General features: G+C 40.0%; 5 protein-coding genes and 1 non-coding gene across 10 annotated transcripts; 2 read left to right on the top strand and 4 right to left on the bottom strand.

Annotated features, from left to right (window-relative positions):
* Positions 1-289: 289 nt before the first annotated feature.
* LOC134863931 (U4 spliceosomal RNA) lies at positions 290-430 on the bottom strand. Its single transcript, XR_010165748.1, has one exon. It is a non-coding gene; the product is annotated as a U4 spliceosomal RNA (small nuclear RNA).
* Positions 431-2,309: 1,879 nt separating this feature from the next.
* ccne1 (cyclin E1) lies at positions 2,310-10,431 on the bottom strand. The gene is made up of 12 exons (XM_063881325.1): positions 10,083-10,431; positions 9,504-9,554; positions 9,201-9,288; positions 8,843-8,905; positions 8,405-8,571; positions 8,030-8,165; positions 7,084-7,230; positions 6,789-6,884; positions 5,969-6,103; positions 5,462-5,573; positions 5,181-5,338; positions 2,310-2,977 (listed from the first exon to the last, which is right to left on the bottom strand). The coding sequence occupies exons 2-12, from the start codon at positions 9,515-9,517 to the stop codon at positions 2,747-2,749; spliced, it is 1,347 nt and encodes a 448-aa protein (XP_063737395.1). The 5' UTR covers positions 9,518-9,554; positions 10,083-10,431; the 3' UTR covers positions 2,310-2,746.
* Positions 10,432-10,484: 53 nt separating this feature from the next.
* On the top strand, positions 10,485-17,013 carry zgc:162297 (uncharacterized protein LOC555865 homolog). Of its 2 annotated transcripts, none has more exons than XM_063881327.1 (6): positions 10,485-10,609; positions 11,409-11,491; positions 11,578-11,758; positions 12,468-12,618; positions 13,231-13,358; positions 16,054-17,013. In XM_063881327.1, the coding sequence occupies exons 2-6, from the start codon at positions 11,426-11,428 to the stop codon at positions 16,242-16,244; spliced, it is 717 nt and encodes a 238-aa protein (XP_063737397.1). In that variant the 5' UTR covers positions 10,485-10,609; positions 11,409-11,425; the 3' UTR covers positions 16,245-17,013. The 2 variants fall into 2 exon arrangements, with proteins under 2 accessions (XP_063737397.1, XP_063737396.1); XM_063881326.1 differs by having other exon boundaries at positions 10,487-11,077; positions 16,054-17,006.
* On the bottom strand, positions 16,296-21,497 carry si:ch211-260e23.9 (uncharacterized protein LOC555795 homolog). 4 transcript variants are annotated; one of them, XM_063881331.1, is made up of 6 exons: positions 20,928-21,497; positions 20,216-20,263; positions 19,043-19,102; positions 18,606-18,746; positions 18,351-18,498; positions 16,296-17,472 (listed from the first exon to the last, which is right to left on the bottom strand). In XM_063881331.1, the coding sequence occupies exons 4-6, from the start codon at positions 18,724-18,726 to the stop codon at positions 17,256-17,258; spliced, it is 486 nt and encodes a 161-aa protein (XP_063737401.1). In that variant the 5' UTR covers positions 18,727-18,746; positions 19,043-19,102; positions 20,216-20,263; positions 20,928-21,497; the 3' UTR covers positions 16,296-17,255. The 4 variants fall into 4 exon arrangements, with proteins under 4 accessions (XP_063737401.1, XP_063737402.1, XP_063737399.1 ...); XM_063881332.1 differs by lacking the exon at positions 20,216-20,263; XM_063881329.1 differs by lacking the exon at positions 19,043-19,102 and having other exon boundaries at positions 20,928-21,496.
* Positions 21,498-22,053: 556 nt separating this feature from the next.
* On the top strand, positions 22,054-27,087 carry LOC134862503 (protein C19orf12 homolog). Its single transcript, XM_063880467.1, has 3 exons — positions 22,054-22,155; positions 24,951-25,130; positions 26,389-27,087. The coding sequence occupies exons 2-3, from the start codon at positions 24,971-24,973 to the stop codon at positions 26,652-26,654; spliced, it is 426 nt and encodes a 141-aa protein (XP_063736537.1). The 5' UTR covers positions 22,054-22,155; positions 24,951-24,970; the 3' UTR covers positions 26,655-27,087.
* Positions 27,088-30,320: 3,233 nt separating this feature from the next.
* Positions 30,321-54,395, bottom strand: LOC134863015 (AP-2 complex subunit alpha-2-like). Its single transcript, XM_063881232.1, has 22 exons — positions 54,158-54,395; positions 52,081-52,149; positions 50,484-50,626; positions 50,174-50,367; positions 49,443-49,572; positions 48,285-48,386; positions 48,077-48,185; positions 45,807-45,957; positions 45,311-45,479; positions 44,146-44,283; positions 43,880-44,062; positions 41,863-41,960; positions 41,288-41,519; positions 40,349-40,513; positions 38,868-39,028; positions 38,042-38,124; positions 37,773-37,863; positions 37,018-37,140; positions 36,789-36,905; positions 34,932-35,001; positions 33,881-34,015; positions 30,321-33,040 (listed from the first exon to the last, which is right to left on the bottom strand). Exons 1-22 carry the CDS (start codon positions 54,222-54,224, stop codon positions 32,963-32,965), a joined length of 2,808 nt encoding a protein of 935 aa, XP_063737302.1. The 5' UTR covers positions 54,225-54,395; the 3' UTR covers positions 30,321-32,962.
* Positions 54,396-58,572: the final 4,177 nt, after the last annotated feature.

Genomic DNA, 58,572 nt, shown 5'->3' on the forward strand with positions numbered 1-58,572 from the left:
TGTAATCTCCCTTAAGGAGGAGCAACTTGGGTGCATTGTTGATGCAAGTCTTTGACTGAGCACAAGCTACCATGAGATAGTTATTGTTCAGGGACGGCTAGAAGACCTTCTTACCGTGAACGTGGTTACCGGCCGCACATTCTTTTCTATGAACGAAAGCTCTAGTTAGATTCAGGGTTTATATTTGTCTGATTTTGCTGATGAGGAATGTTGATTAAACAAAATGGAGATTAACCAATCATTTAATGAAAAACTACTTCAAAAATTTCCTTTAGCACAACATGTAAAGTCTCCTGAGAGACTAACAAAAATTGCCAGGGCTGACTATATTTCAAATCATCCCGGCGGGGTATTGGGTTAAGTTTTCAACCAGCAACAATCACGTCTCAGTAAAACTTCATGGACTATGATATTGCTTCTGCACAAGAATACTGAGGAAACTACCAGACTGTAAGCAACCTTTTACAGCAATGACAACACACATGGTGCATTTATAACACCTTTAGATTCACGATGAGGTCGCACACTATCAAGCCTTTGACCAAAAAACCAAAACCCTTCCATCCACAATCACCAGCTGCAATGAGACGTCCTCTTCTTCCTGAAGTCAATGACCATCCCTCTGGCCTTGGCCACATTCAGAAGCAGAGGATTTCTTCCAGTCCACTCCACAAAATCCACCACAAGCGCTCCGTACACCTCCTCGCATCCACCCCTGCAGTCATGCTGCAGGTGGCATGACTCTGCAGTCTGCATGAATTGTATTTAAAGTCAGTGGTGTATAGAGGTGAACAGGAAAGGAGACAGCACAGTTCCCTGTGGGGCTCCTGTACTACCAACCACCACATCAGACGGATCACTGCCCAGCCGGACATACTGTGGCCTGTCTGTGAGGTAGCTGCATGCAGAAGATGGTGAACTTGTTTGCCCTCATATCCTGAATCTACTCTCATAGCTTGCAGCTTGTCACTCAGTAGCCGTGGCTGGATCGTGTTGAATGCACTGGAGAAATCAAAGAAGTGCATCCCGATCCATCCAGGTACGAGTGAGCACACTGCAGCAGGTAGATAATAGCATCGTCCATCGCCAGGTGAGGCTGGTAGGCAAATTGCAGAGGGAGCCACTCCAGGCAGGCTCAGGTTAAACAGATGTTGTAGGACAGGAGACAGCTGGCTGGCACAGGTCCTCTGTTAGTGTGTGAGTCAAGGGGGTTGTTTTGGTCTCTTCTTCTGTTCGTGGATTATTGTTTCATACTGGCGGCATGTTTCACGTTCTTGCTGAGAATGAAAGTGACAGCCTCACACTGACATCTAGTGGAATCATCCAGAGTGCATCAATGAGTCCGAGTAGTAAAGGAGAGGACAGCAATGGAGAGGGTTACACCTACACAGGTCTGCAGCTCATGATTATGTTCACTAGTGGTTCATCTGACAATTAAATTGATTGGTCTAAAATTACTGGAAATAATTAATGTCCAAAGTGATGATATGTTGGCATTCCAAAACCCCAACATATTAGCTTTACCATGATAAAAAACAGAGAAGCTGTCCATAAAATAAATAAATGTTTGCAGTAATAATAATGCAATTTCAGAAGAAACTCGTCACTAAAAACAACCAAACATCATTAAAAGTTCTCGAAACGGTTTTTAATTGAAATATGTAGCAGCATTTTATTTAAAAAAGTCAAATAAACATTTTGGTGGTGGGGGAGAAAAACCGCAGGTTAGGATAAAAAGTTAAATACAATCAAGACTTTAGCTTCTGAAGCCTGGCTGGTTCATTCGTCCATTTAGGTAACCAAGCTATTGGTCTCTAAGAATAACAACATTGCAAGAGTTCAACCAAAACACACTGCATCACACACACGCTCTCCTCCCACCACCATGCAAAGCCCACTTTTATAGCAGCAGAGGGACAAATATGACCCTAGGAATAGTTTTTGGGCAACACACACACACACACACACACACACACACACACACACACACACACACACACACACACACACACACACACACACACACACACACACACACACACACACACACACACACACACACACACACACACACACACACACACACACACACACACACACACACACACACACACACACACACACACACACACACACACACACACACACACACACACACACACACACACACACACACACACACACACACACACACACACACACACACACACACACACACACACACACACACACACACACACACACACACACACACACACACACACACACACACACACACACACACACACACACACACACACACACACACACACACACACACACACACACACACACACACACACACACACACACACACACACACACACACACACACACACACACACACATTCAATTTGGCCTCTGCATAGAAAAAAAAATGGCCACCAACACATGTGTGGTGTGGCTGTAAGTAATGCAATCATTTCGGTGCAAGGCTCTGGAAAATCTTCTCAAGCCGTCGCATCTGTAACGGATCCTTTGCTCTTTGAAGGGTTAAATATTCCTGCAGGGATAAAAGCTGTCCACTGGGTGGGAGTGTTTCCTCAGAGTCACTGTGTGCACCCACAGGATCCATGTAGTTGGCTTGAGTTAAAAATGGAAAAAAATACATATTCCATTCACGTTTTCCTGCTGAAAATCCATCATAGCTGTTCAGAGTCAACACATCGTAGGTGCTTTTCTTCTCCATCAGCCAGAAGTTAAACATTTATTTAGGATTTGCTGTCGCCTGGTCAGTTTCAGTGATGGGGGCGCTGCTCTGCACAGCATCGCTGTGGGGATGGAGTTTAAATCCTGGTTTGATCTTCAGCACTGCAGCACCCAGTGTGACCAGCTCTTCAGTTTTCTCACTGCTCTGTGGGGGGGTCAGGACACCTGAAGGTACAGGACAGTTGCCGTGGCGCTGCAACTCCACTTCCTGGTAGGAGTAGGCCTTGTCCTGTAGACAGCAGAAATACAAGGATTACATTTACTGTGACTAGAGGACACTTCTTCAGGTGGAAATGTACAGGTGCATCTCAATAAATTATATTGTGGAAAAGTTCATTTATTTCATTAAAAAGTGCCATAGAAAGCATCTATCTAGTATTTTGAATTGTTTTCTGATGTCTACAAAGAAGGTATATAATTTTGGTTGATCCAAAAAATGTCCAGATGCGGTTTTAAACGCCCATTTACACCCTATGATTTGGCCCTAGAATTAAATCAATCTGAATTTGAAGAACAGCCAGTTGGTCGGAGATTGGAGAGCAACGTTACCGAGAGGTAAGTGTTAGCTTTAGTGTTTCCAGTAGCTGGTGTATGCAAATGTTGGGGCTGGACTACTGTGTGTGATGTAACACACAGGGGTTGTTGTAATTTGCCCGTTTTACCGCTGTGATATGCATATTCATGATTTGCACGTGAAGGAGGAACCAATGGTGTTTGAGGTTCACGGTATGTCAGTTCAATGTACCGAACTCTCCTTATTCAACGATGCCAAGGTAAATACAGTTTTCCATTCTATGGCACCTTTAAGTCAATTAAAACAAATACAGAGATACATTTTTTAATTGACTTAATGAAATAAATGAACTTTTCCATGATATTCTAATTTATTGAGATGCACCTCTAAAATCCAGCTCTATCAAAATCAGTCATTCTGAGGTAAATGTGGATTTGTCAAAAACTTTTCATCTACATTTTCTTTTTGTAAAGCAAGTAAAACCCCAAAGACTTTGCTTTCAGAATGTGAAACATTTATTGCCATGTTCAGACAATAAATACATTCTGTGCTTGTACAGGCAGCAATAAACATTATGAGCATGCTTATAAGCTTGGTTAAAGAGACAAATCATAGCTAATTCAACAGTGGCCTAAATGTTGGGGGCATGGGGTACAGTGCCCTTATATTATTAACCCTGGATCCTTTTGAAATAACATTGGCTTCTATGTTTAAACAATTGAAGACACATTTTAAATTGTGGCTCGGTTAAAGTAATCATGTTATTTAACACATGTTGCCGATAATGTGGAATACATAAACAATGAACACATCATTGGAACGTTAGATTCTCCTCTTTCAAAGTGTGACTGATTTTGATAAGAGTGGGCACACCAATATGACAAACAGCATAGGCTAGGCGAAAGCTTGCATGCATTGTGGGCTCACTTTCAAAAAAGCAGAAAAAAGATTTGCGAGACTTCGCAAATGATTATTGTCATAGTTTTCTCCCTGCTTGCGAAGCGTTCAAACTAGGGCTGCACTTAATTACTCGACTAAACGTTATTTGGCGCAAAAAGTCCAAGTCAGATGATTTTTATCAGTCTATTAGTCGAATGAAAATAAAAGCTCCATCTGTGCGCTGCGTGTGTTTTGACACGTCAGCCTGAAACCCCTCAGACTTCACTTAGAGAGGAGTCTGGTTAAGGTAATGTTGTCGGGCAGGATATACAAAGTGTGGATCTTTCTGAGCGAGTAAAGGACGAGCCCCACAAGCTGACATGCAAACTCCACAGGCAAAAAGTCGCCTCCATATCCACGCCAACGGAGCGCAGTTTCCCAAAACGCAGCTTTATTATCCCTGACAACGTGTGTTCCTCCCTCAGACTCGAAGGAAACCGCAGCAGTGAGTCAGGCAGCAGCCTAGCATCAACATATATAGACCTATAATTTATAATCATTCTAACCTCAGAAAAACCATAAATCCAAGCTTTCATTTCAAGATGAGGGCGTAATGTGCCGAGGTGTTTTTGATGCGCATACTTGTCCGGGTTTCTGTTTCCGGTGTAGTATTTATTGGGTTGTTGTATTCGATATGAATTATGAAACTTTACCATTATGATCATTACTGGAGCTTCTGATGTTTATACTGCTGACGGGCGGACTGATGCGTCCGTGCGGGGCGATGTAACCCTCATGCGCTTTCTACGTTTCATTGTCATTCATATTTCAAAGGTTCATTATTACAGTTTTATTTTATGTGAAGCAAAACATACCGTGCTGTCATAAGAACTCGGCCCTTGAAACAGAAACCATTTTGTGAGAAGAAAATGGATCATACTGCTTCATAAACGTGCAGCGATTGGTCGACTAATCACCAATATTGACAACTAGCAAAATCTTTAGTGGCCTTAGTTCAAACATCAAAAAATGTCCTTACCAGCCATGTGATGTAAGAGGCGTGTGTCTGGATGTTGTGCATGTCGTCCACAGAGATTCCTGTGAATGATCTCATGGAGGATCCATCGACCTCCTGCAGCGCCATGGCGAACGGTACCATCCACCTCACACACTCCTCCACCTCCACCCTCTTCAGAGCTGCGAGCACAGAAGGATGACCAGAGTGAGGAAATGATCATGGTATGCTTTAGGATAACTTTGCTCAAGAAGAGTAAAGCAAAAGGAATTCAGGAGGAGATTGCCGTGTTTATTTTTTTTTACCTGAGACATTTTCCACCAGCTCCAGAGAGGAGAAATGAAACAGGGCTGAAGCAGCGAGGATGCCGTTGGAAAACTCGAGGCAATGCACATCGAGCATACACAGGTCCAATAACTAGGGGGGGAATAGAAACGATAACATCAGAGCCTGCCTCAAAAGGAGAACTGAACTAGCATATTTGTTAATAAAAATGATTTGCTCTTTAAAAAGCTTGTGACTGAGGGGTAGCAACACGTAGGGGGACCATATCTTATTAGATTAGAGTATTTGAGGGTCAACTGATGTGATTTAGTAAGAGATCAACTGTAGGGTGATCCAAAGAACACAGTTTTATTTTTACAACGCTTATTTTAAGTCTCTTTGGATAAAAGCAACAGCTGAATGAAAAGTAATGCAAGAAACACAGACTAAGCACTCCTGAGCACTACCAGAATGAAATGTTTGACAAACTAAGAGGAGGCTTTGAGTGAGTCTGCCAAACTGCTATAATAAAAACACACCCAGCATACCTGTGCGATTTGTGTGAAGGTGTTCTGGGGGTATTTGGGGATGAGCAGCTCGTCGGTGTCCTTCAGGTACGCCACCTGCATGTACACATTGAGCCAGGCGATGGGAGTCTGCGGGCTGAGGCTCCAGTTCAGCTCCTGGGGGAGAGCAGAGAAAGAGAGAGCAACCTGCCGTGTTAAGATACAACTGGATTGACCTAGGTTAAAATACTTTTGATTATTGATTTATTTTTAGTTAACAATATTTTGCTTGCCCAGTTTCAGTTTGAAAAAGGTTTTTATACATTTAGGCTGTTTTTTTGTAGGGGCCAGGTTATCCGTCTCAAAAGTATTTAGCTCCAAAAATATACAAAAAAAGTTGGATGTGTGGCACTAACCATAACGTTAAAATCTTTTACATTTGGGAATTCACCTGAATCCTTTCCCTCTACTGTTACAAAATGACCCCAGCTTGGTTAAATGGCATTTGTTTTCTACAATATTAAGTTCAACATCTCCTTTTTAGGGTAGGATTTATTACATCCAACAAAAAAATAAAACCACTACTTAATAATATTGTTTCAGTTTTCATAAAGGATATGTGTGTATTGTTCAATGCTTATCTTAGTTTTAGTTAATAAAAACAACCCTGGCATTGATGTATTTGTAAAATAATACAAGAACAGGGAAAAGAACACTCTGAAAGTGACTTAATATTTTCGTAAGATATACCAACATATCATCAGAGGGTGAATTTGGATATGACATTTGGAGCAATACAGAGCAGTTCGTACTGGTGTGACATGGCATCAGTACGGACCTGTGAGCCTGTTTGTGTTTTTACCTTCATAATAATGATTTCCATACTGAGGATCTCGTCTTCAGTGCAGGCTTCGTCTGTAACATAGGCAAACTGGTGGACCTTGGGAGGATACATCTCCTGAGGGACGAAAAACACAAGATACAACCTTTATTACAACCACTCATACCAAACCAATAGTATGAGATGTTGCAGGAGAAAGGGGCAATGACAGTAGCACCTAAAAAATGCCAACAACAACAACACACTAAATATGACCACAGGCTAATCATAAAAGCAGAGGGTTTGATTATCTCCTGTATTCTCCAACCCTTCTCACCTCTACTTTAGCAGCTATGAAGAGACAGGTGATGCCTATGAGCTGCAGCGTTGTTTTGAAGACGTTTCTCTGGGTGGCCATGAAGCGATCAAAGTAGTCCTGAGCGAGGTGGTACGACTCCCTGTGCAGTTTGTACACCTCACTCACCTAAAACACAAACAGAACGTGAATGCAGGAATATGGCCGCTCATGAATTTTAACCACTACAGGTTTATGTGATGGCACTATGGACATGAACATGAAATAGTACCCATCAGCAGAAGCTCATCTCATGACAGAGCTTTGTTACAATTTATTTTACTTTATTTAAAAAATAAAAAAAACGAACATGCAAACTAAAGCAAAGATTTAGAAGTGATTAAAAGGCATATAGGTCTTGGAAGAAATTCACCATAAATGACAGCATATACTTTGATATGAGGAGGAATTTAAAATCAAAAGGCTCAAGCAGAAAGGATCTTTATTGAGTGTGATTAGGCCTATCAGATTGGTTAGAGAGACTGGAGACATCACCAGTCATTGCATGTCTTTATTTACCTCCATTACAATGATGTTCATAAGCCAAAGTGGGTTTTATTTTCTTGCCTGACAATCTACTGTTGAGTCGTACTTGATGGTTGTGCCACAGGGTGTTTACATATAATAACCCGAAAAACACATTTGTATTTTCTCAACAAACACATTTATGGGTCCAGCTCAGAACCAGTAAGAGGTCTTAGTGTTGTGGGGCATCATTTGTTAACACACAAGTTAGTTCTACAACCGTGAAAACTTATTGTATGATGTTCTAGCTTTTTAATTCTCATGACGTCTAGCTGATTCAATCACAAAAAGCAAGTCAGTAGTTGGTTATACAGACACCCTTTCTTTTACCACCTATGATGCCTAAATGATTAAAATGGAAGTCTGATACATTTCAGAGTAGTTACAAAGACATGCTACACACCTCCATGAGCCAGTCCAGAAGAACTGCTCTCATCTTGGGCTGCAGGTGAGGATGTTTGTCCATCACGTGGACGTCCTTAATGTACGTCTTGTCCTTCTCCAACATGTTGTTCCACACCACATCCTTACTTGCCCAGCTGATAACAAAACAGAGATGGACAAAAGAAAAAGTAAAACATCAAAGATTGAACTAATGACTGTCCCCTTCATTGTGCAACATGTGCTAAGCAGCAGTATGATGTTCCACAGGCAGACACATCAACAACTGTTAGCCACAACCTCAGAAAATGGACCCCAGAGAAAGACATGTCCTATGCTATATGTGCTTAAATCAAACAGGTTGCTGTATGATAATTATCCTAACAACAGCACTCACCACAGGGCAGGAAGGGGGGCGCACCGCACAGGCGTTACATAGACGTTGTGGAAGTTGTAGTGGGGGAAACCTGCGTTTATCAGGGCAACGGTTGGGTCCTCTTCCTGATCAGGTGTGGGGATGCACCTCTGTGGACTTGTGTAACCAGCATCAGGTTTCCAGCCCGGCTTTACAGGAAAGAGGGAGAGCAGAGAGATGAGAAATGGAAAATGACAGGGCGAGGACATAGTATTGGCCCCGACCAATTCTCAATAAGCCGGTAGTTTACATTGAAGACTAAAAATTAACTATAGGCATCTTTAATATTAGGTAAAATTGATAAAGTGTGATCATAAGGCAGAATAACCCAAAAAATTACTTCAGGAATGAGGAACCTACTTTGCAAGATTTAGAAACCACAGATATATCCAACTGAACTCAAGCGCTGGTTTTGCCTACCTCAAATTCACGCTGCTTCTTCTTCGTCATATCTGCTACCTCCTCATCCGGATCTTGTAAATACTGAGGATCAAAGAAGGACATATTTTATTTTCAATTTGTCTTTGATTCAAATCACAGATAAATTAGCTCAATATCAGGCTTGGGAAGGTAGAAAGTGCTCATTTCCCATGGATGTTTTGTTTTGTAAGCACTAATGAAAATTATTATTTAATCCAGCAATATATAATGAATACTTCACTGAAGTGCAAGACGCTACTTTCTAGCAACGATGAACTTGTGTGACAACCTAGACACACCTGAAACATGGGGATAAGGCCTATTATAGGCTGCTCTCTGAGCCTTTCATAGTACTTACAATGGCAACATCTGCCTTCCTCTTTCTCGGTCGTACTGTATTTTCTTTGAACGCCCCGGGAGCTACAGACTTCAGTTCTGTGTCTTCCCTATAATAATAAAAGACACAAACATACTTGCAGTTAGTCTCCAGAGCCAACCTAAACAGTTTAAAAAGCTTGGCCTTATATGTTAATGCGGGCTAAAACAAATAGCAACAAGCTAACTAGCCGGATGGCTAAAGCTCCATCAACTTTTCTCTGTCGTCACACACTTTGATTGACGCGCTTAAAATAGACACTAATGAAATGCGTATGAAACTCACCGTTTTCCTCGCATTATACTCAAAGGGGTGTTCGTCAGTTTCAGAGTAAACCTGTGGATTGGAAGTGTTTTAAAAAGGGGTTATTTGGTGTTTAAAACAACACATTCATACACTCCCAACCCCCACTCTCGACTCCCTCCTTCTGACAAAGCCCAACTTAGCCTGGCGCGGGGAAATGGAAACAGTACTGAATGTAAAAAGTCGCCTAAAAGTACCATTTAATGCTATTTTTTCACGAAACTACTCGATGACAAGCACAAGACATAATATAAGCCCCTGGCGGTTTTTATTTCGCGCATTTCTGTTAGGAAGCTGGTTATTTGTCCCACTAAACATGGACAGCTGGCTTGCCACATAATGGCCGAACGATAGGCACAGCTGAGACGCCTATTTCCCCAATTTATCATTTCAAATGTACAGTAATAACACCAGGCATTTAAGCAAGATACTCCATAAAAGCCTTTAATTCAGTATCTTACTTGTTGCGCTTTAGTTAGCATTCAATTCAGCTTATCTGTAAAAGTTGCACGTAGCTTCACACACACGATACAATGGTACCGTTTCGTATCGTCCACTCACCTCAAGATGCTTCCCTTGAAGTTCACTCTTGTCCAAAAGTAAATATATATAATGTATAACTTCACAGCCTGTTGTTCGGATGCAGTCGTGCTCTCTGTGTCCGATGGTGCTTGTGTCCAGGCCGGGCTAGTTCCTCTGAGCTGGCGCTTTGTAGTGAACAGATGACTTGAAGCATCAACGTCAGAGAGGAGTGGATTTCACTTGGCGCTAAACTCACAGCTGCACCGAATCTCTGTGCTCAGATTCTTTCTTAATACACCACAGTTTCGCATCCTTATCGTGTACAGAGCTTGTATATTTTATATAATCGATCTATTTTATGACAACGAGGAGGGAAAATGAGTTTATAAATTTGCCGGCAAAACTGGAGGCGTGTCTGCTGCGGTGACAGCTGCAGGGGCGGGGATTCCAAAGAGGAAGTGCCTGGGCACCGCGTGGCTACTCTGTCAGATGTAAACAAAGCCGTAGTGCTTCGGTTTAAGCCTAAAATAAAGTGAAATACGACCGTAATGTTGTGAGGTAACTAGGTATGTGTGTTCCGTGAACTCCAAATATGGCTTTCTCGCGCTGTCACGCTTGGCGCATCAGTTATTTAGATGGAAAAATGAACTATGTTAGCCGGCGGATGCTTCTACCGCCCATTTCCAGCTATCTCGGTTTTATATCCACGTAAAGTTTTTTGTTTTAACACACCCTCTGCAATGCTAAATACGTTTTTACTTCAGGTGGAGGGGTTGTTTACGATAAATAATAGTATTAAGCACTACTAGTTCGATATGGATTTTAAAGACAGTTTATAATCACTGATTTTGCTCAAAAACAAAACTGACCCTTGGCCAGTCACGTGATCCCCATGCTTAAAAACACAAAAAGCAGATTATTTGTCTCTCTGCTCAACTGGTTGCTCCACAAAAACGGCAACATGAAGTTTTTTAACCTTTTTGGGCGACTGAAATCTGTGGTTATTGGAATGATTCATGTTAAAGCTTTACCAGGTAAGACAGCACTGATCTGACCCTTCAAATTTACATTTTGGTTTTTGTAAAAGAACTATTCCACTTATTGACTTTAGTAAAGGTTGCAAAGGTAATTTGTCTGTGAATCAAATCTCACACATACATCAGATCAATGGATGGATGGATAGTTGTCTCAGGGATGTCAAATCATTACTATCAGCTGCATCTAAAAAACACAAGAAATGTTTTTCCATCAACAAACATTTCAAACGTATACCTATGTGCAGTATTCAGGTAAAGGTAGTTCCCTTGGGAGCTTTAATTTGTTATGTCTCATACTGATTGTATCGGTATTTGATGTCTTTCTCAGGCACCCCCCTGGGCTGTATGAATATGTCCCAAATCACAGAAGGAGCATGCAGGGAGGCAGAAATCTACCGCGATGCAGGAATTGTAAGTTATCATACGTTGTGTGAATTCTTAACACACAAAAGTCTTCTAAAGTAAGCCAGTACAATTACCTATGAAATCCTTTTCAGGATGCTGTGATCATCGAGAACATGCATGACATCCCTTACTCGTTCTCTGTGGGCCCTGAGGTGACGGCCTGTATGGTGGCAGTGTGCTCGGCTGTGAGGAGCATCTGTCCACAGCTGCCGCTCGGAGTGCAAATACTGTCCTCTGCTAACCAGCAGGCCCTGGCAGTCGCTCTGGCTTCAGGTTCTTTCTCTACATCTTTATAGTGTTGTTTTGCTGTCTGTATGATACCATCTGCAGTTAAAGCATTTAGAACATAGCTTCATTAATCAAGTGTAAACAGATTTTCTGACCGAACATCAGCTGATTATGGTCTGGTCAGGCTTCATAATTTAAGGTGTGTTTATCAGTCAAATAGGATGTTGTGTGCTTGTCCTTTAGTATTTTATGTAAGCAAATAATTAAAAGTTATAAAAGAAGTAATAACCCAGTACGTGTTTACAAGTAAAAGTCTTTCTTACAAAAAGTTTACTGATTCCAGGTAAAAGTATTAAAAGTATTAGCATAGAGATATAATTAAAGTACAAAAAACATAATTTTTTAATCAAGACGGACAATTTTACTCAAATAATTTTACAATATATATTGCCCAAGGGATCCATATAGTTTATCTCAACCCAAAATAACACATGATAAATAATATGTTGATTATATTCAGTATAGTTTATCTGTGTCTGTATTTTCAAAGTGAATAAAACTATCATACAAATGATAAGGGTGAAGTAGAAGTACAGCGGGAAGTAGCTGGAAATGGAAATACTCAAGTAATGTGCAGCAGACCAAATTGTGCTTGAGTACAGTACTTGAGTAAATGTACTTCATTTCTGTTACCCCTGCTTTGACGCTGCTGGTTAGTGGATCTTACTCTGAAAATGTTACCGTATGTTCACAGGTCTGGATTTCATCAGGGCCGAGGGGTTTGTGTTTTCCCACGTGGCTGATGAGGGACTCCTGAACGCCTGCGCCGGAGACTTACTGAGGTACCGCAAACAGATCGGAGCTGAGCATGTTCAGATCTTTACCGACATCAAGAAGAAGCACAGGTGAGACCACCATCTCTACATTTTTATTAATAAGTAGAACCATAAGTTCCACTTGGATGCATAAAAGAGCTGCAACAACTTTAGTGGTTTACTTTAAAATGTCTCTGAGATTGCTGACATTTTAGACACGGGCAAGACCAACTGCTGACCAAGCCCCCTCACTGTAAGAAAACAGTGCCATGACTGGCACAATAAATATCAGATCAGGAGATTTTAGGTGTTTCAGTTTGTTAGTAGTCTTAAATAATTAGCTTTCCATTGGTTGTCATAATGTCTGGCAGGGGGCCGTATATAAAAATAAACTAATTCAGAAAGGGAAAGCCATTAAGACTTGTACAGGATAACATGTCACTATTTTTTTCTTTATTTTGTATGTTTCTGCACACACATAGAGCTGATCTATACTGCATCAAACAAACAAAATGTACCTGATGGGACAGGAGAGGTCAAAAAGCTGCAGGTTTATACAATGGAACTCCCTTCATCAACAAAAAACAAACCATAGCAATAAAGGATGATAGTAAATTAAAGTAGTGGCAATTCATAATTGTGATGTATATGAATTAGTTTTGAAATACAATTTGTATAATTTACACTGTGTGTGTTCCCCAGCTCCCATGCCCTGACCTCAGACGTGAGCATTGAAGAGACGGCGCGTGCTGCAGAGTTCTTCCTCTCAGACGGACTCATCATCACAGGAGCGGCTACAGGTCATCAGGCTGACCCGCGGGAGCTCAGAGGTACCGCACGCTCCAGACTACCAGGAGCACATCAACGCTTTATCAGACACTGCCTCACACTTAAACATCTTATAAGTTAACAATACAGGGCGGAAACACAATCTGTTATCAACATCCAATTGATTGATTCAACATTAATCTTGTCAATGCACCGTTGAGTCGATTTGATGTTAAATGCCTACGGATCCAATTAAAACAAGTAACTCCACTATCCTTGGGCTGCACAGTTAATCAAAATGATCTTGACCGTGTATGCTCAAATAGCATTTTGAATAAAAGTTTGTGGAGTAGCAGAGATATCCCGGCCTATAAATCATTATTCCACAGACTTAAAAAAAGAAGCAAAATTGTCTTGTACAAATTCTATTCGAAAATCCCTATGATCATTTTATATATCTTTCAATGATAATAAGAGAAAATATGCAAAAAGGGTCAATCCTTCCAATATAGTGAATCGTGTCTAAATTTCAGTATCAGTCAAAATAATCGTTTTTAGGTACTTTCTCTGACTTTTTCCGCCATATAATATAACCATTTCGTGCTGTAGTGTAGACTGTAATTGTATGTCATTGCCCTATCTGTCCAGCAGAGGTCAGCCTAACCTTTAGCAAAACCCTTTATATTTAAACAGTCTATGGTCAAACTCTATGAAAATGTGTTCTTAGTATCACACTCATTTTGTAAGTGTCCTGGAGTGATACCCAACTCACAGCCTGAGGGTCAGACAGGGTGCCAGGGGGCCTGCTGACCTTTTACTGATATAGCTTCAGAACAAGGATTAGTGGCAGGTAGGTGATTCACTGCCAACACACTTGATATGCTGTTTGGTAGATACAGTTACATCATATAAAGGCAAAGTTAAGGTCAAGAAAATCACATTAGAATAACAAAAATACAATAAAAAAACAACTGAAGAAGTACTATTACTATACTAACTCTGTTGTTTTCTCCTAAATTCACCAACATTTAGCATGAGTAATGCATCATTTGTATATTCAAACATCATACAGTACTAGTAAATGTTTGTTGATTGTTGTGTGTACCTGCCCAGGGCCTGCAGATGGAAATTAGCTTTTAGCTCGCATCTCTTCTCTTTTTGAGATGTATGTATTTTTAAGCATGGTCCTTGTTCATATAATTGTACATATCATAATAATAATATATATATATATATATATATATATATATTTCAAAAAGTTTGTAATACAAAATGTAATTGTGTATGTAAGGTAAGTTTTCATAGAGCTATTTGTAAGCTAGAATGTTTACTCTGTTCACCTGTAGTGTCTTGTTAACGTTTGAAATATTTCTTTCCCTCATATTATACGTCAGAAATATGTTAGTAGAACTGACATAAAGCAAATATCCCAGTTTAAAATCTGTTTGTGTTCAGAAAATGTTGACAGAGGATTGTTTTTATATCAATTATGACATGATTTATGTAACATTTATTGTAAAAAATGTTCACATTTTTTACCGAAAAACACTTTCCCTCGTATAACAAGAAAATGAAACAAGAATTTAAAACTGACTTTTACAACAATTTTCCAGGTTTATTTTCTGGAATTCAAATGACTGTATAATGAGAAAATGCCACATATGCAGGTTTAAACACATATTTTTCATAAAACCTGTAATACAAAAGAACTCGGGATGATTCATTTTCATTTTAATTAAGTGTTCACCATATATAGATTTTAAACTTGAATTGTGCTTCCATCAGAGGCTTAATCAGTGACCAGGAGGAGCTGAAGGCCGTGACGTCTGTGTCTGCAGAGAGTCAGGGGGTTCTAAACCTGGACCATGACCGTCTTAGATTAGCAACACCAGGGCTGCTATTTAAGTGTCCAACACGACATACAAGACTGTAAACACTCTAAGCTTAAAACACACACAGCATTGGTTTCATGGACACTCATCCCATCTTTTTCCCCCCACACACACATGCACGCTCTATCTTGGTGCCACGCAGACAGAATGATAATGGAGCTGACATGCAAGTGTCCAAAGTTCACTTGGTGTGCCACAGCCTCCTCTCGCCATGGCAACAGACACTGGGTGACATTCACAAACATTATCATTCATGGACAGGATCCAGATTTGGAAGATAGCATCATCATAATCATAAATCAGATTAGCACATTTGACCGTAAATGTTTGTGATGATATTAATAGAATACATTTCAGATTCATGTGATGGTGAGGAGGAAATGTTGTTGTGTGTCCTAGAGGGATAGTTTGGATGTGTTGAAGTGGGGTTATATGAGGTTCTTGTTTATATTCAGTGTATTATCTGCAGTAAATGGCGTCGTCACATTCGTATTCGGAAAAACTGACAGTCTTTGCCCAGCTGAAGCAAAGCGATGTACTGCTTTTATACATCTAAAAAAAATAGGCCCACCCTTACAAATACAAGAACTATTTTTTTCCAAAAGATTCCAAAGATGTGGTGGATTTGAAGACAGCATAGAAATCAACTTCAGGAAACACCTAATATGGAAACCTACCTCACATAAACTCACTTCAAAACAACTAAACTGACCCTTTGAATCGATCAATAGATCATGACTTATAGATCCATAAGTCATGATCTATTGATTATTTATTTGATCTTGTTTCTCATGGATCATTAAATATGTGCATTTCTTAGAGTTGTAGTAGTTGCCACTGTTTAGATGTTTCTTTGCTTTTGCAGAGGTGTCCCGGTCTGTGAGGATCCCGGTGCTGATTGGTTCTGGGGTAACCTATGACAACATTGAAAGCTACATCGGTGCAAACGGGATGATCATTGGTTCTCATTTCAAGGAGGGGGGCCACTGGGCCAACGCAATCGACCCGGAGCAGGTGAAGAGGTTCATGGGAAAGATACGTGAGCTCCGAGAATGAGAGGTGTTTGTGTTGTCCCTGCTGCTACATTAAACACATCCAGCCCCCAGCTTAAGAAAACAAGACTTTAATTTTTGTTGTACATTTTAGAAATACACGCATAGAAAAACATAATATTCAACTGTATTTACACTCGTCTAAAATGGACAATTTGTGTAACGTGAAAATAGTGGGTAATCGATCAAAGCACAAACCATGGTTTTGTCTTTTCACACCACATAATTACTGTACAGCTCACTGTGGCGAGGTACAAGCTTTACAATACTTGTTACAAGAACATCTAAAACTAAGGCACCGGAAAAAAAACATACTGAATAAAACCAAAGACAGTCACCTGCCATACTAATCCACTCTTCAGGTTTGAAGTCTTCATATGTGAACTCGCTCACAGTAACACAACTTTTAGAATCACACACACACACACACACACACACACACTTAACTTCCTAAAAGCCCTACATCTGGTTATATCTAATGGATCTATTTATTTATTTAGTTGGTAGGGACAGTGCTCATTGATTAACAGACAAGTTGCTGTAAATAAGCCAGAGTTAGCTGCTATGCTAATTTCCATCTGTTGTTCCTAGCCAGATCTTAAAAGGCACCCTAAGATATAAAAATACATAAACTGATAACAAATAATAAACACACCCTCAAACAGACACAGACAATGCACGCCTCTCACTATACCCTCCATATAAAAATTACAGCATACAGTAGGTTACAGTATGAATAAAGAAAGGAGGGAAAGTCTAAACTCATGCTCTCCAGCCTGACCGACTTATTCATGATATCAACAATTATTGTTCTCAGCTGCTTCAGCTGCAGTGCAGGCTGCCTTTAATGACACTTAAATAAAACCTAACAGGAAGTGGGGAGTCTGACCTGCTTTGCTTCATGCTAAATGATCTGTGTGAGGTGAAATGATGATTTGAAAACCTGAGTAAGTCAGAGTCAAGGCACTGTGCTGCACAACTGGGCTGTGGTGGAGGCAACTTAAAGCCCCCACCTTTAGTAGTTGCAGAGGCGCTGGCAGGGCTGCTTGAAGTGTCCGTAGCGAGAGAAGCGCATCTTGGCGAGGTTCTGCCTGTGGAGGCCCCCGCGGCTCAGCTTCTTCCTCTCAGCCTGGGCGCTGGCCCTCTGCACGGCCAGCAGCTGGAGGTTGCCGGGCAGAGGGATGCCCCAGGCAGCCAGGCGCCAGGATATGTGCCGCTTCACCTCCACCGGCCTGCAAACACACACAGGGGGAGGGTTAGAGCATGTGTTGATGACATATTAGATGAAAGGACTCCATGACACCACAGGAGTCGCTTTAATGAAAGACCACCAAGATGCTCCACAGGAAGTCCTTCCTGCCCGTGGCCCTCAGAGTGTTTATCTTCTCCCTGGGAGCTTCAATAGACGGGCACTGGACTTAGTTCAACAGCTAAAACCCTTTTTAAACTGTACAATTCAGTATTAATATGTTAATAATACTACTGAAACTGTCTCTATATTGTAATATGCAAATATATTGTAGGAAAATGACATTACTTAAGGGGATAGTTTGAGATGAATCTGGAAGTTGCAATAAATCCATTTACTCAAGTAATTTAATTATTAATTATGGTTTTAAAATACTTATTCTTGAGTATTTGCATTTTTGTATTTTTCTCTTCACTAGCTTTCAGTAGTACCTAAAAATGGTCAGTATTATCAATTCTTTATTATAATAATATATACTAATATTACAATGAAAGTACTACGCAATGACTACTTTTGATTGTTAAAGTACATTTTACTGATATCTTTGAACTTATAATGGAGTATTTTAACAGTGCAGTACTTAAACTGCATATGTAAAGCAGCAGAATGCTTCGAACACTGCACAACACGTTCAGGATATTTACTTCAACAAATGCTGCTAATCACTCCTCTGTATTTTCCCAATGCAGGTTTAAGAAGCTCTGCAGCTTTTACAGTGTTAGCTTCTGGAATCCGCCTCCGTTCTTAAAATGAAAACAACACACTGTGGGACTCTCACATGTTTCAGTGAAAGATGACATCAAGGTGTGGTAACTAATAGACACGTGTCTAAGACGAGTGTGTGTCTGGATGTAAACTAACCTGGAGGTGTCCTCTTCATCTTCATCAGAGCCGACCTCCTCCTCCTCTCCGCTCATCGTGCATCTCATCTGGTACACAGACATGCTGGGGTGCTCGATGAGCAGGTTCTCCAGGGGGCCCGCCTGGAGGGCCGACAGGGGCTGGTTTTCTGCAAAAAGCACATCTTCTCTTTACATCCCAGAATGCACTGCACCCACACTGAGTGAATGATATAGATGTGACTAACACACTGAATCTGAAGGGTGTGTGTGTTACCTGGCAGATTAACAATGATCCATCCTCCCTCCTCACACTCCATCAGCTCCTCATAGGAGTCCGCTGCCTCAAAATCCTCACCAGCGTTCCAGAGCAGATGAGACAGAATCTTTCCGAACATCTTTAGACCTCAGGTGCAATCTGGGAATCAACAACAGTCAGAATATCAAGAAAATGAAGAAAAGACACAAAGTAGAGAGGATCTGATCAGCTGGCGTCATAAAATGACTCTGATTTTTAAGCGGTAGCGGGTGCTGAGTTCAGAATCCTCAATTAGAAAAAAAAAAAAGTGTAAAAATTGCTTTTAAAAAGACCAAATTAAATAGAATAAATAAGTTAAAGCAAAAATGTCCAATGAAAATAAAAAAACTGTATAAAAAACATTTTTCAAGGTGTTTAAAATGTGCACATTGTACTAAAATAATACTGAACCCCACCAATATCTCGCCCTCCTTGAATCCCTGGTACATAAACATGATTTCTCACATGACTTTATGCTGAAAGAAAACAAAAAAAAGGTTCAATGTAGGCCACGCTTCACTGCAGCAAGACTATATCAAAATGTCTCATGTTTATGAACCCTACACAACTTGTGCATTATAATCCAACACTAATACATCTAGTCGTATGCTGACTGCCTCCGATATGTATGCATTTGAATTAAAATCTTAAATTTAACAACATTATCGCATAAACACTCTCGCACTTGCCCAGGTATGTAGTCAATTAAAGTATATCAAATAGTAAGGCTTTATTAAAATGCATCTCTTTGGGAAGTAGTGAGCATACAACTAGGTAAATGAGATGTGGCTTATACCTGCCTGAGTTGTGTGTTTGTAATCGGATGTTTTGATATAGTTTTCCTGTTATTAAACGCAGGTTCCATTAGCGTCAACTCATTAATTGTGTTTGGATTCTTTGTATTTGTGGAGGCATGTGAGAAAAACTAAGTTTTCTTCTAGAATTCAAGATGAAACTGGGAGGGTAATTGATATACAAATTGTCATTTTGTGGGTGAAGTATTCCTTTAATCCTCTTCCACCTGAACCTGCTCTCTGCCTGGATCTATTTCCACACGATCAAAGCAAGTGGCTCCCCCTTGAGGCTGTGCTAATAAAAACCCCAAAGATCTTCTCCCATGACCACCTAACTGCTGCTCTGAATCAACAACTGTTTCCATTGCTCAGTAACCTGAATCCTGAGCTGCTACGCTTCATGAGCGGACTCACGAGTCAAATATGTAACAGCTGAGGGAACAGGATGTTGCTAGAGGCTGGAATTTTACTGATTTCAAAAATATAATATAATCTGTGACACTGCTTTAAACTCCTCCCATGTACAGAAATTGTAGGTGTGACCTCAGATTGCAGCTGGCTGACCTTTTGTCCCAAACAGATGAACCTGTACAGTATGGTAGTGTATATGTACACTGCGTGTTTGTTTATCAGTCCCCTGTCCTTCTTAGGCAAAACAGTTATAATAATACATTTAATTTTCAAGGTACTCAAAAACACTACATGTAAGGGGTAACATTCTAAAAATATACAGAAAAAAAACAGTTTCTCCTGTTTTACATTAATGTAGTGTAATGTGAATCAGTGTATGCTTACACTGCATGTTTGTTAACTAAGTCCCCTGTTGGAGGTCGCCATGTCCTCCTTAGGGAAAATAGAACATGCTTATTAAATAGTAATAATAAAAATAAATGTTATGCAAATAATGAGTAAAAGTTGCCAAAAAAGTAAGGATATTAGTATCCCATGCAGAATCTTAAATGAAGGTACAGTAGTAAAGTATTGCTGTTCGCATAAAATACCGACATCTACATTTCCTTATCTGTTGAAACTATCATCACAGGTATAAATGAAATGTATACTGGCTATAAATCACCTAGATATACTACTATATCACAAGTATTATTACATGTCTGCTATCATCATTCAAGACAAACATAGATCCATAAACAGACCCGTTTTCATCCTAGTATCTGGATGCCTTCCTTCAGTGTTTGCCCGGAATCTAATGTAACAAGACCCCTCCCTATAAACACACACATAATCCCTGTCTGGCAGGTCTATTCTAACCTGATATATACAGGACGAACAGCTGATTACATGCTCGAACATCGACGCTGTTTTATTTCTCAATATAATAGCATTGAGTGGGTTATTGGAGTCGGAAATTCAACGATGACATGCATTACAAACCAAAGACATATTACTACCGAGGATTGCACTTCGAGAACAAAAGACAAATGACATCCAAGGCTTGAAACAGGCCAGTATTTCACAGTGCTGCATAGATATTTACATCATGACTCACCTGATTGAATAAATACAATGTTATTCCTCGGGTGTGGCCGTTATACCGAAAAGTTCCTTCTGTGTTGCTTGTTCTTCAGATTGTTTTGATCTCAAAGTTGTTTTCCGGAGAGTCCTCCCTGTCTCCTGAAACGTCACCAAACCGCGCCCCCCGGAGGCGGGACATTTGTGCGTCGTTCATTGCGTCACATGTCCACAAAACAAAACAACCCCTGATGTGACAAGTGAAAGGCTAATGTTGACTGAAATATTGCGTTTTGCTTTTCATATTTCTCCACATTCTCAAGCTATCAGAAGGGAACAGCAAATGAGTTTGTAAAAAACATAACGTACAAAAACTACGTTATGCTGTAAAAATAGGACCGTGCTGTTACAGCCATCCCCGTAGCTCCACTCGTGCTTACTGTAGGCAGCAGCTGCACGTGAAAGGCAAAACAAGCAAAGCGGATAACTCTTAAGTGAAAACTGGTTAAAATATCAGGACATAGCGAACGTACTATGGTAAAAGTCGCAATAAACTAGCTATGGTCTAGTAGCGTTAATAAACCGCGTTTTGGAGATTGGAGATTTGGAGGCTAAGCGAGACTACACATGTTATTTTACTTGTTCAAATGTGGTGTTTTTATCAGAGACACTATCCTACTTCTGTTCGAGATAATTCACCTCCCAAATTAATCCACTATATTGTTTTGTGTAGTGCGCATGTGCAAGACGTTGTTATTTTAAGGCAAGCTGTTTTTACAGAAGTGACACCTGAAGTTAAATATTAAAGCACAAAACCCTCCGACAAAGACTTGGTGAAACATGATGTTTATGACAGAATGCCAGCAGCTATGGTGTTTTAATGGCATTTGGGATTCCAATGTTTCTCCAAATCAAAAAATGAATGAACTCAGTCTGGGCTGAACAACTAAAGTCTTCATTTTCCTTTTCTAACTCATATGTACCTTTTTAAATGATAGGGAAGTACTCTATCAGTATAGACACATAATGTTTCAAGTTTCAGCGATATATATTCATTCACATTTATATCACAGCAAATAAACAACAGACTGGTAAGAATTGCTGTAGTTGAAGATAACTGTCTTGTCTCGATTAGCTGTTATTTACTCTCTGATTCTCTGAAAGCCGGAAGAGGATCGCAGTGCAGGGAGTATGCGCAGACTGCACGCGAAGAGTTAAAACTTCGACTTTTACCCAAACTGTATATGTCCCGGACAGGACTGAAGGTAAATGAAACAATTATAGAACTATTGATAGAAGTTGGTTGTCTTCTATCTTTTTCCTGTGCTTTGAATCCCTAGGTCTTTGGAGTCTTATTTTATTCGGTTTTAAAATAGAAACCAAACGCGGCTTGTGTGGTACTGGTATTTAAAAAACTGTTCTGATCCTATCTACTGTCATTGTATACGTAAAAACAACGTTATAGCTTATTGCTCATTGTGCCCATTTATTTAAATAAAATCAGTTTATATGTACCTAATGTATAGCAGTGAACTCGACTAACTAACAAACACTTCACTAACAAACCCCAAGCAAACACAATTCCACTCAGAAAGCGGGTTGTTTAAAAGACATAATGAAATAATGAAATAATGATCATTAATACCCAGCCTGTAAGAGCACGGTCTGCAGTCGGTCATCTTTTTACACATTTTTGCATTTTTGCACCCATACTGTTATAGCAAATGTACTATACCCTACATACATCTAATAAAATGTAAGATACTTTTCAATAAAACATTATTTTGGGAGTCAGTTCTAAAAGGCATAGACATATAACGTATACAAATGTATACGTTATTTAAGTGTTGTGTTTTATGATTTTTAGGCTAATTTGAATTTAAAAGTAAAAGTGAAACCAAATTTATTCTGATGTATCTTTGCTTTGTTCTTGCTTTGTCCCCTTTCCAGTTCTAGAGATACAGTACTTGTATCTGTGTACTCCCACATCACTCTGAGGGGTTCTATAATGACTTTGATCAATAGCATCTACAGGGATCTAAAATCTGACTGCGTTAGCCTAACTGAGAGGGTCTGTCTTTCTTTATCTGAAGGTATATTTTTTATTAAAAGAAGATTTTAAAATCTTGGAGTCGTAATGGCAAGCTTGATTCCTTATTAATCCTGATTTACAAACTGGCCAAGTATTTAAAACCCAAAGAGTTGTGTTCAGTCATTTGTTAAATTGCAAATTTGCCACTAGAGTTTGCACCTCTGAAGTTCAATGTGAAAATGTGTTTTTGTGGCCATGCTTGGTAAAGGACTTTTTGTAAAAAATATTGATCTTGAAATATTGATCGAAAAATAACACAAGTCATTTTAAGTAAATGTAAATAAATGAGAGTTTTATTGCAGGTTGTACTGAAAGTGCTCTTTGTAATTGTTCCTGTGGCTACATTTCATGAACTGATTTGCCTGTTTAACCTGATTCAGTTTGTATTCATCGCAGTTCTAGTTATGCTGCTTCATTGCCTGAGGAAATCTCCTTGTGACAATAAGAGAGTCGGTAGAGGAAGTCAAAGTCCACTTTATTGTCAAAGTTTCCAAATTGAAATACCGTTTTTTGGCAGTCCCACAGTGCAAATATAAACAAGAACATATAACATAAGAGCTTAGAAAAAAAAGGGGGAGTAGCCTAAGGGCCTAGATAAAGGGGTATACAAAAAAAACTAAGTAATATATACATATGTTAGACACAATCAACACAGTTTGACGGTAGTGCAAGTAGTTCTTTAGTGCAAAAAATACTTTGTGCAAAGTAGATTTTCAGTAGCAGCGGAGAATAGAAAGTGACTGGTGCTGGATGAGGGACGGGTGTGTGAGGGAGGGGGATTAATGTCCTGGTACATTCCCATTGAGGCTGTGGGGAAAGGTGGGTGGGACGGAGGGTGGAGAGGTCAGGGGAGAGATAGGAAAGAGGGCAGAGGGAGATGAGAGAGGGGGAGAGAGAGGGAGGGGGGAGAGAGAGGGAGGGACGGAGAGAGGGGGAGCGAGAGGAGAGAGGTAGGGAGAGGAGAGAGGGGGAGCGAGAGGAGAGAGGTAGGGAGAGGAGAGAGAGAGAGAGACAGAGAGGGAGAGAGGGGTAGGGAGGGAGAGAGTGAGAGGAGAGAAGGAGGGAGGGAGAGAGTTCAGCATCCTGACTGCCTGGTGGGAGAAGCTGTTCCTCAGCCTGGTGGAGCTCGAGCGGAGGCTGAAGAGGTTGTTGGATGGGTGGGTGGGGTCCCCTGGGTGGGTGGGGTCCCCCACAATGCCGAGTGCTTTGCGGGTGAGTCGGGTGCTGTAGATGTCCTGTAGTGTAGGGAGTGAGACCCCGATGATCCTCTGGGCAGAGTTCACGATGCGCTGCAGGCTCTTGCGGTTGGAGGCGGTGCAGCTTCCAAACCACAGCGTGATGCAGCTGCTGAGGATGCTCTCAGTGGCGCCTCGGTAGAATGAGAGCATGACGGGGGGGGGCTCCTGCTCGCTTGAGCTTCCTGATGAAGTAGAGGCGTTGCTGGGCCTTCTTTGCCAGTGCAGTGGTGTTGTTGTTCCAGGTGAGGTCGTCTGTGATGGTCACACCCAGGAATTTGGTGCTGCTCACCTGCTCCACAGCAGCACCATTGATGGTCAGAGGGAGGGGGGGTTGGGAGTGGGTTCTCCTGAAGTCAACAACAGTCTCCTTTGTTTTCCCCACATTGAGGAAGAGATTGTTATCTTGGCAACAACGGGCCAGCTGGTTCACTTCCTTCCTGTAGTTAGTGTCATCGTTGTGGCTGATGAGACCCACCAAAGAAGCTATAATATTAAAATATCTGCTCGACGCTACACGTTTTTTCCTAGTTTTCAAACGTGATTTGACCAACTACATTAGGTTAGGCAAATGCTGGATCCGAAACACGTTTAATCTCTGAGAATACTCCAAATAAATAATGTGCTTCAATTGAAGGGAAAAGGTTTGTCTACCTCTAATGAAGGCTTGAAGGTGTTCCTGCTGTTTCAGTGAAGATACCTAAGAATTGTTGACTGTCCTCTCTGCTCTCAGGTCAGTGTCTCAGCGCAGGGATGGCTCCACGGATAGATGATGTCATGCGTCTGTGCTGTGAAATATCCGCTCACGATCAGATCAAGGTGGCAGTGAAAAACTCCACCAAAGGAGCGCTGGCGGCAGGAGGAATGGCGTTTGTAGGCGGGATGCTTGGTGGACCTCCAGGGATCGCTGTTGGTAAGAATAAAAAAAGTGAACCCTAATACTGACCATAATTACAGTCTGTGAAACTGACCCGTGTCTGATGTGAAGAGTACATCGGCCTGATCAAATGTAGCCCATCCTGCCAGGGGGTTTCAAGATTGTGAGGTGGGGTTTCCATACATGGATGGGGTTTAGAAAGGGGTCTACTCGACATAGGCCCGTGGTCCCCAACTGTCAGGGCCCCCCAAGGCCCCCATCTACAGAATGTCACTCAAAGTTGCGTAAAAACAATAGACTATAGCCCACAGCCCACAAGTGACAAAACGAGACTAAAAGAAACTACATCAACAATAAAGAGCTGCAACGAGAATGTCACTGACGAAGAAAAGAAGCAAAACATCCAAACAGAAAAACTAACTGAAGCACAAAATGACTACAGCAAAACACAAATTGAACACGAAAATACCAAAAAAGCACACAGAACAACTACATAGTGAAATACAAGTGCTATAAAGAGACACACAATGACCACAAAGAGAAACAAAAGCACTGCAGAGACACTTAATGACTACAAGAGACTAAATTACAATAAAAAGTCACAAATGTAAAATAAAGATATACAAAACAACCACTAAGAGACATACAAGACACAATATGACCACAAAGTGGTACAAAAGTACTACCAGGAGACACAAAACAACTAGTTAGTGACATGCGCTTACTACGAAGAGACACCAAAAATGTGGGAGACACAAAATGACTACAAAAAACAGTTACTCAAAGACACAAAATAACTAGACACAAACTTACAACAAGGGGACACGTAAGGACAGAGAGAAGGAAAATAACTACAAAGAGACACAAAACCACTTTAGAGACACAAAATGAAATAACTGTAAATAGACTCAACATGACTAAAGACACAAAACAGTTACAAAGAGACAAACAGGGACTACAAAGAGACACAAACTTACTGCAGAGACAAACAGGGACTACAAAGAGACACAAACTTACTGCAGAGACAAACAGGGACTACAAAGAGACACAAACTTACTGCAGAGACAAACAGGGACTACAAAGAGACACAAACTTACTGCAGAGACAAACAGGGACTACAAAGAGACACAAAACCACTCAAAAGCGACAGAAAATGACTTTAAAAAGACAAATAATGCTTAATGCTTACTTCTCTGTTGTCTTAAAGCTGTTGTACGTCACACTCCATGAATACATCCTGCCTCCAGCTATTGATGGGTCTTAAGATAAGATCATCCTTTATTGTGTGTGGCAGGTGGTGCAGTGGGGGGTCTGCTGGGCAGCTGGCTGACCAGCGGTCAGTTCCGGCCCCTGCCTCAGATCCTGATGGAGTTGCCCGCCGCCCAGAGACAGAAGCTCTACGATGATATTGTGTCCGTCCTGGACAACATGGACTGGATGGACGCGGCCCAGCTCGTTTCCTTGGTGATGGGCAACGTCACTCTGCAGCAGCAGGTCACCGCGGCGCTGCTGAGCTATGTCACTAAGGAACTCAGAGCGGAGGTGCGCTATAAGGACTGAGTCCCGCTACAGCTGGACTCTCAGGACGGCCACCAGAGACAGTTTCATCTGTTTGTACTTCGCTGACACGTTTGAATCCTGGATGTTCTCTTTCGTGACCGTGCCAAATGAAACACTTACCTTTTGTTATCTTTGGAGTGATATCTTTACTAGCTCATGTAAAGTTCTGAGTACTTCATCTTCTGCTGCCTAACAGGAACACACCATTGTTCAGTCACCATGGAAACCTTATAATGGACATTTAGTGACATTAGCACAAATAATGTATGTGTACGACACAGTCGAGTCTTTTTAAACTCTTAAAAGTGTGTCTGAAGAGTCATATACTCAGGAATTAAATGAAGTGCATTTTCTTTATTCCCACTCTCTGTATCAGGGTGTTATTAATGTACCTTGGCTCAGGAATTTCAAATAAAATACACTTTGAAGCTTTTGGCTGTTTATTTGCATACTTAAAGTTTTCAGAAAGTGAGCAAACATTTGAAAAACGTCTCTGCATAAGAACTGCAACAATGAGGAAATACCAGACGCTATTTAAGTACAGTCCCTTTAAAGGTGACACATTATAACAGGATGCCAAATGAAACCAATTGTTACCGCTCGGTTAAATGTTAGCATTCGTTAATGTTAGTACACAAATTAAAACTAAAATGTATAGGTCTAGTGTTTTTAGATGATTTCCTGTGGTAATGTTAGATATTACTTGCACTGCATGAAGAGGAAAAAAACCTGACATCTTGTTTAATATTTGCATTGCAAAATGACTCTGACTCATCGAGGAGCCAAACAAGGAAAGTCCAGTCCTGTATTCAGATACTCATCTCTATGTCATTATGAATGATGATGGTAAGGTCAGGGCCCCCATTCTGTCAGTTCACACTCCCTAAACCGTTGCTGCTTGCAACTAAAATAATTCACAAATATAAATCCAAGTTACAAAAGTATAAAAGAGGCGCTGTCATGTTTTGGCAGGTTTCCCTTTCCTGTGGTGTTTTATATAGGTGTTTGGTCTGCTAAGTCTAAAATCCCTGTATTCCCTCCAGAGGGAGTTTCTCTCCACCCTGCCTGAAACGCCTCCATTGGACTCCTTTGTTTACTTCCTGAAAATAGTGACATCACTGTATAACACTAGGGCTCTAACACATTGTACGTGATAGGCTAATGGGCGGAACATCTTTAAGTGGTTGAGCAATCACAACAGAGCCGGCCAGCTAACCAATCAGAGCAGACTGGGCTCTGGTTTCAGACAGAGGGTGAAAAGAGGTGCTGCAGCACAGGCAGTATGAGAAAAGTAAAGAGCTTTTTGAAAATTAAGGCATGGAGACATGTCCCAGTAGAGGCAAGCAATACTAATATGAAGATGAAAATAAGCCGAATATGTCCTCTTTAATATTTCAACGTGTTACTATTAACACAAACTATAAAATTGTGACAGAAATATCCATGATGGTGAGGTGACAACGTTCTGTCTCTTTCCCCGTCAGCGCTTCTCTAAAACACAGGTGAGGGATGGGGAGTGAAACCGCTGCAGCTGTCTTTGAATCTTCCAAAGAAACATCTGTCTACCTGCTCAGGTCAGCAGTGAAGTTTACATTAGAGTCTGCAGTATAGTATTAAACTAATAATAAATGTAATTGTGAGTCACGTTATCTTGAATATATAGTGGACACCACTTATAGTGATGATGCAGATAATTATAAGCATTTTCCCTTTATTTATAATCATGCACATTACTTTTTCAAAATCTTTTTGACAGTTTTTGTTTTCATTATATGACTATGTCAATCAAAGTTTATTTATATACCCCAATATCACAAAGTTTACATTTGTCTCAGTGGACTTTACAGAATAGGAATACGACACGTCCTTGGACCCTCACATCGTACAAGGAAAAACTTCCTATAGAACCCCAGAGTTACGGGGGGGAAATGGCAGAAACCTCGGGAAGAGCAACCGAGGAGCGATCCCTCTCCCAGGACAGACAGAAGTGCAATAGATGTCGTGTTTAAATTAAAGAGATAATACATTTGCTACATAGGTAGTCCAAAATGCTGGAGAATGTATGTGTATAACTAAGAAGACGATGGGTCCAGGTGGATGTCAGCATTCCTATGGCAGCCATCAAAGAAGTAGTAAGGTGGGCATCAGGACCACAGCAACAGGAACGGCCAGACTCTGGATCAAGGGCTCAGGACCACAGCCTCAGTCACAGCCCTGAGGATCTCGGCATAGACAGACACCAAAAATACATTTTGGGGAAGGTGGGTTATTTGGAACATGAGGGTAGACAGGTACAGAGAGAGGGAAGAAAGAAGTAAGGTGTCCCCGGACAATCTAAGCCTATATAGCTGAAATCTATCAATCAAAGTTTTTCAATCAATTTGTGTTCAAAGTGCAGAATCATCATGAAGCATGGTCCCAATACACTTTACAGTTAATACAGAACATACAGCAATCAATCAATTTACAAGTATAACAATTAAAAGAGAAACAACCACATTAAAAACATCAATGTTAAATAAAAGGTGATAAGCCAGGCTGAATTTTAGGGAAGGCAGTAATGTAATGAATAAAGGTAGGTTTTCAGTCTTGATTTAAAGATCTCAACTGACCGTGCTTCTTTAACGTTTAATGGAAGGCTCTTCCAGAGATAAGGGGCACGGTAGGCAATGCTCTGAAGCCAACTGATTCTTAGTTAACTGGTGGAATGACCAGGAGACCAGCATTGAGAGAGCGAAGAGGGCGTGCCGGTCTATACAGTGTAATCAGCTCAGATAAGTAAGGGGTGCAAGTCCATGCAAGGCCTTATAAGTTAAGAGAAGAACTTTAAAATGAGCTTTAGGGAGCCAGTGAAGAGAGGCCAGAATAGGTGTTATATGGTCAAATGTTCTGGTTTTTGTCAAGATTCTGGCCGCAGAATTCTGAGCAAGCTGCAGACTTCTAGTAGAACAGCGAGGAAGACCAGAGAAAAGGACATTACAATAATCAAGTCTGGAAGATACAAACGCATGGACTAAGGTTTCAGCATCACGCAGTGATAAAATAGGTCGAATTTTGGCAATATTACTTAAGATGGAAAAATGCTGTCCTGGTAATAGCCTTGATATGAGACCGGAATGTCGGACGGGAATCAAAAATCACTCCAAGGTTTTTGACAGTCGAGCTTTCAGAGATAACACAGTCATCAATATTGACACTCAGGTTCTCAAACTGATGCTCATATTTTGCAGGTCTAACAACTTATAACTCTGATTTATCAGAATTTAACAGCAAAAAGTTCATATCCATCCAATTTGTTATTTCTGATCGACATGCCTCTAAATTTAAGAGCTGGGAAAGGTCATTTGGCTTTACAGGTACATATAGCTGTGTATCGTCAGCATAGCAATGAAAATGAATACCAAAAATGAATACCATATTTGGAAATATAGACATAGAGGAAGCTTTGCTTTTTACGGATTCTTTTAAACAACTTTCAGTTTACTTTGCAAATTAAGAAACTGTACTGTGAAACGGATTACTTCATTAAAAATGAGGAAAAATATTGAAACTGCATTAATACGAATGATTCTGTCCCAAGACTTCCATATAAACCGAGTCATAAAAGTTTCCACTGTACTGTGTAATAATACTGTTAATTTAACAAACAAGCAATGTATGTTTGAATGTGTTTACAAAGGCATACTTCTTTATTCATAAAAACACTTATTTGATGTTGAAATGACATTACATTTAAATAGAAACAAGATATCCAACCTTTTCTTCTTCTCAAGTGCAGAGACTAAACACACCCCAGAAGGCACAGAACACATCAGCATTGAGACAACTTGATCGACTAATAGTAAACACAGTGTGCTAGATAAAGTACCAAGGACCCAAAGTGTTAATGCACTGTTCAGGATCATGTCTACAGTACAGTTCAGCATCACATCTTACTGCACCTGAACAGCACTGTACCTCAGGGTGCAGGAAGCATCGAGTTTGAGAGTTGAGTAAAGACAGGCCTAAACTGTAAATGTTATCGTTTCCTTAATCAGAGAGAGAAAATCCAGTAACTAGGTAAAATTGGACTTGATTAAAACAACATCTGTGGGAAAATAAAGGTTTTAAAGTGGCTTTGAACAAGCTTATTTTAAAGAGGGTATGATGCTATTACAGAAAACTACACATTTCTCTGGGTTGGCTTGGGCTCAAATAACGTAAAAACACAAACCAACAAAATGCATAATACGTCTAATATGACATTTTAATGCCATACTGATACTTTATATACGTTTAAGCACTACATAAAAAGATATATGACCTTATAAAGAGTACAACAATGGCAAATAGGTTAGCTAACAGAAGCGTAATTTCACATTGAAGTGGTGTTTCCGGCCAGCAAGCTAATAAAAGTTCAAAATGTAGTTAGTTCCTCCAACATTACACATGCTGACCTTTCCATGCTACTGTACCCAAAGCAGGGTAGGAAGAACACCAGCGGTTCTGGTCCACTTGTGTACAGCTTTACCCTGTTTTAAATCCCTTTGTTTTCTAGAAAGATGCTGCAGAAGGCACAGCGTGACCATCACCGTGTGAAACATTATTTTGGGCCATGTGCTCGCAGCCGTTGTCAAAACATGACAATTTCTCAGGTCCAGAGGAAGGCGTCCTTACAGCAAAACTGTCACTGATATTTTCCGACATTCTGTTTAGTAATTCTCATCAATATATATGAACCATGAACGTACCTTTATTCCCTTTCTTGCTCATAGGATTAAAGTCACTCTTATATCGGTCTGTCAGATATAAAACTACAGCCAGGAGAAAGTTAGCTTAGCGTTCAGCTAGCCTAGCTCAGTGCAACGGTAGCAAAACATGTTAAATGTCCTTTTTGTTAATGGATACAAACAGCAGTGTAAAATGTACACCGTTTTTTGTGGGGTCAATTGTAAATGTTTTGTGATTGCTTTGTTTAATTTGTACACTGCTTTAGAAATGGGAAGAAGATGTTTTTCACATTTAGAAAGAGCCGGTCTTTGAAGCAAAGCATCAGATATGCCGTCAAGGATTATAAAAGTATATTTAATAAAACAGAAAATACACTGTTGAAATATAGAACAACGACTAGTTGGGCAGTGAACAAATGCATTTAGGTGAGAGTAGTAGTGTGATAGTGTGGCAGTGAACTGTGTGGCATGGTTACATGTATGTATATTTATGTATCATTACTCCGTATTTAAAAGCTTGTTCTGTTGTTGACAGAATAAGAAACTGGCACAGCTGTGTGGAGTTAAGTAGATACCAATATTAGACATTGAATTTCATAACTATCAAAAATGGATCAATTTCCTAGTTGTTTTTTTTGCCATTCTAATCAACCACCTAAAATTCTGTGTAAACTTATCAGCACAAACAAGCTAAACTATTCCCACCACGGGAAAGAAAAGGCTATTTTTTACTTTCCAAAAAGTATCACAATATAAAGCTTTGTTTTTCCTCCTGAGGTGACAGTAAGTGAAATGTTCTCGTTTAAATCCATCTGATGTACTCCTGTGCTCTAACCGTTTTATCCAGCGAGTGCAAAGTGTGGGAGAGGAGGAGGAAAGCCTCTGTGCAGCGTGTTTGAAGACAACTCTGATCAGAACTGGATTTAAAGTTCTGATCATTTGTAAAGAATGCATTTGAACAAATACTAATTATGTGTTATTAGTATGTAGCACTGTTTAAAGTCCTGCTGTCATCATACATTTTATAATGACTTATACCTATATTTTGTGTTGTTTCAAGGAGTGTAGTGAATTATAAATCTCATAGCTGTTGCACATTATAACATGATTAAAAAGGGCTCCGAGAGCTCATTGGTTGCTCCAAGTTACAATTCATCTTAGGTTTAGTGTGTTGTTTTTGCATAGATTTAATTACTTTGTAACTTCACTCAAAGCAAACAACAAGCAATTAGAGTACCTTATAATTATGAATATTAATGAGGGCTTCAAATTATAATTATACAGTCCTATAAGAGGATAATTGAGCTTTATAGACTGGATTGTCAAATAACTCGAATTATGGGTCCTAGTAAACTCTTCACAATGTCTGACTAAGAAAGGCAGTGAGCAGCAAACACACACACATTCAGGACAGGGGTGCTCAGTGTGAGTACACACACACAAAGTACAAGGCAGGTTTAAAGCAGTGACGCATTAGTAAAGCTACGTGTGGAAAATACATTTCACTTCATTTACATGTGGAGTAGGGAAAATAAAAAAGAGAATTTACACTGTACAATACATCAGTTGCTAACTAAAGTGAGAGAGAAGGTGAGGAGGCTAGAACTGCTCAGAGAGGAGGTCACACAGTCTCTGAGACACCGACTCCCTGCTGGTCCTCAGCGTCAGGCGGTACATCTGCAGGAGAACACGTACAGTTACACAGAGACATTGCCGGGGGGGGGGGGGGGTTCTTTGCCATAGCTGTCTTGATCAGAATTATTACAATGTTTTGTTTAATACTAAATTCTGATTGGTCAATTTGGACACTCCAGGGGTCTGGTATTTTTTGACCGCTGCTAAGGAGAACAGATTGTTGCCGAGCAGGATCAAGGGACTATATGCAGTCATATTAATCAGCACACAGAAGGATGGACAACTTCAGCTGTGGATAATATACATTAGTGTTCTCCATCGGAAAACACCATACTTTTTGAATATTCATTTTTATATTTGTGGGGGGCAGGAAGCTTTGGACCCATGATGCACAGTTCTAGTGAGAGGTACGCAGTGGAACAGACTTTTCACTTTTTCGTGTGATCATTTTAATTCAATATTGTGAGTCACAAGTTGTTGTTTTTTTGTACGTAGCCGTGTAATAAGCGGGATAATGGTCATTAATCGAAAAATGACTTATCATTACAGGTTCTCCAAAGGTGGTTATCAACTGTCTTCGCTAACCCAAGCTTTCTTCCTCAGGCTCTGTGCGCAGTCACATAAAAAGGGGGCGCTTGGTGCGTCATTTCACTCTTTTACTAAACAAAAGGGCTTGTAATAATATTAGAAAATGATTACAGCAGACACCGTGTTTCTCTACATGAGATGGGAAAGCTGTCAGAAATGTACTGATCGTATAAAATATATTATAATACATCTCGAAATCTTAAAATGTATCTCCAGTTTATTTCAAACATACATGGCTAACCCACTAATGGGTGACGGTACAAAAATAGGATGAATGTGTGTGTTTGCGTTTACCTCTGCCTGTGGGTTGGGCTCCAGCCTGAGGAGGCAGCCCACCTGAGTGCTCTTGGTGTGAATGACTCCGGCTCCAACAAAGTTTGCAGGGTTAGGATCCACCCCAGTGAGCAGAGCAACCCCAAAGCCTAAGATCTGAGAGTCACAGAAGAGAAGTAAAAAAAAAAGGATCATAAAATATCACACTCGCCAACCAGTGAAGGAGTTTACATCCCTGTCTGTCTGTATGTTATAACTGCAAAGATTATCCTACAATACGATAATATTATGGTCTGAAAAACACATCACTGTGTAGCACTCCTGTTGGCTAGCACTCTATCATTCTACGTGATAGGATAAGGGACGGGATGCCTCTACGCGGTTGACCAATCACAACCGAGTGGCTAGCTAACCAATCAGAGCAGACTGGGCTCTGGTTTTAGACAGAGGGTGAAAAGAGATAGTATGAGAAAAGACTTAAAAAGGTGTGAGGTAAACAGTGGAAATACTGCACTCGTGTTGGAAAGTGATCTACCAGGAATGTGTACTTGCAAGTCTGTGATTGGTCAATGCAGTGGCTCACTTGGATAACGTCACAGTGCGTTGCAGCAAAAGCTGAGCTGGAGTCCACTACAACGTGGCCTTAATGGACCCTGACTCTGATCTGGATTGAGTTTTATATCCCGGCTGACCAACCCTATCGCCTTACCAGTGTTTCAGAGACGGTCACAAAATGCTCACGTTGATGCACATGGTTAACTATATACAGGTATCTGCAATCTTTTTGTCTCTTACTGGAATTTAAAAAAGGCACTTGAGGCCATCTGAGGTTTAAACGTTCACCTGGTTCAGCTGCTATAAATCCAGTAGACCATTAAATTATACATTAGATTTCCTCGAGAGGTGAAACAGCTCACATTACAGGCTGTAAAGATGAGTCCTACACCTGTAAAGCAGACTTGGCTCCCTTGAAAGGGGCTACAAAAATGTAATCTATTATTATTACACCCCCACACACACAGTTGTTTCATGTACAGTGAAGCACAATCCCATAAAGAAAGGAATTGTGTACCTTGGCGTTGGTAACGTCTGTGTCCATGGGGTGTTTGGCTTTGAAGATGGTCTGGACCTCTTGCTGAGGACTGAGGAGACAGAGAGAGAAAGAACATAATGACTTATTGAAGGGTGAAAACTTGATTTAAAGGAATATACCGACAACAAAACGATAGCTTGTTAATCCTTTACTCTGAGGAAAACTTTGTTTGTCACATGACTCACTGGCAAGATTTTTTCCTGCGTGAAAGCATGCAAGAAAAACTGAATTTTCATTAAGAACTCAAGTTAATGAAGAGTAAGAACCAATTGAAATGTTGTTGATTAAGATTTTTTTTAAAGGTCCCCTATTATGCTTAATGTACTTTTTGCTGTCTTTTATCCATAACTATGTGTCCCCGGTGTGTAAGGAGACTCACAAAGTGTCAGAAAATACAACCCTCTCTCTTTTCCTCCTTACCCACATCTCTAAAAATGGGGGTACAAACGAGCTGATCCAGATTTGCTGCCGATATGACGTCATAACTGAAATGTGGGCTGGCTTTACATTGAACTCCTGGTAACGTCCCGCCCATGTGACACGTTCCAACCTATCGTCCCCCATATACAGTCGAGCTGAATCCCCTCCGCAGCACCTCTGTGTGTGTGTATTCAGCAGGAAGTCTGCAGGAGGGACTTAGAGTTGTTGTTTATATAATACATATAATGTCTCTGTTCAAGTGGTAAACACTGAGAAGTGTTTCAGAGATAATGCTGGATGTGGTTTGGAACATAATATGGCGTTTAATCACGGCAGTGTCTAGCTGAGTTTCTCTCGGTAGAAACTTCTCTTCAGAGGAGAGATCATGACGCTCCAAAGGGGCGTGGCCAGCAGCAGCTAGTTCATTTAAAGCAACAGTCACAGAATCAGCACTTCAGGAGCAGGGCTGAAATAGAGGGGGATGAGGCATGCTACAATGGGGGATCTGTTTGGTATTTTGAGCAAAACACTTCACAGATAAGTTTTGTAGAGATATTGCCCTACAATATATTGTTCAAATATAGCATGACAGGAGACCTTTAACATATTATGTACAAGTTATTTAACCTCAAACTTAGGAGAACAGTCAGTAGCAGCTAAAGATAAACAGCTACATGTGTGTTGCACAATGCTGGGCCTGGATAATCCAGGGGTTTTATCATCCTTGAACCAGATCTAATATAGAACTGGCCATCTGAACCTTTTTATTACTCAATATGAGTGACATTTGTTATTACTACAATTATTTCTTTGATGAATTAATCAATTATTTGGTCCATAATACATACAAAAAATCCCATTCCCCAAAGCCAAAGTAAACATATTCAAGTTGCTTGTTTGAGATGAAACCCAGAGATATTCTTGACATATTTAGCTGTATGGAAGGTAAACGCAGCAGCGTGTGTCGTCAGGGATAGATCCAACTTGTATTGCATTCGTAATCGCAATATGAGAACGTGATTAACATAATATGTTTATGAATGGACTAACGTTCCACTCGCGTCTGACAGGCCATGTGCAATTTACTGCTGAGCCGACAACTTTAAGGAGGTCAGATTTAATGAGAGGAGGGGTGGGGTTCTGCATGGCGGGAGACGATGAGTTTGTCAACTACAAATAGTCTTTAGAGGTGACAAAGCTAGACATATCACAGTGAGTTTCAAAGAAAGCGTGTTAACACTGCAGGATAAAGGTCAGGAGAAGCTGCTGAGTTATTTTGCCACCTAGTGGTAAAATGTGGAACAACGGTCAGATGTTTGGCTTAATATCAAATCAGTTGCACTTTTTTTATTGCATTATCAGACACATGCTGAAATGAACCATGGGATGGTTTTGATGATGTAATGACAGCCTTACACTCCGAGCTGCTTCCAGCGTTGGAAGAAGTCTTGTGACGTCATCTCCGTGGGCTGGAAAAACTTGTTGAGCATCACAGGGAGTTTCACACCAATGTTCTGAAGAGTTCCCCCATATCTACACCCACCACACACACACACAACACACACAACACACACAACAACACACACCAGTCAGGAAGGAGCACACGGAGGAACTTGAGGAACAACAGTTTGATTCAGACACCGACCTGAACTGGACGCTAAGTACCGGCGCGTCTGAGAAGTCTGTCACACATTCGATGTTGAGGATCTGCTGGAGCTGAGCCCCCCCTTCTACTGTGGGGTCCACTGGCTTAGTGTGAATGTTCACCTGTGGAGCTCACGGTCAAGGACTCCACAGATACTTCAAAGTCACTGGCATACATAAAAGAAACACCCATTCACATTGTCACTTTAGTTTTGTTGTAGTCTCAAATTTGTTTTTCTTGACAGTTTGAGCGGTATGCAGAAAGTCCTTGAGAATTTTAGAGTTAATTTGTTATATTTGAGCAGCATAAAATAACTTAAATATTTGTGTTAGTGTATGCTACATTGAGAATACTTTCACGTCTTTGCTTGCCATGTGACATCTAAACAGTCTAGGTTTCAGAAAGGGAGCTCTCAGCCTTCTATGCTCTCAAACATATCCACCAGACACCATCGAGTAAAGGACAACTCTTATAAAGCAGTACCCAGGAGTTGCTGGTATAGTGTGCTCCTAATCAGTTAGCTTGTTTGTGTTATTGGGACTTTGTTGAGTCCAAACAGATCCCGTCTGACAGCAGAGAAATATTCTTAATATAGCTTACACTTAATAACAAGGTTTTAGAGTGGACAGTGCATTGCTTTGGGACCACTGCCATTAGGTGGTTGTAATACACCGACCATGGACAACCTCATATAACCCCAAAGAAACGATCCCTTTGAGGACACTGTAAGAAGAGGTGGGAGCAGTGGAAGGATATGAGTCTTGAGCGTGTCGCTACTGGTCACTGATGAGGAGAAGCTGAGGAACTGGGAGGATGTCTTGTTGCCGTAGAACACGTACATGCGCCCTGTGGGAGGATAGAAGGTAAACTATCTACACTATGCACTACATTTCAAAGACATGTGATTACTGGTCCTATTCCATGTATGATTTTCTTCATCTCTAATGCTTCCAAAAGACGAGATTAGAACAGATGCAGAACTCATGCACATACAAATAGATACTGTTAACTAATATCTGCTTACCGAGGTTCTGCCTGTACTCAGACTTCAGTCCAATCTGCAGCAGCTGGTTCTCAAATATAACGCCGTTGTTCTTACAAACAAACCTGGAATTTAAAAATGGTAAAGAATGAATTATTATAGTACAAAAAAGACCTTAGAGAACATATTTTTAAAAAGAAAATATTTGCAAGGTTGGCACTTTGTCAACCCGTATGCTGAGTGAGTGTCAAAATGTAACGCTAGCAGATGATTTCAGCTCAATTGTAAGAAGATAATAAAAAAGTGCCAAAAATAAATCACTAAAAGTTGCAGACTTTTCAAATATCTACATATAGAATCAGAAATCTTGTATTTGTCCGAAAGCAGGGAAGTGTAAATAGTTTCAGCAAAGGGACATTGCAGATAAAATAGTCTGAGATATGATGAGTAGACTAACATAACCAACACAGAGCATGTTATGAAATAAAGTTAAACATCTTCTATAGTTAAAAAACAAAAGTAGCAGGACTTTGAAAAGTGAGTAGACGTATAACAGTTATCAGGTAGCAGGCAGTAATAGAACGATGAATAAGATACAATAGTATATTAAGCCTATGGTACACACTAGGTGAGCGAGGGTTTAGCAGGCAAAGTGCCTCTAATAACATCAAATACTCAGTTGCATTATGGGAAATGCAAGATTCAGAACAAGAAAAAATACTGGCAGGATACCTCAGCGTCTGTGTTTGGATGTTCTTATTTCAATCTGTTTCTTAGTCTCACACTAAATCATTTTGATATTCTAAGAATGTTACAGATTAATCTGCGCTCTCTGCTACTTTCATTTACCAATGCAGCACAGCCTCACCTGGAGAAGTGTTCCTCACACACATCGGTGGCTGCAGGGGTGGTGGTGGTGGTGGTGGGTGCGGGGGTGGAGAGGTCTGACATGACGTCCACCAACAGACTGGCTCCGGCTGCAGGGCTGGAGTTCAAATTCAGCAGGTCTGTGAACGGGTGGCTGGGGGCCTGGCAGGGACACACCAGCAAACACTCACTGTTACACACACTTTACACATCAACACAATGAAGGGTAGAGATGTTTTACAAAAAAGTAATTAACCATGCGGGCCACAATGCCAGGCTAAATACAACTCTAAAATAATGTATTTACTCTGTGATTTCTAAAGCTGAAACATTTAAGTGGAACTGAAGCTTAATTCCTTTCTATAAAGGAATTATAACATTTATTGACCAAATATATATATTTTGGCATTTGCCATTTTATTTGCTTATTTCAGCATTATATGTATCTATTTTTTGTTTCTTTTGTATATTTAAGTTTGGTGTAAAAACATCATTTTAACGCTAAATCGTTTTAAAATACATTTTCTTTGTATTATCGTTATATTCTTGACCTTCTCTTACGACTTGTTTTCTTCGATTGTGTATGTTTGCACCACCAAAGCAAAGTCCTTTTATGAGTAAACGAACCTGGCAATAATCATATTCTGATTCTGCCTGAACATTTTTAATTTCAGACAATTATTTGAATGCTGTGCAGCTCCTTTTTGTCCTGTCTTTGCTACGTTTAAAGCCTGTTTGTGTGCACAACTGCAGATAAATATGGGGCTGCACTAATATTACTAGCATTATACTATTTAGTCAAAGTTCCCCTTATTCTCGTCACCTCCCACCTTGTCCTCCCATCTCTCTGTGTGTGTGTCTCTCTGTTAAACACTAACAAATATTGGATTACACACGCTGAAATGTTCCATATAATCTGATAAATAAATAAATAAAATTGACACAAGGCTAAATTACTAAAATAGAAAACTGTCAACCAAAACTAGAATGAAATGGATCAAAATGTGACCAAAAGTAATTAAAGCATTCTGATCTAAACAGTAAGACTAAACCAAACACCGGATTACAGTGAACCTGCCCAGTAGTGTGAGCCCCTTCAGTAAGCTCTGATGTAATGCCTATCTGTGCTACGTAATAATTCGAGCTGTCTGTATACCATGTTCCCAGCAGAGAGGATTGTGGGACTATAGGAGGCAGGGCGGGGTCTGTTGGTAGGAAGCAGGTCTGCCATCAGAGAAGGAGGAGAAGACTGATGGAGAACGAAAAGATAGAGAAGAGCAGATAGAAGGGTGAAGAGGGGAAGAAAGAGAGAAGTGCAGTTGAAGATCAAGGAAATGCTTATAGTAGAACAAAGGTAGAGTGAAGGCAAAGCAGTAAAAGCAACACGATACACGCAGTGTTAGTTTTCTACTAAACTTTTTCCTGGATGGGTTTGCATTAAAGACATATTTGGTTAAACTATTACAGCCAGCTGTGCAGTACCTTGTTGGTTGGCTCCGTGTTCTCGCTGTGCTCCGTGTTGCCGTTGACATTCCAGCGGGCCTCGTCGATGTCGGGCACCTTGCTGGGGCCTTTCTTCTTCTTCAGCTTGGCCAGGATAGAGGACTCTCTCTCTGGGAACGGCGGCATCTCCTCTAACACTGTGGCCTGTGGAGGGACAGAGACAGTGAGGACTGGGACACACACATACAGCTGCCCCTCTGTTCTACCAGCAGAAATGATTATTTATTTATTCCACACTTGGCAGTTCTTTTAAAACAAAACATGTGCACTTTACAGCAATTGTATAGCACATGGTGGAAAGGAGCAGGGAGAAGAAAATCTTATTTTACCTGCCCCTTCTTAAAAAAATGAATAAAAAATGAAATAACCATAAGAAGAAAAGTAAAATAAAACAGGGATATTCTGTCAGTCACAGTTACTCACAAAGACCTACAGAAAAAACCAGAACGCAATCAAAAGTCTACTTTATATTGTCTGATTACTTTTTCTTTATACATTTTCTTAAACTTGTTAATACCGCCCTTTAAATCGTTCATCAAACAACTCCATCTTTTTAAGCCAACTACAGACACACATCTGCTTTAAAGTAGTACGTGCAAACTGAAACTTAAAATGACATTTTATTAATAATACGACCAAAAAATAAAGCACATGTCAACACTATTTTAAATGCTGTTTCTTTTTAAATGTTATTAATAATATCATTATTATTAGAAATCGGGGATAATCACATTAAATCTTGCATATGACACCAAAGGAGTGGCCTGTTGCACATAAAGAGCAAAGATAATACAAAATAAAACATTGTTGTTCTGGACCGCCAATGTCTTTAATAACGCTGACGGTTTCTACCGGTCCTTTGAAAGCTTGATACTGACTGATAGAGTTTGGTGTGATCAGTATTTTTTTCCCCCTCACCAGGATGTCGGTGCTGGCGATGCAGCTGAGCCTCAGGTACTCGATGGCTCTCTGCTGCAGCTCCACGTCAGCGTTGCGCAGCTGGCTGTCTGAGCGCAGCACGTCCTGGATCGTGGGCTTCACCTCTGGAAACAGATTGATGAACTTGATGTAGGCGGAAAGCAGCAGGGCCCGGGTGGGCACGGAGCACAGGTGGAATTTAGAGTGGAGCAGGTTGAACTGGACCAGAGGGCTGAGGGAGGAGGACATTCAGGTCAGATTGAGACTCTTCACAAAACTAACTCAATAAGTCCCTTAAATTAAAGCAGTACATTAAACTGCTTCTGCTCATTACCTATGGAAAACACAGCAACATGATTCATTTAGTCTAAGTTCACCAAAATTACAAACACATTTGATCACTCGCATCTAGCTGTGCAGATAAGTGTTTTTTCAGTCAAACTATTTTTTAAAGAAAAAATAGTCCAGGTGAAAACTTTGAGAGAAATAGGGACCATTTTCTGAAAGAGACACAGCTGTTGAATTTATTTAAATACAGTTGGAATCAAATATCTCAAAATCTGGATGCAGTTTACCTGGAGCGGGGGTCACCAGCAATAAGGTTTCCAAACTCTCCCAGGATATAACCCCCCACTTTCACCAGGTTCTCGTGGCAGGCTGGAGCTTGCAGTGCCTACACGTGGTCACAAAGCAACATTGGGTTAGAATACAATCTATACATGATATCTACTGAAGTCAGATTGGGAATGGATGAGGTGTTGATCAGCTAGCTACTATGTCAGTGTGGGTCTCACATCATCCAGACACAAGATTCAATCCCTCCCTGGTTTCACAACAAGGTGAACTCTTTGGATTGTCAGTGGTAAAACTTGATTTAATCAACAATATTTGGTTCTTTTCTGGCTTTTTTTGGTAATGTTTCACTTTAGTTTCACAGTGCATTCTCAGTGTATAGCTAGTTATCATTTGTAAAATTACTTTCTGTATAACTTTATTGGAAAAAATACATTACATCTTTACTTTGCAGGCTTCCTGTTATTATCTGTAATGAGTCACTCGTTTCTTGTGTGGTTTAAGAGTTCAAACAGCGCACTAAGGCAGTGGTTCCCAACCGGTGTGCCGTGGGCACTGTCCAGGTGTGCCGTAGAATCTTTTGTTTTAGGCCTATGTTCCAAATGTTTTTGCTCACTTAGTAAACTTCACTTCAAATTAACTTTATTTTATTGCTCGTACAATGGAGTTGATAAGCTAATAAACGGTATATATTGCTCAGATTTAGAAATATTAAATTGAATATAGCCTCATAAGGACTGCTTAAATTCTCATGACTTATGTCAGCCGTCATTGTTTCCGGCATGCAGAGCAGCTTTTTATCCTCGCGCCAAAACACTACAAGATGGATCGTTGTATAGTGACAACAAATAAAGAAGCACCCCAGCCCTCAACACAGGCAGGGATGGCAGAACATGATGGAACAGCAGTGCAAAAGAAGTCTAAAAGCAGACAGTACAGCGAATGCTGACTGCCCAGCAGTCCGTTTAATCCTCTCTCATTATTATCAGCCACTATTTTAAACAGCAGAGCTCAGGATGAACTCGCAGAGCTATTTATGGACCGTTCCCTGAAACTGAAGCTCGGTGAACTACATCTGGATATCTTTTAGCTGCTTGTGGGACACGAGTATGCATCCCTCTCAGAGAGTGCCATTAACGTGCTTGTACAGTTTCCTACCTCCTACTTGTGCGATCTGGCGTTTTTCCTCACTCGCATATGTCAAAAACAAGACCCGCCCCGGCTGTCAGGGGAACAGGACCTCCGCGTTGCGTTGTCCCCTCTCCCCCTGCGCATAGAGAGACTCTGCTCATGTGCATAACATAGCTTTATTTTGTTTTGCTGTTTGAACGGGTTATTCTGTCATAATTATTATGAAGTTATTATTTATTTTGAGATAGGCCTACCTCTTTTGAAATCCAAATGTAAAATAATAACTCATGGAATCTTTGTTTTTACAGGCCTACTATTTTCAGCCAAAACTAGAGAGCCTACTGTACGCCGGTTTATAATATTTCATGCATCACACTAAGAAACGTGTTGACGTTTTTAGTCTGGTTCTTGTTATTATAGGATGGATTATATGGTTTTTAGGATGACTTATATTTGATTATTTGTTCTATAAAATGTTTTATTAAATTAAATACATATTTGAAAACTTATGTGTGGTGTATCTATTGTTTTTAGTTTAAGCTCTGAAGTGGTTTTTAAATGTACGAAAAGTTGGTGTGCCTTGGGGTCGAGAAATATTTTCAGGGGTGCCTTGGTAATTAAAGGTTGGGAACCACTGCACTAAGGGGTACAAGTGGCAGCTACTGCATCTAGAGCAACACAGATTTAGGACATCCATAGCTGCTGAACTGTAAATTAACCCAAAAGACCAGTTAATTGCTGAAATTGGAATGTTGTAGCCAGTTCCCACTTAGTCCCGATTTACTCCTCTTGACGTCCACATGAACAGTGGCCTTAACACACATGATTCTTTCTGATCACTCTTAAGAGGAAGATGCTGAGTGTGATGGCAGATATGTTCAGGCCCACCTCAAAGACGGTCTTTGCGGCGTATCCTTGGACATCGTCTTGGTTAATGACAATCTGGATGACTCGGTACCACACCTCCTCGCTGACGTGGTCCCCTGCGATGCGGATGAGGTTCAGAATGGTATCCACGTACCAAGTGTAGTCCACAGCGTATTTCTCTGCCAGGATAGCCACCTTGAGCACCTGAGGTAGAAAAGCACGTGGGTCAGGGAGAGAGGCACACACAGAGGAAGTAAATGATGGACAGGCCGGCACTGATGACCCACTATCTCCTCTCGGATGGAGTAGTCGGCGTTCTCCAGGTAGCTCAGCATCTCCGCCACGATCTGCTTGGAGTTGCTGCGGTCACACATGGCGTAGAGCAGATCCACGGCTCGCTGGCGCACACTCACATCTCGCTCAGTCTGTGAACAAATCAAATGTGTATCAACTGTACATGTGAAGAACATGTATTTCATGACAGTATTGAGTTTCCAATTATTTCTACAACTCTTATTTTTCTTTGATAGAAGTTTGGTTGCTTTATGAAGTTATTATTGTTCTTCTGAAAATGTGATCAAATCTGCTGGGTCAAAAATATACATACAGTAATGCTAATATTTGGTTACATGACTCTCGGTCATTTTCACCTCAATTAGGCTTCTGGCAAGCTTCTGGATGAATCTTTGACCACTCCTCTTGACAGAATCAGTGCAGGTCTGCTAAATGTGTTGGCTTTCTGACATGGACTTGTTTCTTCAGCAGTCCACATGTTCTGGATGGGGTTTAACTCAGGACTTCGGGAAGTCATTCTAAAACCTGAAATCTGGCCTGATTTACCCAGTCCTACACCATTTTTGATGTGTGTCTGTAGTCTTTGTCCTGTTGGAACAGCCAACTGAGCCCAAGACCCAACCTTCTAGCTGAAGATTTTGGGTTCTCCTGAAGAATTTGTAGCTAACCCTCCTTCTTCATTATTCCATTTACTTTCTGTAAAGCACTAGCTCCATTCGCAGCAAAAAATGCCCAGAGCATAATACTACCACCACCATACTTGATCCAGATATTTGAATTGTTGGCAAACAAAACCATAATCGGGATTAAAATAATTCATACATGAATCCAGAAAGAAATTGGCAGTTTGTTTGATTAAGAAAATGATTGTCAGCTGGAGTCCTGCTTTATAAGAACCTCTAGTGAATATGTCTCTAATAAAAATAAATGTCCATATCAGACAGCTCATGGATTGCCATATCACAGATTTTCCTCTTAGAACAAAATACCAATCAACATGTGTTAAAAGTACAACTATCAATTAATAGATCCTAAAAATGCATAACAATTCCAGACTTTATGGCCCAACACTGGTCAAATGGTTTAACAAACCCCAAATATAAAAACATTCATTTCCACCTCAGAGCTAATCAAAGCACCCAGCTGATGAAGCCTCACCTTCAGAGCGTTGATCACAGTATCTATGTGCGTTTTCACCGCCTCGTGAGAGAACTCGGAGCTGGCCAGCGTGCACATGCTCTCCAGAGCCAGGTAGCGCAGGTTGGTTTCCCTGTGCTGCAGAAACTGGCCCAGCTGGTTGCAGGCTCGTACCAACAGGGTGGGCTCACTGAGGGACCAGAACAGACATTTCAACATCTAAGACCCCACATTGGTGAGCAATTATGTCAAACAAATATAGAGTAGCCTAAATGTGAAGATAAAAAGGCAAGGGCGGGAAATCTTGTCTTTCTTGTATTAGCAGGGATAAGTTCTCAAGATCTCAATGTCATAAAATGTTTGTTTTTTAAACAGAATGTGTTTTTTTAGCGCCTTTCTGCAAAATAACAGATGGATACAGGACCAAATCCAACATGATTTACTGAAAGTCTACCTGGTGACCCAATGTTAAAATCCTAGAGAAATGAACCAGAGTTTCCTGATGGGTATGACCAACCTGTCGTGGTGGATGATGAGGGAGATGGCTTCGAACAGAACAGCATTCTTTGCGTTGGAGTGCTGGACCTTCTTGGACTTGGGGGGCTCCTGGGCTTTGTTGAGGATGGTTTCCAGACACTCTGTCAGGCGGCTCCGCAGCGCTGCATCCTCTGCAACAACAGACACTGTGTTCTGAACAACTCCAAGCCGCCACAACAAATCAGTGTTACTTTTCGAAGACTGGTTGCATCTCACTATTTATTTCATTTAATAGTTATGAGCGAACAAACAGTATTTAATTGTACTTCACTGTACAATATTTAATATTTAATCTTACATCCTGTTATTGTATATTTAACTCTGTTTACATGCACATAGAATCCTGCCTTACTTGATCACTCCCAACATTCCATGCATACTTAAACTTATTGTGTTTATTTACTTTTCTGACATGTATAAACTTCATCTGCACTACTACTAGACTGGTCTAATAATACATGCACTATTTCAGACCAATTTAAACCACTCTGTTTCATTTGCACTATTTTTTTTTAAATTATCTTTATTTTATTTTTGTCTTATGTCCTTTCATAATATGCTGAATTGTTGGAGGAGCTCGGGATCTAAGATTTTCAATGCCATAACTACACTGTAGTTGTTGTGCATCTGACAATAAAAACACTTGAACCTTTAACCTTGAAGACCGACATGTAGCTGGGAATCAAAGCAAGGTTTTTTCACCTCAATATCCAAAACAGTAAGATAAGTCGATTTATTTTTAATAAATCTCATAGCAATCTTTTTTATGCTATTTCCTCTGGTGCCATCTAGTGTCAGAAATCCATTAATGCAACTATTATTATTCGGTTTTTTATTTGTATGGACATTATATTCATTTAAGACAGTGTCCAAACTTTTTTGTAACTGGGGGCCACATACAGAAAAGCATATGAAGGGCTGGGTCCCTTACTAGAGGTGACGTATCATGCCACATAAGTTTAGTTATAAGGTAGCAAAATCACTCAAATGTAAGTAAATGATGGTTGATAGTTGAATATGCTCACAGCTCTCCGTAGGGTTTCATTTATTGTGTTACAAAAAGTGTTTTCACCTCAACCCTTAAAACAGAAACCTCAGACTGCCTATAATAAAGGGGAAATACGAAGGTTATATTTCAAGCTTGTTTTGTAAATAACTTATTGATCAACTAAGATTTGTGAGAAAATGTTTTCAACTTTAAGGGGCTGAATTTATTTGATTATTTATTTGGATATAAACACATCAATACTATTGTGTAATATATTTTTACATATATTTAAGAAGAACATTATAAGTGAAGCGCAAGTTTCAGGTGTGGGCCATATTCCATTATACTTTTAGAATTAGCTGAGGGATGTAGTTTGGACCCCCCTGATTTGAAAGATTGCAATTTTTGAAAACACAACAGGAATAAAAACCTCCATAAATACTGCATCCATTACAGTGGAAGGAAGACAGCTGATCAACATTCAAGCAGATGTACTTATTTCTTTCCTTTCTGATTGTCAGATGAGAAGATCCTTATCAACCGAAGACACAGCACATCTTAATTAAAAGCCACACAGGCCTACATGTTATTTGCCTGGATGAAGTCCTTCTTTATATAGCCTTCCGATCAGCTTTTCTCAGGCTGAATCATAAGCACAGATAATATTTGATCGGAATGTCTCCCATTTGCCCGTGGCATTGAAATAGTCCCAGACCAATGCCCGGGACTATTTATTTTTTTAAATGGTGTGGCTCTTGTCTTAGGAGAAAAAAACTGTGCCTAACTACACCTCTTAAGCAGCAGCAGAATTTTGGCTTCTCATTCAACGGATTAGCAATAAGGCATTAATTGTTTGTAATGACTACATTTACTATCAACGTTTGATCTTCCACTTATATTATTTAAAGGTCTCCCATTATGCTTTATTTGAACAACATATTGTTGTTATGACGTTATAACCGAAGGAAATCTGGATCAGCTCGTTTGTACCCCCGTTTTTAGAGATGTGGGTGAAGAGGAAAAGAGAGAGGGTTGTATTTTCTGACACTTTGTGAGTCTCCTTACACACTGGGGACACATATTTATGTATAAAAGACATCAACAAGTGCAGTTTGCAAAATAGGGGATCTTTAAAGCAAGCTAGTGGTCCACTTTACCCAGTCTACAGGGATTTAGTTCTACTATTCACTTGTCAGGTGGTGGGACTGCATGATTCTACACTGGATAATATTTGTGGTGCAGATAAGTGTTCTCTAACATACCAGGTGGAGGGTAGCACTGCAGGAGGCGTAGCAGTTTGACAGACAGCCATGGCGCAGCAACAAAGTAATATGTGTAGTCCTGTAGGTCGATGGATGCTGAGGTCACAATCTGGACAAGCAAGAACAAGGTAACATATTAATATATGTTCATGTTAGATTTGATCTCTGACCTCACTGAAGGATGTTAGCATGTGACACAAACACTGACCCTGCTGAGCCGGGCCACAGCCAGAGAGATGGAGGTTCTGAAGTCCTCGGGACTCTTCTGGGCTAGAGTGGTGATGAGGCTGGTGGCTGCTGTCACTACACCCTGAAAACACACACATCATTATACAATAATTACAGACCAACTGACACAGTATTAGGCCTCACCGAAAAACTGTGTTACTGGTTCAGCATCAGCCAGATGCAAAATAAGCCCATAATAAGTATTTTAAATGTCCTAGCATAAAAGAAGCTTTACATTTTTGTAGCCTTTTTGGAACTTGGTTGTTCAGTGTTTGTACGTTCTTTATTTTTATGATGAAAACAGTTTAGCAAAGTTGCCAGTGGTCTAAATGCTCCATTAGTCCCAGACAAGAGGGTTTTTTCCCCATTGTATTGAACATGAACTCAACCACGACTCCAAACTATAAGTATGAACCAAACAGTGACTTGTGTGTACCATTGCCAAACTAATTACACACTCAAGACTAACGCTTCAGACTCCAAAGAAAACAAACTCTGCGTTACAAAGCCAGCATGTGTGAGCATGGCGTCACGGTCTGGTGCAGAATTCAGGGCATTTAGATTGATGGACGTTCTGCGTTTCCAAAGTTAACAGGCTTGGAAACTTCTACGTGTGTTGCGAAAGAGGAACACACTTCACAGCAACAGCCACATGTTTGTTTTTGTTTTTTATAATCCATCCATAAGAGATACTTTTTGTTTTGCTATTACACAATACTCAATTCTGATTGGTCAATTTGAAAATTCAAGAGTCTGCCTTTTTTTTTGCTAACAGAGTGCTGCTAAGGAGGACGCTCTGATAAAAGGACTATGTTTAGTCGTATCAATCCGCAGAAAGAAGTCCGGTTTATTCAACAACAGTAAAGGCCAAATAAAACCACATTATTTTTTGAATAATTCTTTTTACAAAAAAAAACAATAAGTGTCAGAGAGCGGGACCAAGGGACTATTTTTTGTCTTAGTGGAAGCAATGCGATAAAACATTTTCATCGACAAAATCATTGTAAAGTCAATTGTTTCGCGTTGGTTTATTTAGTATGTAGCCGTGTAATATGCAGGGTAATTCGCTGCGAGGCGGTCATTAATGGAAAAAGAACACCGACAGGGTGAACAGGATCCTGTCGCAGGACAGTCTTACCAGGTGCTGATCGTTGAGCAGATGCACTACTCGTGCTGTCCACTCCCCCATGGGCACCAGGTCCGGCGAGGTCCTGTTGAGCCGGAGCAGACACAGCGCTGCACTCTGCTTCACGCTGTCCATCGTGTCCCTGCAGACACCAGACAGCGCCATTCATCAGGACCACAAACTGATATATGTTGTAGATACTCTGTATAATCTCTGGGCTTTTCAGGCTGTCCAGCTTCATCAGTAAGTCTTATGATTACACTTTTATTTTTCAATGTTTACTTACTAAAGGACAGTTACAATCATTCAGAGTCACAGCTGAGACAATGATTTTCATTCATTTTCCTTTCTTTGTTAGATTCAACCATCTCTTACAGGACCTTATTGTATCAGGCCAAGGCGTGCACAGGATGTTGATGTATATATTCTCAGCTGCATCCCAGAGCTCATCTTCAAAGATTTGTCCCTAATTCTGCTTCCCAACATAGTTTTGTTTTAGTGAGGGTATGGGCGTTAGTGTCATACATTTCTGAAATGACAACCTTTTGTGAGGCAACGTTTCCAATATATTGAGGGTATATCAAAATGTCTTACCTGGAAATATGTAAAAAGGTTGTGCCCAGAGATGGCATATTGGTCTTGTCAGGCTTACACTTGTATTTTTGTGAATAAAATGACTTGAATTATGTTTGAGACTTCGCCAGGTCAAATATCTTCATATATAGTAATGGTGATGTACGAACCCTGCCACCAGGATGCTGGGGATTTGAGAGGCAAAAGCCTCAGCCATTTCTCTGCTGCCCACATTAGCGATGCAGTGCAGGGCCAGGTTCATGAAGGTGGGGTTGCGGCTGGCCAGGTCATTCTTAATGCCGTTGTTGATGAGACTGATCAGGTCGCTGTTAGAGTTCACCAGCACTGAGATGAAAAGGTAACCCTGGAGGATGAGGGATATGTTTTAGTGCAATTCCAACATATTTGTATAATCCTTAGTCCCAACCCCTGTACACCAACATATTTGCAGGACAGCTTGCTGTGTGAGGACAAACGTACGATTTGTTTCTCTGTGTACTTGTTGGAGCTGAGGAGGTTGACGGCCTCCATGTGTCCAAAGTCAATGTCATGGCCCAGGAGAAAGATGAAGAGCAGCTTGCAGACGTATTTCTTTTTACTGTAGCCGTCTAGAGCCTTGTCTCCTACTCACACAAGGACACACACACACACACACACACACAGATTAGAATACCAAAAAAAGCAGAATTTTATTCAATCAGTTTTACAGACCAATAACTCCTACTAGGAGAGTAGTATATCTAGGACAGATTTAGGAGGATTTAGCTTTTTTATTTGTTCACACATCCACTGATACTTTAAACTTTATAAATCTTTATTGTTACTGATGTTTTTTTTGTTTTGTTTTTTATAAACCTTAACTTCAATTGGAAGAATTTGAATATTATTTATGGCTATACCACATTAAAGTCCTGTAACAGCCTCAGCGAGTCTCATGTTTACCCTTAAGGACTAGCATATTCAGCTCTACATTTCTCATCTGTGATACATATATAAAGACACTTGCACTGTATGTAACTACTATATTTATACATATTCATAATTATCTTCATTCTTATTTTTACATATGTAAACTCAACTACTCCGTATATCACCTACTTCTGTTTTTATTTTGAATATATACTGTAACTTAAAGTTTTTAAATTCTAAATGGGGGAAATTGTTGGTAATTATTACAATTGGTAAGCATTCTCCTGGTCTATTGTAAACATGTATTAAAGAGTTACATTAATGGGTAGTATTTGAATAAGCTCACTATTTCTGATCAAAAGTTTAAAAAGTAATTTGAGGACGAGGATAGTGGACTGTTTTTTCTTCAGTTTTTTAGTTCATAATAAAAATGCCCATTCTCATTTCATCAGAGACTAGAGTAGCTGTTAGGGCTGTCAGTCTCACAGTAGACACCACACAAACTGTAAAGCCTTGGAAGATGCACAACAAAAGCTCAGATAAAGTCTTGGGCTACCCCAAACAAAGCATTAGATGAGAAACAGCCACAGGGTCTGAATGATTTAATCTAAGGGCTAGATGGACTGTCAAACAATATCTGAGACTTCGTCCCCCTACAACTTTCTAGCACTGGATTTGATGAAGCCAAAATGTTAACTTTTAACACTTTGAGAAAGCACATAACATAAACAATTAATGAGATGATTTATTCAGTTGAAACATTGGTCTTATGCAGGGGTAGACGGGCACGTAGGGAGCACATTAGCATGAGCGTAGGTCTGAATGCTGGACACTAGTGGAGGCAGAGTCATTCTGGAGTAAACTAATTATAGGCAGCATGGAACAGGTGGCAGGACAACACCAACAGGACAGACACAGTGACAGAGAGGTGTGTGGACTTTTTACAGTGCAGTATAAAAACCATGAAGAAACTGAAGAGAAACAAAGCCGGGACACAGTCACAAGATGAGTTGGCAGGGCAGATTAAACAGCTACAGGAAAACATGTGACGGACGGGACAAGGGTTTGTATCTCAATCAAGAAACAGAGCTTCTACAAATCTGTCAATGGTAGAATAAAAACGTGTCGTGTATGCCTTACACTGAGGTTCAGCCTGTTGTTCACCTACCTTTGAATTTGGAACGGATATTGGCCAGTTCTTTGTTTATCCTCTTGACCTCTGCCTCTTTACTTTTACCTGGAAATAGATCCAGATATTTTGCATGTTACATGGTGCTGTGAGTACCCAGAACTTTGATTAGATCATATTCCTTCCTTGTTTACAATGCATTTCTTTCCTTTTATGAGCCAAGAGGAAACAAATCCACATGCAGTATTCCTCATACACAAAAGGTATGTTCGCCTATACAGAATCACGGCTCTTTATTGAGGTTTTATAACGGACAGCGGAGCTCAACTATACAGAGACATAGCCAGAATCGACTTCATTAGTTATACTTGTTCTTCTCCGGATTTATTGGTGTCATGGATTTATACAAGGCGCTGTAGTCCCAGTTGATATTTCCACCAGAGAAAAAATGTAGAAGTTTTTCTGTGATCACTATTTCTTTACTTAGAGATGTTTAGCTCCAAATACATACAATAAAAAACCCTCATTACTTTGAGATCCATCCTTGTTCTGAGAAGAGGATCTCCGGTTATGAGGGTAGGTGTGGGAACTGAGGTAATGGGTTGTTGTGGCAACAGGGTCATTAGGAAAGGTTTTACAGATCGGCTCAACAGAAGAGATTTTTAGGAAAACAGTTAACAGCTATGTTTCAGTGTTGAGGAAACAGATTGTGGTGAGCAGATGCAAACAGTTTCTGTCTTTAATGAGAGTGAGTCAGCATTCAGCAACCTCTGCAGCACTGATGCAGCATCAGCACTCGGTAATCATAAAAACCTGTGGGGATTATACTGTAGCCATTACACTAAGTAACTATCAGGAATTTCATAGCATTGGTTTCGCCCCTAAGTGTACTCTTATACAGCTGTGAAAATATGATCTGAAACCGTTATACGTCTGCTCAATACTGTGAAAGACTTAAGGGTGCTGGGATCTTTCTAAACCCTAAAACAACAATTACAATCCATTTTATTTAATCGTTTTTTATTGTACATTCTTAATTTTCTTTAAATAAATGTTTTATTTATTTAATTGTAAAATGGAGAAACTGTCATGAAACCCTATGTAGAGATAAATAAAATATTCAGATTTTTCTGATAAAAGCACATTCAACCTGATTGAGTTACACTTACACATTGTCCTTAAATAATTTCTTTACTGTCAGGTAAAGATGTCCTTGTTACAAGAATCAATCTCATTATTAATAATAATCATAAAGGGGTAACATTACAGGGTATTGACTTTATATTATAACACTTGGTCATAATAGGATAATAAATCATGATATGGGTATGGGATGCAAAAGTCTTTAATGATTTCTTTAGTGAGTGCAATATGTTTCCTCATTTCAGCAGCACATCATAAATGTAAGTGAATGTAAAATGCTTAATCAACACTAAAGAGGAAAGGAAATGTTAGGAACCGCATATGGTAACAACTCCACAGTGTAGATATACACCTGTACGTACAGTAAATAGCCTTAGTATAACTGACAGACATGTTCTCTTAATGTCTCTAGCTGGACGCCTGAAAACACGGTGAACGTTTTTTAAGTCTAATTTGGCGCTTTTGAAGCCTATTTTAGGAAAAACAAAACCTGGCGACGTGTTAATATCCTTGCCCACAGATGTTCATCATTTATGTGCACGTCCTCACAAAGGCTCAACTGTCAGCTGTAACGTTCACGCAGAAACAAAAAGAACGGTACATAGACATATGGTGTTGGGAATAATTCGCTATGTTTCTGTCAGGGAACTATTGGAAACTATAAAACACACAAAGTTAAAAGGCTACAGAATATTACAGTTGGCATTATCTCCAGTTAGCAGTCGGTCCACGCCCTTCGGCATGACGTTAGCAACTGGAAGCTAGCGGCTAGCGTTAATTAGCAAGTGTAGGCTAGCCAGCTAAGTGGTCGTTTAAAGTCGTCTAAGGTCGCTGAAGTTACACAAAGTTTAAGTAAGGGGCATGGCAGTAATGTTCTGTAAACCACCCGTCATATAGCTAATCCTCGTTACACCAGCTAGCTTGTTTGCAAGCCTATCCAACAACTGTGAATGTGTGTGATAAACAAACTTACAGTTCCTGATATCAGAGATGAACACGGCCAGGCCACGCATCCCATCACCTTTTGAGACTGCAGGCATGTTGTATACTCCCTTTTAAGGTTACGCTTAATCTTCTGAATAAAAAAACGCCGAACTATATAGAGTAACTTTGTTTCAAAGTTTGCTAAGCAGCTAGCAACTGCAGCAGTATCGGACAGGGAGCCCCGATATATGACGGAGACAGACAGGAACCAGAGCGGCTGCGGCTGCGTCCAGTTTCCTACAGACCTACACCTACAACCCAACCTACAACCAAAAAGCAGGGCTGCGTTCCATTCAAGTGGCGTAAAAAACATGGCGAAAGGTACATTTTTATCATTTAAAAATATATATGTTCAAGGCTTGGGGAAAAACAAAAGTGGATTAAAAAATTCATTATTTTGTATTTTTTTATTTAGTTGTGCTGGCTCTTATATACATGGTTAGGGTAATCAAGAGACTGTTCTCATAGAAAAAGCAGATTGTCAAATTAATCTAAATTGGACAATACATTTGCTTAGTATTAAGATGTATAATATATATATATACACATATATATGTATGTGTATATATTATATATTAAAACCATGTATCTCTAAGAATTCTACTTTTCACGAGAACACAGCCCTGTTTTCATCTACGTGAGGATGCATTTTCCAGAGGATAAAAGAGCCTTTTTAAAAGTTTTACCTATTTAACTTAATGAGCAATTACATTTTCTAAACACCTAGAATAATTCATCCTCCACTTTATCACAAACATTTATTAAAATGTATGTTTTTTTCACTGGACAAGAAGAGTTGGGAAAAGTTGCCACCCAAAAAGGAACTAAAGCTTGTACATCCAGCCTAAATTGCACCATTCTTTTCCTCATTTGTGTTTTCCCTCATTCTTAGCCCCTAACCATGGTTAGTGAAATGAGAGTATCCAAAGCCAGTAAATAATTGTATTTTACACACATGATTTTATTCTTCACAGTAGTCTCTGGGCTTCTTTTTGAGTTCTCCGCAAAGGATAGCCTTCCAATAAGCCTTTTTCAGAAAAGTGATTTGCTGCTACAGATATCATCCATTTAAATGACTTGGAATTGTTTCAGCGCTGCATAATAAAATAAACCAACAAAAATAAACACATGTGTTTCAGAATGACCCTGCACAGAGCTCATACGGCAGTGGGATGCATTGAATACCTTCAACAATCAGTTCTGCACATAGGTTTTTGCTCTCTAATTGTATAAACAGAAAGCAGATGAATTACACTAGGATCTAGCTTCTCAAATCTGTTTCAGATCCGGTTGTAAATTTGTTTAAATATGCCAGGTCTCATATGGAGCCTCCTAGAGGTACTAGGCGACTGTTTAAGACACAATTAAAGAACCAGCTGGAGACATCCTGTCTCTTGCTTAATTACAATTACTCATCATAGATGGATAACAGCATGGGTCAATTGGACATGTGCCCTGGGCTCTGGAGTGAAGGGGGTCCTTCTGTTAAATGGACCAGCAGGATCTTACAATAAACGTTAATGATCTAAAAACTGTTGTTACGTTTTTAACCAAATCTTTGACAACACGGTGGTCGTGACCTGTCAATCACAAGGTTGCTGCTTTAAAGCATAACATGCTTTATCAGCTATTAAACTATAAAATGGTTTATAGTTTACAAGATAGACATCATGAAGTATTATAAAAATGTTGAAACAAGAAAAAAGACCTAAAATATTTAAGGAAAATGTTCAATGAAGATATGAACCAAGTAAGAAGGAGGAGGAATTTCATAAAATCGTTTTTTTTTTTTAAAGCTGGATTTGCCTTCTGGCTATTAAAAATGATGCAGGCTTCAATAAGACGCGTCTAGTTTGGCTTCACTTTTTAGGCCTGGAGGTTGGAACTTGAATAAAATTAAAGATACTAGGCATGAAAAGTAAAAATAAGGGTTCGGTGTCTTGTTCAGGGGCACCTCGGCAGTGGCTCGGTGTTCTGGTTTCTTTCCAGTAGCAGTCCACACTCCTTCTTCCTTGTTCCGATCGGGACGTGAACCGGCGACTCTTCAGTCCAAAGTCCAAGTCCCTTCAGACTAGGGCACTGCCACCCCACACTAGTACATTTTTTAGGTTAGTTATCCGTCACATTAAGTAAACACTACTCCATTGGTTGACAATGGCCCTGCAGCTGGTTAACTGCAGAGCCATACAGATATTTAATAAAAATCATCATTACTGACATTGTTCGTTGCAAACCAAACAATTCTCTTTTCCTGGAAAAACCTATACCATCATTCGTTACTACTGGAGTATATACAATTTCATTTATTTTTTATTGTAATTGTAGCCAAAGAAGTACATACAAAAGTTAAAAAACAAACTTTTAACACTTGAAGATTAAAAAAAGAGGCATCTATCGAGCACAACATGACTACTCAACCATTAGATGTGTATGGTTTTACCCCCTCTGTCCTCTCTTAGCCTCAGAAACCCAGATTCATCGTGTGACCAAGCCACATTCTCAGTCTTAGTTATGTTCCCAAAATCGAGGCTAGATACTACTTAAAGTTGTTTTAAGAACATGGTTTTGACTCTTTCTTGAATGTTGGGAGTCAATGTGTTATATAAAAACATTTTTTAGAAATCTATACACATTCTTCAGCGTATACGATAAAGAAAGATGCACAAATGTAAAACAATGCAATTTATTTGCAAGTTGATGAATGCAGCCACAAATCCTAAGCTTCTCCATGAGGATGTCTGACTCACTCATTTACAGAGGGGAAACCTTATAAATGTTACTCCTAATCGCTAATGATGGCCAGAACTAGTAAAGATTATGGTTGCTCATAACAGTAAAAATGTTAACCCTCCATGCTGTCTTAGGTATATTAGTGAGTAACCAAATAAAGCTGTTGTAACGTTGGAAATAACTACCAAGGCAACCATATGTATAAAGAAAACTGATTGAGATAAAAACTCACACTACTAAACTCACCATAGCGTAGAGGCTAAGCCAACACTTTAAACCTCTGAGGATCCACTATCTTCGCATAATTGACGCGCGCAAAGTTTGCCAGGTGAATAAAAGTCTGATTCCAAGGTCCCAGTTAAATACAGTCCATTTATGTCCTTTTTACTGGTGTCCATTTAACTTGCTTCATTTTAACTTGCTTCATTTTTCATTCACCTTACATAATATTACGGTAAACACAATATCTTAAAAAAGAATAATCTAGACGCTTCAGTAATGAATAATTACAGGCCCATATCAAACCTCTCATTTCTAGGTAAACTCATTGAAAAAGTCGTTTTTAAACAACTGAGTAATTTCTTGGATGCAAATAGCTGTTTTGATGTGTTCCAGTCAGGCTTTCGACCACACCACAGCACTGAGACTGCTGTCGTTAAGGTCTTCAATGACATCCACTTAGACACAGACAGAATATCAGTGTTAGTATTATTAGATCTCAGCGCTGCATTTGACACTGTTGACCACAACATACTGCTAGACGACTAGAAAACTGGTTGGGACTTTTGGCAACAGTTCTAAATTGGTTTGAATCTTACTTAAAGGACAGGAAACACTGTTTCTATAGGGAGCTACACATAAGCTAACGCCAGCAACCTAGGTGTAGTCATGGAGTCTGACCTGAATTTCAAAAGTCACATTAAAAGTCACTAAGTCCGCCTACTATCACCGGAAGAACATATATAGGATTAAAGGACTAATGTCACAGCAGGATCTAGAGCAGGGGTGCCCAAGTACTTCCCAGTGGAGGGCCAAAATTGAATGTGGGGGAGGGTCATGGGCCAAAATGTTAATTTTGCAGTACATTAAGTTGAATATACGTGTGCTGTAAATATATGTGTGCAGTACATTAAGTTAAGCATAGGTGTGCAAAATAAACACTATCACAAAATAATTTTGAAAAATTAATAACAAGGTTTATTGTGCTTCACATTTATGTTCATAAAATGACTGAACATCAATCTGGCTTCTTTAAATTAGAAACATAATTGAAGCACTATGAAATATTTGAAGACAGACATGGAACATTACTAGGCCTTGGGCCTAAGATACTCCAAAGTGACACATTGGAGGCCTAGGCCTACACATTCTGCCTGAAGTAGGCCTATCAGTGGGAGTCATGAAGCCTGTTGTTGGTTTTTAAAAGTCTCTCAATATCAGGCTCAAGCTGACTAACTGACAAAGTGAGAATGTCATGTAGGTGAGAGTCAGATAAAGCATTTAGCAGTTTGGACTTATTAAAATTCTTCAGGCTGAAAGCCTGCTCACAGACGTAGGTACTTCCAAAGAGGGATAACAAACCTGGGCATGTTTGCGGATCTTGCCATATCTGTGTGCGGGAACACATCTGTAAAAGTCCTGTAAGGAAAGCTCTCTGAACCTGCTATGGAGGTC

The sequence above is a fragment of the Eleginops maclovinus genome, chromosome 4, assembly GCF_036324505.1.
Source record: "Eleginops maclovinus isolate JMC-PN-2008 ecotype Puerto Natales chromosome 4, JC_Emac_rtc_rv5, whole genome shotgun sequence".
NCBI lineage: Eukaryota > Metazoa > Chordata > Actinopteri > Perciformes > Eleginopidae > Eleginops > Eleginops maclovinus.

Coding starts and splice junctions, on each gene's coding strand:
- zgc:162297 (XM_063881326.1), top strand. CDS start 10,936: ATGCTTAAAAACACAAAAAGCAGATTATTTGTCTCTCTGCTCAACTGG. Junction 11,492..11,577: donor TCTACCGCGATGCAGGAATT/GTAAGTTATCAT, acceptor AATCCTTTTCAG/GATGCTGTGATCATCGAGAA. Junction 12,619..13,230: donor GACATCAAGAAGAAGCACAG/GTGAGACCACCA, acceptor TGTGTTCCCCAG/CTCCCATGCCCTGACCTCAG.
- LOC134862503 (XM_063880467.1), top strand. CDS start 24,971: ATGGCTCCACGGATAGATGATGTCATGCGTCTGTGCTGTGAAATATCC. Junction 25,131..26,388: donor ACCTCCAGGGATCGCTGTTG/GTAAGAATAAAA, acceptor TGTGTGTGGCAG/GTGGTGCAGTGGGGGGTCTG.
- LOC134863015 (XM_063881232.1), bottom strand. CDS start 54,224: ATGCCTGCAGTCTCAAAAGGTGATGGGATGCGTGGCCTGGCCGTGTTC. Junction 45,480..45,806: donor CTCATCATCCACCACGACAG/GTTGGTCATACC, acceptor CTGGTCCCTCAG/TGAGCCCACCCTGTTGGTAC. Junction 36,906..37,017: donor GTACTTAGCGTCCAGTTCAG/GTCGGTGTCTGA, acceptor TGGTGGGTGTAG/ATATGGGGGAACTCTTCAGA.
- si:ch211-260e23.9 (XM_063881332.1), bottom strand. CDS start 18,726: ATGTTCGGAAAGATTCTGTCTCATCTGCTCTGGAACGCTGGTGAGGAT. Junction 18,499..18,605: donor GATCATTGTTAATCTGCCAG/GTAACACACACA, acceptor TGCTTTTTGCAG/AAAACCAGCCCCTGTCGGCC. Junction 17,473..18,350: donor GATGAAGAGGACACCTCCAG/GTTAGTTTACAT, acceptor GTGTGTTTGCAG/GCCGGTGGAGGTGAAGCGGC.
- ccne1 (XM_063881325.1), bottom strand. Junction 8,572..8,842: donor AGAAGCAGCGTGAATTTGAG/GTAGGCAAAACC, acceptor TTTCCTGTAAAG/CCGGGCTGGAAACCTGATGC. Junction 5,574..5,968: donor CCTTCACACAAATCGCACAG/GTATGCTGGGTG, acceptor TTCCCCCCCTAG/TTATTGGACCTGTGTATGCT.